Genomic DNA, 72089 nt, shown 5'->3' with positions numbered 1-72089 from the left:
CGCTAGACGGTTCACGTCAGCCGCCTAAAACCGTACCACGACCCCCTTATCGTGTCATCCCCTTAGGTCGCCAGGATGGCTCCTCTTCGCCGCGGGGGCAATTGTAGTGGGCAATATGCATGTGGCGCTGTGCGGACTGCCACCGCTGCGGCGCGAGACCCGAGCTCGGGCTGCTGATGCGAACGCCTAGGACTCGCAATCAAGCGCTACTTGCGATCCCGCGTACGAGCTGCAATAAACCCCCTTTCATTATATATATATATATATATATATATATATATATATATATATATATATTATTACGATATCCTCGAGCGATACTCCAATGCTCCAAGGACGAGCCGCCGCAAGAACGACGGCCAAGTGGGTCTGTGCCCTTGGCGCGTGCGAGTGTCGGCCTGGCGGTCAGGCTCCAGTGTAAATAGCCTGTATGTAGCCTCTTTTATCTGTGTCTTTCCACACATAACATTCTGGTGGAGCTCGATCCCGTCCTCACCATGGAACCCCGTAGCGGTCGGTACATCGAGCTTGTCACCAAGCCTTCCGGTAACGAGACCGCCTCTGCAACGGCTTCGGCTTGTCCGACTGCTCCAATCATCACGGTTGGCCAAGATCGCGACCCTGATGCGTTCTCTGGCCTGGAGGGAGCGGACGTTGACGAATGGATCAAGCTCTCTGAACACGCCAGTGCTAATAACATGTGGGACCCAACCATCATGCTCGCCAATGTCATCTTTTATCTCGGCGGCACCCCACGCGTATGCCACCAAACACATGACGACGAGATAAACAGTTGGGACAGTTTAAAAGAAAAGCTCAGGGAACTGTTTGGCGACCCCATTGGGTGCAAGGCTGCCGTGAGAAAGGCTCTTGCGTCTCGAGTTCAGACATCTACAGAGCCGTACGTTTCATACATCTTCGACGTCTTGGCTCTATGCCGCAAAGCTAACGATGCTTTGCGCTGCTTGGTCACTACAGGAAAGAACGTAGAAAATATCCACAACCCCACGGGCGCCTAGACAGGTCCCAGGCGGTTGACCTGAGACGGTTGCAGACGGGCACTTTCACCAACCCCTACCACCTGCACCGCCTGTGGCCCGCGCTGCACCCGTCGCCCGGCTGCCCGTGGTGCGAGCACGAACGGGCCGATATGGCCCATGTGCTTTGGGAATGCCGACGCCACGTGGAACAAGGACAAAGAGGAAGGGTGAATACAACAGCAGAACCCTCTGAAGCGGGGCGCCTCGCTGAGAGATGGCAAGCCGCCCTCCTCAGCGAGGCACCCGAAGACCAGGAGTGGGCCGTCCAGCGGGCCAGGGCCGTTGCCGAGGATCTCGAAAGATTTTCCTCGGGCGATGGAACTCTGGCAGCCTAGCCCCGGGCACCAACATCAACAACCGTTGGACAAATAAAGTTTATTCCTATCCTATCCTATCCTAACGATGCTATGACTGAATCAGATAAAGTGTCACATGTTCTAAAAGGCATCGCCGACGACGCTTTCAATTTGCTTGTTTTCGGCAACGTCTCAACTATCGGCGCTATCATCAAAGAATGCCGTCGCCTTGAACAAGCTAAGAGCCACCGTATCACACATCACATCACGCGGCTACCCAACACTGCTGCTACATCGACATGTGAGGGTCTACCGCGTCAGACCACGCCCTGTGACGACGTAACCCGTAATGTTCGCCTCGAGCTCGAGGCCGCCTGTTTGCCAACTTTCTCCGCGACGTCTCCCGATCCACCAACAAGCACGATTGCGATGATTCAGGCCGTCGTCAGACAATAATTTGAGAATATGGGTCTCAACTCCGTGTGTCCATCATCTCCACCCACGGTTCCCCGGTTCTCTAGCAGCCCTCGGGGTCCCCGGCAGTCCTTTTCTGCCACATCCCGCCGCAACACGTCCGAATGGCGTATCCTTGATGTCAGGCCGATCTGCTTCCACTGCTGTCGCATGGGCCACGGCGCTCGTCACTGCCGCAACCGATGGCCACCACCTCCTCGGACATACACCGCCGCTTATCCCCGCACCTTTGGACCTTCCGTTCCCTATACCACCCGCCATCAACCCATTGCCGCTGATCCACCTGCCCCGAACCTTCGCTACAGCCGCTCGCCCTCACCTCGACGCCATCAGTCTCGTTCGCTCCAACCCCGTCGCTTCTCTCCGTCGCTTATCGCCTCCCGGATCCAGCCGGAAAACTAGGCACTGCAGCTTGTGGAGGTGAAGCTGCGCTGTCCACCCTGCCCTGAAATCCTCTGCTCACGTTACACGCGAAACAAAACCTTCTTGACGTTGGCGTTGATGGCTATCCTGTCACGGCACTCATCGATACAGGAGCACATCTTTCTATTATGAGTGCTGCCTTCCGACGACGACTGAAAAAGCTCCTGGCCGCAGCGTCGGCACGCCTCGTCCACGTTGCGGATGGCGGTACTGTGCCTATCATCGGCATGTGTACGGCACGTGTTGGCATTGCCGGCTGCCACACTCCTGTCCTCTTCACCGTGATTGCTCATTGACCCCACGATGTCATTCTCGGCCTCGATTTTCTCTCCACGCATTCTGCTCTTATTGACTGCTCTGCCAGTACTCTTCGCCTTGAGTTGCCGATTCTCGCAGAACCTTCTGACGCACCCCAGTGTCGCCTAAGCCACACCGGCTTTATTCGCCTGCCAACAAAATCAATAGCCTATATTGAACTTTTGTCTTTCCCACCAGTCCCTGATGTCGAGTATCTCGTCACTCCTCTGCCCGACATTCCACTACAGTATGACGTTACCATGCCTTACAGTATACTTACTATTACTGCGAACCGCACTTTCATGCATATCTTTAACTTTGGATTGGCAAAGCAAATTCTACTGCAAGGTATCTGCCTTGCCAACGTTGATTGCCTTGGCGACCATCACGTGGCAACTTTATCGACCGATGCTTCTTGCGAGCTTAGCAGGCCCATTGGGCCGGCCTCGGCCGCCGATACCAAGATACAGAAAGTGGTTGCGCCGGACCTGTCTTCTGCGCAGACTGAAGACGTTTACCAAGTATTCTCGTACAGAGATATTTTCGACTTCGACGATCGCCCTTTAGGCCAGCCGCTCGCGGTCAAGCATCGGATTCTTACTGGCAATGCTACTCCTATTCACCTACGACCATATCGAGTTTCTGCGTTGGAACGCCAAGTAATTCAAAGTGAAGTGAACAAAACGTTAGACAAAAACTTCATTGAGCCTTCTTCGAGTCCCTGGGCTTCACTTGTAATGTTGGTAAGAAGAAAGATGGCACGTGGCGCTTCTGTGTACACTGCCGTCATCTGAACATTACTAAGAAGGAAGTGTACCCGCTCCCACGTATAGACGATGCCCTTGATTGCCTCCACGGTTCCCTCTATTTTTCTTCTATTGACCTTCGTTCTGGATACTGGCAGGTTGCAGTTGACGATATGGGCAGAGAAAAAACGGCGTTCATCACACCTGATGGCTTAACCCCATTTTAAAGTAATGCCGTTTGGATTATGGAACGCCCCTCCGTCTTAGAGTGCATGATGGACTCCTGCTCCGAGATTTCAAATGGTCCACATGTCTCTGCTACCTCAACGACGTCATCGTCTTCTCGCCCACGTTCGACACTCACCTTGAGTGTCTAACAGCTATACTTGATTTATTTCGAAAGCCGAAGCTGCAACTTAACTCGTCCAAATGTCGTTTCGGCCGCCGCCAAATTACTGTTCTGGGTCACCTCGCTGGCGCTTCCAGAGTACAGCCTGATCCCGACAAAACTTGCACTGTCTGAGACTTTCTAGTTCCGAAGACAGCCGCAGACGTTCGAAGTTTTGTAGGGCTATGCTCGTACTTTCGTGGTTTCATTCAAGATTTTGCGGCAATTGCTAGACCCCTCACTAATCTTTTGAAAAAAGGCGTACAATTCTCGTGGGGTACTGCAGAAGCCGCCGCCTTCTCTCGTGTCGTTACTCTTCTCTTCTCACCAGCCATTCTCGCCCACTTTGACCCTGATGCCCCTACAGAATTGCGTACAGATGCCAGCGGTCATGGCGTAGGTGCCGTCTTAGCCCAGCGTCAGCGGGGACAGGATCGCGTTATTGCTTATGCGAGCCGCCTCCTCTCATCATCGGAGCGCAACTATTCCATTACGGAACGAGAATGCCTTGCTGTAGTCTGGGCGGTTACGAAGTTCCGTCCTTACCTCTACGGTCGCCCTTTTTCCATAGTCACTGACCATCATGCTCTCTGCTGGCTCTCATCGCTAAGAAATCCTACAGGCCGGCTTGGTTGAAGGGCTTTGAGGCTACAAGAATTTTAATATTCCGTGGTCTACAAGTCTGGCCGCCTGCACCAAGACGCTGACAGCTTGTCGCGTTACCCTGTTGACGACCCTGACTCCTCCAATATTACCAGTGCTGCTTGCGTATTCTATGTTTAACCGCTGCTTCATTTCGCCGACGAGCAACGTGGTGACGCCTACATCAGAGCACTCATTGACAGTTTTGAACACTCTCCGGCCGACACCACTCTACGCCTCTTCGTCCTCCGGGATGGTACTCTGTACCGTCGTAACCTCCACCTGGACGGCTCTGCGTTCCTACTTATCATACCTAAACAGATCCGCTCAACCGTTCTAGAAGAGCTTCACGACGCACCAATGGCAGGACACCTCGGCGTATCTCGAACCTATGACCTTGTACGTCGCCGTTTTTTCTGGCCAGGCCTTGCTGTTCCGTACGACGTTACGTCGATCGTCGCTTATGAACTTTGCCAACGACGCAAGAAGCCTTCCCAGCTCCCCGCTGGTGACCTGCAGCCACTCGACATCCCTGCTGAGCCCTTCCATCGTGTCTGCTTAGACCTTCTCGGCCCATTTCCGGAATCCACATCAGGAAACAGGTAGGTTGCAGTCGCGGCGGACTACGCGACCCGCTACGCCGTAACCCGCGCTCTTCCCACCAGTTGCACAACTGATGTTGCGGACTTCCTCCTGCATGGTATCATTTTGATTCATGGTGCTCCACGTCAATTGCTAATGGACCGTGGACGTACGTTCTTAGCCAAAGTCATTGACGACATCATGCGTGCCTGCTCAATACAGCATAAGTTTACCGCCTCCTACCACCCTCAAACGAACGGCCTCACTGAGCGTTTGACCCGCAGCCTTACAGACATACTATCCAAATACGTTTCAGGCGACCACCGTGACTGGGACCAGGCTCTATCTTACATTACCTTTGCGTACAACTCTTCCCGTCTCGAAACTGCTGGCTTTTCTCCTTTTTACCTCTTGTATGGCCGTGAACCGACGCTACCACTGTTAACTGTGCTTCCGTCCACCACAGCTTCAACTGGCGCTTATGCCCGTGATTCTATCGCCCATGCTGTCTATGCTGCTCGTCTACTAGTCTCTCAAATCAAACAAAAGCAACACTACGACCTCCGTCACCGTGATGCCCATTTTGTTCCCGGCACCCTCGTGTTGCTTTGGTCACCATCGCGTATAGCTGGCCTTTGTGAAAAACTGCGTTCCTGCTACGTAGACCAATATCGCGTGCTTTGCCAAGTGACCGATGTCACCTACGGAATCGTTCTAGCCACGCCCACTACGTCCTCTGCTGTAACAACCAGTGACGTTGTCCATGTCGCCCGACTCAAACCCTACAACTCTCCCCGCGCCTTGCATATTTAACAGCACCGTGACGGCGCTTTCGTCGCCGGGGGGTAGTATTACGATATCATCGAGCGATGCTCAAGGGACGAGCCGCCGGGAGAACGACGACGAAGAGGGTCTGTGCCCTTGGCGCGAGCGAGTTTCGGCGTGGCCGTCTGGCTCCAGTGCAAACAGCCTGCATATAGCCTCTTTCATCTGTGTCTTTCCACACGTAACAATATATATATATATATATATATATATATATATATATATATATATATATATATATATATATATATATATATATATATATATATATATATATATATTGTAGTGGGTAACATGCATATGGCGCTGTGCGGACTGCCACCGCTGCGGCGCGAGACCCGAGCTCGGGCTGCTGATGCGAACGGCTAGGACTCGCGATCAAGAGCCACTTGCGATCCCGCGTACGAGCTGCAGTAAACCCCCTTTCATTTGGTGAAGCTGCGGGATAGACCTCGGAAACGGGAACTGCAAAGCCGGACGCTACTGACTGCTGCGACCATGCCTGACGAAACCACCCAGGAAGATGCACCACAGCCTCCGGCGATCATCGTTTCCGGTATGTTGCGCCAGCGTGATCCTGCCATCTTTAGCGGCACCGATGATCATGACGTGGAGGATTGGTTGTCATCTTACGAACGGGTGAGCCAGCATAACAAGTGGGACGATGTCACCAAGTTGCACAACGTGCTGTTTTACTTAACCGCCGTCGCGAACCTCTGGTTCCGAAACCACGAACAGGATTTCGCAACATGGAGCACATTCAAAACAAGTTTCGCAGAAGTGTTCGGGCGCCCCGCTGTGCGCAAGCTTCGCGCAGAACAACGCTTACGGGGGCGTGCGCAACATCACGGTGAAACTTTCACAAGTTACATCGAAGATGTCATTGACCTGTGTAAGCGCGTGAATCCGTCAATGTCAGAACAGGACAAGATAAAACACATTATGAAAGGCATTGATGAGGACGCCTTTCCGATGTTGTTAGCGAAGGTTCCGCGTACCGTGGCCGAAGTTATCAATTTGTGTCAAAGTTTTCACGAGCTACGGAAACAACGCATCTTAGATCGGCGCGCACCGCCTACGGAAGATTCGTTAGCCTCATTAATTATTGGCAACAACCACACAACTTTGCTGACGCAAATGAATTTGTGCGCGAGGAGGTCGCACGACAGCTCTCGATTTTCCGACCACGGAGAAACCTTCTCAATGTTTAGCTCCAGTGCTCCGACAGATAACTCAAGAGCAAGTGACCGAAGCTCTTCCACCTACGTGTCAGCCGGCTCCCGTGGCCGCGCCTCTGACGTATGCTGAAGCCGTTGCACGGGCGCCTCGTCTACAGGGGCTCTCTCCTCCGCCTTCAGCGCGTCGCACGCCGGTGTTCTCTCCTCCGCCTTCGCCTCGCCAGCCGGCGGATCCCTTTTTCAGTGCACAGCAGCAGGGTCCAAATCCTTGGCGCACTGCTGACAACCGCCCAATATGCTATGCCTGCGGTACCCCGGGTCATATAGTGCGCTTCTGCCACCGGCGCTTGCCGGCCTTCGTGGGCACATCGCGACGACCCAGCTCCGACTTCCGACCTTTCCGTATACCTTCACGTCCACCACCGGAAGTCTACGCTGCTGATGACATACCGGCACCGCAGTCACAGCTCTACGGCACTCGTCGCTCGCCTTCCCCTCGTCGGCGCTCACTCTCACCCATGCGTCGTAGACCCAGTGCCAGTACTACTGAGGCGGAAAACTGATTTCCGCACTTCCTGAGGCACGAACTGCGTCATCGTCCGAACATCAAAGTCCTCGTTTTTCCCCCGCTAGCGTTATTGAAGTGTCCGTTGATGGCATCAAATCCCTTGCGCTCGTCGATACAGGTGCTGCTGTATCCGTTATTAGTGAGAAGCTTTGTCGTGCATTGCGCAAAGTGACCATGAAGCCTTCGGTTCCGTTGCTTAGAACAGCCAGTGCGCAACAAGTACAGCAGTCGCTATGTGCACTGCCAGGGTGCTGATTCGAGACATCTTGTATTCGATTGATTTCTTTGTGTTAACTTGTTGCTCCCACGATGTCATTCTCGGTTGGGATTTTCTGTCGCGCCATCATGCCGTCATTGACTGTGCACGTGCTGAGGTTCAGTTCTCCGTTCTGTGCGATTTGCCATCTCACAGTTTTCAAGTTCAGGATCTTAGCAGGATCTGTGTAGCCTCAGATACTGACCTTCCTCCTCACACTGCTGTATTTGTCCCTCTTTCATGCGCATCGCTTGCCGAAGCGACGGTCATGTTTACACCCGCTGCCGTCTTTATTCGCCGCCAGCCTATATTGTTGCCTTTTGCCCTCCTCACGGTTCACCATGGTGCTGCAGAGATACTGAATTCAAACCCAAATTCGTACACTTTTGCTTTGCACTGTGGCGAGACTATTGGTACCATCGAGTCTGTGGACGCTGACGCTATTGTGCACTTCCCCATGGCCGACGACGTCGATACTGCCAACGCCACAGCACTGACACCCCATGTGCCATCTAACCGAGTACCACCGAATGTTTTTTGTCGCTCTATTGCCGATGAGCTCGAGCCGACACAACGTGAGCGACTAATTACTTTTAAATGATTTTCACGCCTCTTTTGACTGGAACCAAGCATCATTAGGCCGCACAAGCACCGTCTCTCACCCCATTGATACGGGACATCACACACCATTTCGCCAGCGTCCGTACCGCGTGTCATCCACCGAGCGCCGTGTCATCACCGAGCAAGTTGAAGACATGCTTGACCGTGGCGTTATCAAGCCATCCTGCAGCCCTTGGTCATCGCCCGTAGTACTCATTAAGAAAAAAGATGGCTCGCTTCGTTTCTGTGTGGACTATCGTCGCCTCAACAAGAAAACACGAAAAGATGTCTATCCTCTACCGCGGATAGATGACGCCCTGGATTGTCTACATGGTGGTGAATTCTTTTCTTCTTTGGACTGGCGATCGGGCTATTGGCAAGTGCCAGTGGATGAATCCGACCGCTCAAAAACAGCTTTCATTACGCCTGATGGCCTGTATGAGTTTACAGTAATGCCATTCGGCCTCTGCAATGCACCAGCGACATTCGAAAGACTGAAGGACAATATTCTGCGAGGCCTCAAATGGAAGACGTGCCTGTGTTATTTAGACGACGTGGTAGTTTTCTCCCCTGATTTCACCACTCACCTCTCTCCTCTACGCAAAGTCCTTACTTGCATTGCCACCGCCGGCCTTCAACTTTACTTGAAAAAGTACCGCTTCGGCGCCCGCCAGCTGACCATACTTGGCCGTGTCGTTTCCAAAGACGGCGTCCTTCCCGACCCTGAAAAACTTCGTGCTGTCGCAGAATGTCCGCTGCCGACTACACTGAAACAGCTCCGAAGTTTTATCGGCCTTTGCGCTTATTTTCGACGCTTTGTGCGCAATTTTGCCTGCATCATCGCTCCCCTGACGAAGCTCCTGGCTGGCCCAGGTGACCTTCGCGATTGGACTCCGGCATGTGACCAAGCCTTCACCACTTCGCGTCGTCTGCTTACCTCACCGCCTGTTCTACGCTACTATGACCCGACTGCACCGACCGAAGTTCATACGGACGCCAGTGGCGTTGGTCTTGGAGCCGTCCTTGCGCAACGCAAGCCTGGCTTTTCGGAATATGGGGTTGCAGATGCGAGTCGTGCCCTCACGAAGGCAGAAACCAATTATTCCGTCACAGAAAAAGAATGTTTGGCTATAGTTTGGGCGTTAAACAAATTTCGCTCTTACTTGTATGGACATCCGCTCGATGTTGTGACAGACCACCACGCGCTCTGCTGGCTTGCGTCACTGAAGACCCGTCAGGCCGTCTTGGACGTTGGGCTCTTCGGCTCCAAGAATTTGACATTCGCGTCATCTATCGATCCGGGCGCCAACATTCTGATGCCGATGCACTCTCCCGATCGCCTATGCGATCCGACGAACCGCCACCCTCACCCATAGAGTGCCAGGTTGCTACACTTGCTGTTACTGACATGCTGTCTGAACAGAGGAAAGATCCGTGGATTGTGTCTCTCATTGACATTCTTCACAGTTCTTCGACGGCTACATGCCCTCGAGCCCTTCGTCGCCAAGCCACCGATTTCTTGCTACGGGACGCCATCTTGTACCGCCGAAGCTATCAGCCGGACGGTCGCAAAAAGCTGCTAGTCATCCCTCGCCATTTGCGTTCCGACATATGCACGTATTTCCACGCCGACCCACAACAAGCTCATGCTGGCGTCCTGAAAAACCTCGACATGTACGCCCGCTTGTCGACGTTTGTCTGAATTTGGTGACGCGGATAGCTTCATCATTTTTCAACCTGTTCATGTAAAAAGAGCGAGTTACGACCGGCAGATGGTTGCTTACTTTAGTTGTTTTCGTGTGAGTGTGCAGGCCAACGGGCTTGGCGTCCGACGATAGAACCAGCACTCTACGCCTAAAGCTTCCGTCGGCCTCCAAAGAAAGTATGTTCTGTTCTGGGGTGCAATCACGACACCTGTACGGCTGACCTTTTCTTGCAACGCTTTCCGCGCTGAAAGCTCGAAACAACCATCAAGTCGAATGGCGGGGCATTTGAATATATAGCTCTAATGACAGCCTACCAAAACAAAGTTCGTGCCTTTGAGAACAAAATGATGCCACTTCAGTTTCTAACGGATATGGCGTCACGTTGTTCTTTATTCCGCCGGAAGTGTTCCCTCCTCACAAAGATGGCGCTAAGCCCCATGAACCCCGATGAACCGCCATGTTTTGAACGTATGGGGTTCAATGGAAGCTTCGCTACCATGTATGTTTACCTTGTAGCCAACGTCATCTCACGTGACGCGCAGGCCTGAAAACCTGTCTGGGAGGTGTTGAATGTGCTCGCCGCTATCGTTGTTCTTTGAGTGTAGCGTCTTTTGGGGGCACAAGTTAGCCCAATAAAAAGCTAGTTGCGTAATTCACAGTACTGCTCCTTTTTCCACCGTCACTACTGCGTGGCATCTGGAGCAGGTGCTGGGTATGTTCATGCACCGAACGCCCCCGAAAAGCAGTTATCCAAGCCTGAACCCGGAAGACAGCAGCAACGTTGCCCCGGACCATCGAGCAAGCTGAAAACTGCAAAACTCGCACACGCAACGCTGTCGCCTGTCCAAACAGAGCCGAAGGATCAACGTGGACCAAGAACATGCCAGCAGCAGCGCTGGTAACAGCGTCGCCGTCAACGGTAGTACTTCAACAACCCAGGGAGCCGCCTACCTTCCGCAAAGTTTCATCGAAAGACCCGTAGACGTGGCTCGAGACATTCGAGAAGGTGTCAGCCTACAACAAGTGGAACCCTGAAGACAAGTTGCGTCACGGCTATTTCTCATTCGAGGACTCCGCCAGGACTTGGTTCGAAAATCGGGAGTCTTCGTTAACGACATGGCATCTGTTCTGCAGCGACTTCCTCAAGACTTTCACAAGCGTCGTCCGAAGAGTAATGGCCGAACTTCTACTACAAGCCCGATCGCAGCTCCCTAACGAGAACATCGCGGCATTCATGGAACAGATGACACGTCTTTCTCGTCACGCCGGCCCGCAAATGTCTGAGGAGAAGAAAGTACGTCTTTTCATGCGCGGTGTAAAACAAGAAGTCTTCGCCGGGCTTGGGCGACCCGCCCGCGACCGTACCATAATTTCTGTCAGAAGCAACGACGATTGAGCCGACGTTAGAATTGCGCACCAGACAATTCAATCAGCGCTCAATGCCAGACTCTACAAAAGTTCCAGCCTTCCGCTCCAACGACTGGCGAGAGAGAATGAGACAGGTTGTGAGCGAACAACTCCGAAAGATATTCCCCGCATTGCAGTCCCAAGTTAATTCGATTTCTGGCGTAGTCAGAGATGAAATTCAGAGGTCATTGGAAGTTACCTAGGTACAGCTGGCATTGCCATACCCTCAGGCTGAAGCGATGAAGCAGGGGAAGCCACTTACGCTTCCATCGGCCGCTGTGAAAGTACACCTCCGCGCCGACCCCAAGGTCCCTTAATGCCGCAACTACCTCGTCCAGCCTCGCCCCTGCCACTAGCTTATCCACCAGTCACCCAGTGCAACTACCCAAGGAAGACGGACGCCTGGCGCGCTCCTGACCACCACCGGCCCTGCTGCAACGGCAGAGAAGTGGGTCACGTCTACCGCCGCCGATGACCTTACTTGGATATGGGACTGTGGCATTGCCGACTGTATTCACTGCTCTTCGAGTGTAGCCTGTCCTTTAGGGCATAGGTTCGCCCAATGAGACGCCAATTTCGTCATTCACAGTTTTGCTGTTTTCTTCACTGTCACTACTACGTGACAATATACATGAAACTGCAGTTTTTTCCTGAAAGATCATCTACAACAACAACAACGATTAAGTATTATAGCAGTAGTAATGGTAATTTTTGCATTCACCGCCGCTGGTCGTGTTGCTGTTTATTTTTCCCTTTGCCGCTCCTGGTACTGAGGCTGCTCCTTGGGAATCCTAACTGCGCAAGCTGCCGTCGCCGCGGCCGCTTGCGCAACAGTATCGTTTACAGTGAAACGCATGTGGGGAGCGCTACGTGTTTCGCATGATTATCGGGAGTGCCGTATCCTCAATTATGTCGTTCGGATGCTTCTTTTGGGCATTTTCTTTACTGAATGCTGTTCTGTATGTTGTATGCGGGATTCGAAAGGATGTACGTACTTTTCGCCTCACTTTGCTGAGTGCTTGAAGCCTCTTCCTGTCGTACGAGCCTGCCTTGCACTGCCGCCGGGATCGCCCTACAGTTTTTACTAGGTCACACTGGCACGAAAAAATGCCGACCTCTGAGATGCTACAGCTTCGTTTTTTAACGGCGCGAACAAACGATCACAAAGAGAGCAGACAAGGACAGGCCTGTCCATGTGTGCTCTCTCCGTGATCGTTTACTTGCGCAGTTAAGAAATATATGCTAATATGCACAAACTCACCCAAAAACAAATTCTTCTTAGCCACGGCTTCACTCTGAAAATTCCGGCGGAATTCATCTGGCAATGAATCTCGACATTAATGCGAACAACACTGAACCAATGCAGCGACACACCCTATCCCCACTGGCTAAACAGGTCGTTTATGTTGCATGTATGCAGCTGACATTCTCTCTAGCACGCTACCGTGTGGATACGCTGCGCCATCCAATGGCACGGCACCGCCGTGTAGTGCGTGCATGGCGCGTGTGTAAATATATTTTCAGGCAGTATACAGGGTGGTTCACGAAACTTGAACCAATGATTTAAAGAATGAATGAAACCACCGACATATGGTTTGCCACCAGGTGGCGCTCCTGAGGATATTTTTATATTGCGCTTAATTAGCTAATTAACTAAGACCGATTATGCTAAAGTTTTAACATTCCCTTTAGGGCCACAGAAAAGACGGGGAATGCGGGAGATAGAAATTCAAGATGATGAGCAAAACGTGAACAAGGTGAATGCAGGAGCGAACGTTTCGACAAGTGGACTTGTCTTCTTCAAGGCGACGTATGCTTTCCTCGCCACAGTATATATAGACGGGGTTCTTCTAAAGGGGAGAGGGTGTGAGGCGGGAGGATGCGGAAACGAGGGAAAATGTGTTAGCGTGTCGAATCGAGAGTAAAAGAACGCTGTGTACAAGGTCAAAGCCAGGGCACACCTACCCCCCCCCCCTACCCCGGTCTGTCAACGCACGCGCGTTAGCCGGCGTGTCAAGGGCGTCTGACACGCCGGCTGACAAAAAAGAAAGGAAGAAAAAGAAGAAAGGCGAGGAAAGGAATAAAAAGGGGGGGGGGGAATACGCCAAGGAATCAAACTAAGTGTTGTTGCCTATAGCTTGAAGTTTAGCATAGCGAATAGATTCTAAAGCACCCTTTGAAACGTTTATGCCTATTGGTTGCAATGTCTTGAACTTATGGATAAGCTATGATTCTCTGTATTTTCTTTCTCGTTCAGAACGGAAATTTGATTGTAAGATGTAGAGCTTAAGTTCATCAAAGTTATCACCTGGTTGGTCGAAATGCTCGGCGACGGCTTTGCGAAGCTTTTTAGCTGTGTCCGCGCGATGTCCGTTTAAGCTGACGTTCATTGATTGTCCTGTTTCACCGATATATTGTTTCTTACAGAAGGAACATTCAAGCTTGAATATGCTTCGTGAGGGGCACCTGAGGGGCACCTCAAGGCTACATCCGGATATCGCCGCGCGCAAGGAGCAAGCGCGGAAACATGCACGCTCGCCCTCTCGGAAGGACGCGCATGCGCGCAAGCGTCGGCCTCGACACCAGGGGTACGCCGCTAGTAGGGGAGGCGGGTCGTTTCCATGGTCTCGCCCACCCAGAAATATTTTGTGGGCGAGTGCACGTTGGCAGAAAAAATTAGGTCGGTCGTTTTCGAATGCCCTCTACAACATAACGAAACGCACTTGGTCCTAACGAGAATATTAAATTTTTTGCAGAATTGATCTCAGTTAATCAACTAATTAAGCGCAATATAAGAAGATACCCATAGGGGCGCGACATGACGGCAAAACATACGTCATTGGTTTCATTCAGAGGCGGTTAACCGCTCTTTTTTTTTTAGATCCTTCGTTCAAGTTGCGTGAAAAACCCTGTACAGATCTCATTATACATCAAGAGGGTTCTATACCGCCAGTCACTGGATAACATCAAAGAATTGTTCGTGTGCCTGTCTGCCACGTACTGAGTAGCACACACTCAGGAACCCAAGTTGGTGTCAAAGCGGTTCATTGATTAGCGGCACATACCTGGTACACATACCAACTGACCTAAGTTGGCGCGAAAGAGGTTCGTTTAAGAGCCAGCGGTACATAGTAACACATACGCAGTCACTCAGGATGGTAGGAAAGAGGTTCATTGAACAGCGGAAAATGCCACTTGTAACATATCCAATGTCAGACCGACTGTTGGTTTCGAACCATGTTTCCTCCACACAGAAGCCCACACAGAAGCTCAGTAGTACGTTAGACCACGTACTACCGAGTGACCCAATAGGGCGCGAGAACAGTTAGGTATATAGATTGGCAGATAGACAGGCGTGTGAATAGATACCGGAAAGTCGTTGAAGTATCCGAAGAATGACAATCGCAGTAAAAGACAACATTTGCGCTGCGCTTCGCATCCCCGTACGAAAATTCACACGAGTAAGTTCATGTCTATCAAAACGGAGTGTGCTTCTAACACACCCCGTTCAGGGAAGAACACATGAGGGACGTGCCTGACTGTTAGATGCAGTGGTAGCTATTAATGAACAATAAAGAAGTATTTATTTCAGCGGCACTAGTATATCACTCTGTTACGTTACGAATAACTCTGCGGATCCCATGCGTATGTGTCAAGGCGTGATAAGCGTGGCTTTCTTTGATGCTTATTGAGATGCCTTCACTGCGAAATCAAAACTATGACCGTGGAGTCGCTACACAAGCACAAGCGATGACGGAACATTTGTCACCTCTCGCCAAAATTAAAACGAGGAGATAAAGGTGACTGTCCTGTTTCCCACCATTCTATAAACAGTAGAAGAGTTGCAGAAAACGTACGTAAAGTGCTGGGCAACTTTGCTCTGACGAAGAAAGTCATGGGCCCAACGCCCGATCATTTGTTCTTCCGAAGCGACAGAATCGTAAAATCTTGATCGCGTTTGAAAACCACGTCCTATGGCAAAACTGAAAGACACTTGAACGACTGCACCGTGCATTTGACTGCGGGGAAGTAGATGCAAGTATCATAAAGGGACATGCGCGTCATTTGGTATTTTGCAATAACAAACCCAAAATTTCCTTCAGGTATTTGTCATCCAGCAGAATATGTGCAATTCGAAAATGACAATAGTTTCGGTGAACGACACATTATCTACTAAGTCCTGGCATCGTAATTTCAGTTCTGATGTAGATACACATCATCATAATCATCATCACCCGCGAAAGTGAAACAAAGATGCTATGGTTTTCATTCCGGAGGCATTAGATTCAAAGCGCGAAAAGTTGGATAAGTACGCCGCGTCAACCACGGAAAATACATTTGACATCTCAGATGCTGCATCACTCTGCAGGAATATCAGTTAGGCACTACTTTGCAAACGCGCTCTTTTGCTAGTACTTATCCGTGCAGCAGCTGCGTTCTCTCAGGAACAAAATAGGAAGCACGTATTGTTGCAGCGTAAGAGTAGATACAATAGGGGCACCAGCTGTCGGGATTGTTCATAAGAGAAGAAAAAAATACGCTTTTTATCTCCTGCTATAACCGCACAACACGCGTATTATAGATTACAACATAATTGCACTATTGCCAAACTAATCTGTGTTTGATTAGATTTCCTACCAGCCTTTTCTATTTTTGTACTAGATTTTGTTTGTAAAATTACTGCTCGCACACACCCACATCCTTCTCAGCGGCTCTCGGAGTCATTGGGGTTCTCAGACAAAAATTACTATCACGTAGCGACGCCACATAAAATATGGGTTAGCCTTCTGGGCGACTTGCTAGATGTTAGCTAACGCATTCACCCTGTCTATTTGTACATTCTCTTAATTTTTTAGGAGGGGAGGGGCGAACGGTGAACTTGCCGCAGCACATGGCGTTCTCACTCACCATAGAATGTACATACCTGTAGGGAGGCCGTCCTCATGTCTGTGACCAATATGGCTTGTTGCTTTGCAGCGCAAAGCTAATTTTAAATGAGCGCATTGATTAAAAATGAATGAATGAATGAATGAAAAGAGAAATCAAGCAATCAGTAGGTCAGTGGTTGAATTTTCATTCCATCTAGACAAACAGATGATAGGCAAAACCTGCAAGTTCGTCATACTGAAAGCCATAGGCACAGCGCTACCCGCATTGTGTGAGGGAGGCAAAAACCTGCCTTTCGGCTCCACATAAGTGTCACAGGAGAGAATAGTAGGAAAGAAGGAAAAGAGAGTAAGGGAAATGGGTAAGGGTAGGAGAATTAGCAGGAGTATAAGAGAAAGTGGACAGGAGATTGAAACCTTTATCCGTCAGCATCCTTTGCCATGGAGACGGACCTGGAGCGAGCATTTATTGTCAAAGCTTAAGTACATAAGTGCAAGAAAAAATGAAATCTTGCCTCATCCTCACTTACCATACGAAGTTACAATGAATTTCTTTCTTCTTTCTTTCTTTAATAATTTCTATGGTTTTCGATCTTCATTATTTCTTCTAAGCGTTGTCTTGACATAGAGGAATTATAGATAGTTGTTTTGTTATGCTCATCGAGTAGTTGCTTGTTGACGCTAGTGTCCTTCTGAGCATCGTTGACCTGTTTTTTACTTTGAGAGAGCTTATTAGTGTTGGTTGCTGTTAAATAGCCTGCTGTATTCGTTTCTACGATTATGAACTGAACCGAAATTTATTTACATTTTCCTTTGGTTTTTATCTCACTTGCTAGTAGTACCTTCTTTATTATTTCATATCCGAAACATGGAGCTTTGCGCTCATATTATGGTACTGGTTTCCCAGTTTAAATTGTTTTGGTGGGATGTTTCACTTGTCTGGTCGAGTAGGTGGGAAGTACTCCCTCCATATTGGATTTTTTCAACTCCCGTTCTATTGCAAGTAGTTTTGGGTACGTAGTCTAAAGAAGTGTGTATTATTTGTTTGTTATATTAAGAAAGTTTACACCTGTGCATTTTCTTCGTTTATTAATTCGACAACTTTTTCAATTGTATTTAAAGCTTTTCTCGCTTTCATTATATCCGGTTTTCATTTGGCTAGTCATTTTCACAGGATTTGTTCCAAATCTTGCGCTCTCGTATTAAAGTTGGAAAATGTTGCATATAGTTATCAAAACTATAACATCGTTCTTGGCAGTGACAACGCGCGTTTGCTTTAATGCTAAATGTGTCGAAATAGAAGGGGAATCTCCAGTGTTCTAACATACCTTGCGCTGAGTTGAAATTTGTTAGAAAATGTCTAGGAATGTTTGGTGTTTGCACTTTGGATCCACTCGTACGCATAGCTATTATTTCCTGCCTCATTCTAAGTCTTGTTTGATTTATCTTTAAATATTGCATTCAATTTCCTATAAATCTTCTTGGTATTGGCACGCTTAGAGATTCCCTCATTTTTGGTGCCTTCTTTCGTAACTCATCCACTAATATTACCTCGGTCTCCTCTGTGACCCTTGATTCGTAGAAGTGTTCTTATTGGTTTTGTTTTGTTCGAAATTTTCTTTTGGTATCTTTTTTTTATTGGATTCTTATTTAAAGCATTTCTAAAACGTTGTGAACTAGACAGACTATCTAGACATACTTGAAAATTTCCTTGTAGTATCGCGTCTTAGATATCTTCTATTACTTTTAGCATCGCTATATAGTCTGCCTCAAAGTTATGGCTATTAGGGGGGTTGATAACGATATTATTTCAAAAACATGCCCTCTTTCATCTAAAACAACGCAAGCCGCAGCTCCAGCTCCATTTGTCTCTCAACCGTCCGTATATACTCTGAAATCTGGTGCTTCATTTGTCTTTGTTTGAAATGTGAAGCGTACCTTGTCAGAAGGATGATTCAACCAAACATCTGTTTCACTCATGATTTCCTTTGCTGTGAATGCTGTCTGATACAATATCATTTTTTTCATTGAAAAATATGTCGTGCACTTCTGTTTAATTCTCTATATGGAGAAATATAGGCCGCATATTACATATGTTTAATGTTAAATTGGAAGTATTCCTATGAGCCTTAGAGATTATTATGAGAGGAATTCTCGAGTCGATCGCAACTTCCTCTGTGTCACAGCTTTATTAGAATACCGGACAGGCGCTCCATACACTATCATTCTTTCTATTCCCTGTTTGAAAATCTTCCTTATTCTGTCAGCGTTACCCACGCTTTCTACTATGTTTTAAGACAGGTTTGGGTCAAATCGTGCGCCTGATATTTTCATTTCATTTACTTCTCATACACTGTCTCCTCCTAGAATAATGAGCGGTGGGTGGTTGCTTTATGTTTCATCCATTAAAATTTCTTTGAAATACATGCAATTCCCTTTTCTTTTGCCGTTCGTTTAATTGTTCCAGTATGTGATTCCATTTGCTTCAGCCTCATTTCTGGAACACAATTTAGCCATTGTATCTTCTCTAAATGTCTGTATAGGAACCTCTGTAATTGTTTTTATTAGCATGATATCCGAGATGACCAAGTTCCAAAAGAGAGCACTCAAACGTCAGCCCTGTGGTGAGCCTATCTTCACCGTCTTTTTGATGAAAATGTTGCCACTTACATATGGTATTTCTCTGTTGGTAATATATTCTATGTTAGTGATAAAAGATTTTGATATCAGTTATATTTTTTAGCTTCTCTGTAACATTTAAAGCGCTAATCATGATAAGGCGTTTTTATATCTACAGAAATAATTAATGGAATTCGTCAAGTTTTGCTTGTTAAATTCTTTTTTAACTTGTTCTCGAGCGAACGCTTTGGGTGTTCTGTGAGTTCTTTGAGTATGGTTGGTCTATGACTTCAAGGACACCAGTATGGTGTCCTTGAAAAAGACATCGCGAATAGAGAAAATAATGCGTTCTGTCCTTCAACAATTTCTCCAGAATATTACCAATGAATGAGTTGACAGTTACTGGCCGATAATTATTTTCTCCTTGTTCTTCAGCTCATTTTTCTTTAGATGTTAAAACCATACTTGATCTTTTGCATTCTTTTGGGAAGTATCTTGTTTCTAAACATGCGTTAAAGAGGTCTATAGCAAACTTCCTAATCGGAATTATATACATTTTGAACAATATTGTCTTCTCTGGCCACATTTGTCCTCAAGTTCTTGACCACGCAGCCTGTTTCGATTTCTGTGAAAGGCACGTCTTGATTTATCATGTTTTACCCCGGTGTTTAATCCCCTGCCTTAATTGAGTAAGCGTACCGAATTCCTTCATTCAAGGTTTCCTCTTGTACGTTAATTCTGTTCTCTTCCCCTATTTACTTAAGCTGCACCCATTTCATCGACTTTTGAGCAAGCTGAAAAGAGTTTTTCGAAAATGCAACTAATAGTTCCTTCCAGGTTTGTAGTAGTTTCACCATCCTCATTTTTAAGGCTGGAAAACATTAGCTTTCCTTTTAATTGGTCACGTGCTATCTTGTATGGTAGATTAAAAGAATTGCGTGTAATCTTTGCGCGTATGCTTTGCCAACTTTTGTTTTTGGCATGTTCTATCATATCTTATGCATCATTTTTCTTGCAGTATTCTTTTTCTTTAATTTAAATTTTATATCCCTCTTTGCTCCTTGCTATGGTCTACATTTAGCTCGCACCTTTTTCCTTTCTAACTCTAATTCCTCTGACCACCAAGTGTTTGCTTTAGTAGGTTATTTTTTTTACTTTTTAGTGTACTTCTTCTCTAACTATCATACTTGGCCACAGCGGAAGCAGGCTAGCCGATAGCAAGCGAATACTTCTTTCGCCTAACCACTTTGGCGAATGCGCCACCTCCTTGCACGAAACTATGAAAGAGAACCTAATGAACGGACGATGTAGTTGATGCCCTACCACCATATTTGTAGTCTTGCTCAGGCGCACACAATACATGGTGTCAGAAGTGCCCGCAGCAGCGCGGCAGGAAGCAAGACATGGACACCTCAAAACTATCCTGCCCTTGTGCCACTGACCGGCAACGTCAGAAGGAACTGGGAATCCTTCAAGCAAAGGCTGGACCTGTTCCTGACGGCTACCTCGACAGACCGTCCCAATACAGAAGCGGTTCAGGTGAGCATTCTCCTCAGCACCGCGGCTGACCAAGCGCTTGAGGTCTGTAACATTCGCCGAAGGTGAGCTCAAGGATGACTACGAGACACTAGTACGGATGTTTGGCACATGCTGTATTGAGAAAGGGAAATAGATTTACGAACGCCATGTGTTCTGTGATGAGGGAAAGCAATTCGAGAGGTTTGCACGTGACCCGAGGACGCAAGACAAACTTCGAAATTCCGGGACCCTTGATGAGTCTATGCTTAGGTACCCGGTTGTATTAGGAACTGATAACAAAAGTGTAAGAGAGAAAATATTGCGGGACGGAACCTTGACTCTACAAAAAGCCGAAAACATGTGCAATGTAGCTAAGGCGGCGGCACGACAAAATGCGGCATGGGCCAGCGAGCCCACGCACGTGGACTTCTCTCGCCCATATGAACACGGCAAAGAACCTGCTACGCGTGTAAAAAGAAGATTCACTCTTCATCGTGCTGCAAGACCCCGCAAGTTCACGGCATTCAGGAAGATCATGAAGATAGCTTTGATGTCCTTGACGGTTAGCATCTGTGGCGTAAACAAGAAACCAGGAAAAGACTGGGCAGTGCACGGCATGGTCTCTGGTCACGAGATAGAACTGAAAGTCGATACGGGTTCCCAAGCCAATTTGCTTACGCTTAGTATTTTTCAACGCATCTCGAAAGCGAACGCGTTGAGCAAGAGCACCGCAGCGCTGACTGCCTACAACAGCTCCGAGATCAAGCGTCTCGAACTGTCTCCACTAAAGCAGTGGAGATAAACGGTGCGAGAGATACTGCTTTCTTTAGCGTCAACAAAGGACGCCAAGCGATCATTGGCTGGAGCGCATGCATCGAGTTCGGCATTGTCCCAGCGAACATCAACTCAGTCAGGCGAAGCGGAAATGTAGGGCCAGAAATAGAATTTCCGCATCTGTTTCGTGGCACGGGCTGCGTACAAAGAGAGTGCAAGAGGGTTCTGCGACCAAATGCGGTTCCAGACGCACAACCTGCTCGGAAAGTACCTTTGACACGGAAGCAACCATTGCGTGACGAGCTGGCACGCATGGAGGATGCGTCCATTATTGCAAAAGTTTGGTACGAAAAAATATTATTTTCTCTGGTTACGGTACGAAAAAAGAACGGCGCTCGCCGAGTATGTATGGGCAGTAGATAATTAAACAAAAATATATTACGTGAGCACTACCCCGTGCCTACACGCGAAGCTATAGAAAGTGAGCTGTCAGGGAATTGATTTTTTCGCAACTTGATGCCAACTCGGGTTTTCATGAGATTATGAAAACTTGATGAAGATAGATCGCAGGTCTGCACGTTCGCCAATCCTTTCGCTATCGGTTCCTACGGCTACCGTTCGGCATTTCGTCTGCCAGTGAGGCCTTTCAAAAGAAATTGACCGAGATCTTTGAAAGCATCCTAGGAGTAGGTGTCTACGTCGACGACGTCCTCATTTGGGGCACTGACAAGGCTCAGCATGACGAACGTTTGCGTGCCGCGCTAGAAAGGCCAGAAAAAACAGTACTTACGTTGAATCCCGAAAACTGTGTGTTTGGTATGAAGGAGATACCATTTATATGTGACATGCGCCCAAGCCCCGAATTATTTCAAGGCGCCCGAGCCATGCCTGTGCAGGAAGACAAAAATGCTGTGAGAAGAATGATTGGTGTAGAAAAACTATTTTCGAATGTATGTACCCAGCTTAAGCGATAAAACGGCGCTGCTGGGAAGCCTCGTCAAAGACGACACGGTTTTGAGCGGACGACAGCCCATGGGCGCGAGTGGTTAACATCTGCGAGGCATTAACATCTCCGCCGCTTCAGGCCGTTTTTGAAGAAAGTAAAAAAAAATACACAAATATCTCGGTGGGCGCGTCAGCAATCGGCATAAGCTCATCGCTATTGCAAAAACACCAGAATGAATGAAAGAAGGTTTTCAAAATATACGTGCGCCAGGGGTGTTTATAGCGGAGGTGTATTAAGTTTGAAGATTCCGCGACAGAACAGCCACACACGTAAGAGTTAGGTTACCGTGGTCTCGGTGTCGCCGGTGCGTATCGAAACGGGTCGCTCGCCTACGTTATTGGTGCATCACACGGAGGCTAAGCGGGTCCACGCCGTCGTCCGTCCCTTTCTGGACGAGAGTTGATTCTCACGAGTAGCAGCTTGTGAGGTTGGAGGAATTGAACAAGGATATCTTTACATGGTTAGACGAACTTATTTAAAAGGAAAGGCGTATCCGTACTGACAGATATGTACTGATGAAACCGCATCTTAACTATTAGCACGCAGCTGCATCGTTCTCGGAGGACAGCACATTCTGGAGGAGCGCACGCCTACAGCAGGGTGCGTAAACTCCCTACAGCTCCATTTGGGACGCTCGGCCGCATGCCGATACGTCGCGGCAGCACCGCCTACACCACTGTCGGCTGCCGGATATCAACTAGAAATAATTCGCAAACAGAACAACGCCTTTGTGGCATCACTGGTGAGGTCAGCAGCTAGAGGGAGAGAGTGAACAGCCGGGAGGAGGAGGGTTCCTGTGGAAGCCCTCTTTTCCCCCTTCTACTAAAAGGGGGGTGTGTTCATGCCATCGTGCTCTCTTGCAGGCCCGCTGACCGCGCAGCGATATTGGGCAATTGGCGGAGCAGGACCTGCTGAAGTGTGCCGCGCTTACGGGGCGCTTTTTTTTCTGCCGCGTTCACATTGCAAGCTCCTGTCCATCTCTTAAGCACTGAGACATCGTTCGTACACAGCAGCGCCAAGCAACTATAAGGAGATATATTTACACATATATAGCAAACCATCGTTAACTACCAATATCCGCTGCTAAAATGTTACATTTCGTTATTTCGTGAAAGTAGTGGCTTTGAAATTCCCAACTTGTAGTTAAGTTTAGAGCTACGTTTCAACTAGTCCACAGATATAGTGAGGGCATGCGTGGAGAAAACTTCCCGGCATAATCATTCGTTTTTTTCGTGTGTTGTGAAGTGATATCAATTAAAGCTAGCCCATTTGCCAGTCCGCCAAGACTCAACACAGGTAAATGCTGAAAGTTTTGTTTTTATTCCCACATTTCGTATTGGGAACAGACTGACCTCCAAGCGGTGCAAAAGTGCTAACCTACAGAAAAATTAACAGAAGATATACCAGCTTAAGGCTTCTTCACTGCAATTAGGGGTACATCAAAACTTAACAAAGAATTACGCGCGTGCATCGTTCGCCGTCATTGCTGTTGCAACTTGATAAACATCACGGTTGTGTTTCTTTTTTCTTTAGCCATGGCTCTTCGTGCCGACAAAGTCAATAGTGAACAAAATGTATAGCCCGAGAAACACGGCACTGAAGCCCATCATTGCAAGTGATTTGCAGGAACCACATCGGCTGCCGTCATGACGAATGAAGTCGAGCAACACTGCCAAGTCTACTCAGGCTTGCACACAACTGATGTACTCATGCAAAAGGAATACCTGCTCAGAAAATTAAGCGAAATACTTGTGCTTACCTGTTGTTATTAGGAAACCTTAAAAACTTCGCGGAAGTGGAAATGCCGCTGTTAGAAAACGACGAAGCCGCGTAAGGCATGTGATGCTGCGACATAGCCATCTTCGTCTAAGGCTTGGTAGACCTGCTGGTTAACAGCTTCTTCCATTCCTTGCACGCCTGATGACGCTTCTCTGTCTTATCTTTCCCATCTCCATACTAGGCGCTGCAACCGAAGCTGATGAGTGAGTGCGGTCCGACTTGTGATATCGCTGAGCGAGTGGCAACTGTGAGCGGAAGGAAGCTGGATGTACACAGAAGTCAACTACTTCCCGCGCTTTGCACCATTTAAAATGCGCGAAAACGGAAACAGAGAGGTAACTAAACCGAAAGAAGAGTTCTTTGCAATTGACTAAGTTCTTTTTTTATTTCTATAAAAATTTGTCTATGACAAGAATTGTGAAGATCCACATCTGCATTGTTCCACCGGATCTTAGGATGTCCGGCAACCGCTAGGAGCGCCCATGTGCCTTGAAACCGAACTTAGCATTCGCCTTCCGGGAGTTGTCTACAGTCTGGAGAAGCACGCTACATCAATCTGGAAGAGCACACCTGGGAGCAAACGAGATGGCTTAGCTCGGGTGCTCCTATCTAAATAGAGGTAATAGGAGAATTCGTTTTTCTCGGCAACCACTGCATCTAATTTGACGAGGTTTGTTACATTTAAAAGAAAAACTTACAATCTAGGGACTGTTTGTTTTGAATTTTCGATTTAGACGGTGATTATTTTATTTAGTGGCAAATTTCGGAAATTTTCAGAAAACAAAACTATCAAGGTTAGAACTCTCTAACTCGGCAAAGAAAAATAATATCACGATTCTGTGAATTGCATCTGGTATTGCATCTACAGCAGACGAAATTGAAAGGTTGCACATAAGTCTAAAAAGAAAGTAAGTAAGACGGAAATACAGCTTTTGCCGAACCCTTGTACACAACGTGACAAATTCACGTGAGATACAAATTGGTATATTGAATCTGTCGGCTTTGAATGATCTAATGGATGCCGTTTACGGAACCAAGATATCTGTTCTTGATGCAGAGCTATTAATTAGTAAACTTCGTGCGTATAGTTTTTTTCAACTTTCGAATTTCGGAAAATTTCTTTTGCAAAATTCAGGCCCTGAATCGAAATTCCGCTTCCAACAGTCACTAGCATTCAACTTTTTCACTCAAATACAACAAATTTCATCAATTTCGCTCCAGCGGTTATTTCAGAAAACCGTTTCTGCGTTTTACAAGTATTTGAATAGGCCTCGCCAGAATAGGGCCCGAGCTAAAGCTTCCTCATAAATAACTTTCGTCTCCCCTAGATCACTTGCTCTGGAAACAGGCCATCTCATCAATAGCTAATCCAATGGCCTGTGAACGTCCGAGCCTCTGAGATAATCGTGGAAAGGGGAAATACACCCTACTCATTGCCGCAGTGATGGCAGGGGAGTTGCAGAAAAGAATTACCAGAAGAAAGACACTCCCGAAAACTTTCGACCACATTTTTTACATTGCTTGATCGGTTTGCATGATGCACAATTGGCGATGGTAATTAGCGGTCTCGTGGATGCGGTCGGCTTGCACAGCTTGCTGAATACGCTCGCAACCTCTCTCTTTTATTTTTCGGCAATTAGCCCACACGTTGAATAACACGTGCCCCTTAAGACGGCTTCGCAATGACGCCACGGATAAGTCGCTTGGTAAATCGCCTTTCAGTACCGCATTGACTCAGTGAGAAGTCGTTTCACGTCGATAAAACAATAACCCCGGCGTCCGCTAATCGGCTAATGCATCAAAAGTGTCAACACATACCCACACACACGCACACACGCAAGCACACAGGGCAAACTTTCAACAATGAATTTATATCCGAAACCGGAGTCATATATCCCCTCACTCGAGGTTTTACATTATACGTGTTCAAAGCATACTGACAATGCCGTGTGGCGACATGTATCAGGTCCATAGTTTATTCTGTGAGATAGGTTCATAGCATGCGAAAAAGTTCTAACTGTATTGTTGATAATTGTATGCATGATTTACTGATACATGCTTCACCCAAAAGGGGTATACGTTCGGATTGTAAGTCTTGTCAACTCGTTAACGCTTTTGCAGAGAGTAATTATTTCCTTAAACAGGCATCTTCAGGCGCATTTATTGCAGTTAGGTGCAAGAAAGTCATCAAGCGCTCTCTTTCCTTATATTACTGTTTCATGCAGTCATTCGTTAGTACGCCTACAAGTTTCGCGTTGAAGAGTCCCCTCGCTACCACAGTCATCAGACGAGGCGCCGTCGGCCCAACCGTTTCGGAAAGCAGGAAACTTAGTCACATTCTACAAAGCTGGGTAGCTTCGCGGTGTAGCGAAGGTGGTGTAGCTGGTTGCTTTGAAAATTCTGTGACTGTCCTCGCTAAATTTACAGAGACGATCGCTCGCAATCGCGGTAGCGTGCTTTGATCCGAGACCTTTAACAGAAGAAACCATTTCAGAATGCCGACACCAGAAGCCATCGCAGCGCAGGAGGGCGGCGAAGGCTGTGTTGCAGTTTTTAAAGGCAACAGACTTGTACAAGCGGTACTAGCCTGAGCTGATGTTTACAGTGCTGCAAGTGCTACAGTGTTGTGCGACGATTGTATGCAGTGACAGTACCCGACTGTGATTGTGTGTCTGTGCTCCCTTTCTTTTTCCGTCTCTACTTTCCAGTCGCTGTGCCCCCCCCCTTCACTCTCTCTTCAACGTAGGGTAGCGAACCGGATCTTCCCCTCTGGTTAACCTCCATGCTTTTCCCCTTCTGTCTTTTTCTCTATACCAATATGGCCAATGTAGCTGGCATTGCATGTCATTGAGATGCGCTAAATGACAGCTGCCTTGCACTCTACATTCTCCTCTCTGGTGAGAAAATACCCGCGGCGATCATAGCTGACTAACGAAACAGTTTTCAAAAACTGATTAACGAGAAAGTTGAGCTCGCGACATTTATATAGTTGTCCGCACTACACGTGCTCGTCCTTTACGGATTCAGGCAGAGCTTCCGGTTAAGTTAATAGTAGTTCACGCGATTAGCAATCAAGTTGTGGTGCACATCTAATTTGGTGGAGCGAGACTCATTATTGAGGGGGTTGGGAAAGATTTCTTTAATATTGTTTATTATGGAACTGGGCCACTGCAATTGTATCGCCCATAGTTTTCTTATCGCGGGATTCTCTTTAAAAATCAATAGAGAGAATTAAAAGAGCTACCGCCCAAGCGTGTAATGCATTAGCTCTGTACTGCCGCCGCGGTCCTCCCTTGCGCTTCCCTCTTGACATGCTACGCAGCGCGCGCACGATGTCACTCTACTTTTCAGTGGCCTCCTAGATTGCACCTATGGCTCGCCGGTGCGTCCCAACTTTGAGAATCCCTGGTTCCCCAGTCCGCGATCTTGGCCTAGCGGATACCTCATCGGGTGTGAAACCAATAGCTGGTCTTGGTACCTACCGGTACAGAAATTTTTCAAGTGTCTCTCTTTATTAGAAAGATCGCCGGATTGGCTAGAAACGCAACGCAAACAGCAAAGTCGGGGATGTATGCTAAGAATACTAATCGGAATTATATTGCTACGTAATAGCATAGTTGCGTACTTCAGTAGAAGAGCGCGTATTGCACTGTTTTTGGCCGCATTTACAAATGTGTAATCCTGTACTTGTGGGTCAAAACGAGGCAGAAGTGACGCAGTCTGTGAGCCCTGTGTGGCATTAATATTCATTTAGGAATCAGCTATTGGACATTCTACTGCTTTTAGTTTTAACGCCACGAGCGACAAGTACGATCAATGAACAAAGACGAAAACATGCACATGAGTTTTAAGCAAGTATAGGGGCGAATGGAAACATCAGGACCAAAAGACATCTACCGGAAATTAAACCACAAAAAATGGGATAAATACTCTGCAGTAGCTCCGAGCTGGTAAATATTTAAAGTCGCTACTGAGTGACTCTCCACACGTTTTGCACTGTCGTCCACGTATACTTGCTGCTACTTATATTGTCCTTAGGCTTATATATTTCCACACATCCCATAAAAAGAACTGTTTCGCTAGTGAGCGCCTTTGTTCATCGTAATTTATACCCGGCCTCGACTGGTGCCACATGACATAGACAATGTCCTAATTTTCCTTTAAAATGTGGTTCCGTGATGCACTCCCTGTAGCAAAGCAAAGAACCACGGTCGTATATATGACTGGTACTAATCAAAAGGCTACACAAAATGGCTAATAGAGCTGAACTTTTCGGCTCCCTTGAGAATGGGCTAAATATTTCCAGCTTTCTCTGTGTAAAAGCAATGTTTCCTATTTCCAATTATTTAATAATTTCATGCGCATGGACAAATGGCATGCAGATAGAGCTCTGCGGAAGCCCTCAAGTGGAACAAGCAGGTTTCCTTTGTATGCCTTCGTGTTAATCCGGTGACAGCCTTTCACGTGTTCAAAAAATGTGAACAATGTTTTTTTTGTTGTTGTTAAACTCGCCCAATCATATAGAACTCTTCATAGATTGAGCGCCCAATCATATAGAACTCTTCATAGATTGAGCGCCCAATATCTGCAAACGAGGGCGTGGTGAACGTTTCCTCCCTTCTGGTTTGTGCGAACCGGCGGGGGTGGTATAGCTTGAATGTGCTGCCGTCTTGTGGTGCGGAACAATTTCAGTATCATCAGCTTGCTCTGTCAATTAGTTGCGTGTGTTGTCAGCTCCTATAAGGACATTGTGAAGCCACTGTGCAGTCTTTGGCTGCACTAATAAGTACAAATAAAAAGGAAGGTCTTGGCTGCGCAAGCATCAGACGTTCATCACCAGCCGCAGCATGTGGCCGTGAACTATTTTGGCTGCACCGGTTCCCACTCGAGGAAGAGCAGCGGCGTCTAGGGATTACTAGAGTGAATTCTAAAGAAAGCGTCTAACCATATGATCTCTTGGTGTGAGAACACAAAGATAACGTATTTCAGATTTACAATGCTGGCTCTACGTTGGGCCTCCTGTATGAGGCCAATAGCGTGTCTCAGCACAGTGGTCCTGCTGATTCGTAAAACAATATATGCATGCATAAAGAGAACAAGCATTGTACTATGGCATCAGCTCTTTGCCCAGAGAAGCAGTTATATCGAATGAACCCGCATGAAAGAATCGCAATTTAACCCCCAAACGCGAATTATTACAAAAATGCAAACTATTACAAAACCGCATGTCAGTTTGCCAAGGTTAGTCAGTTTATGCGCCACATAAATTGCAGTATACATGCGCCCTCTATTTACCTTTTCCAGCGTGTAGGCACGTGCTTACGGGCAAACAGGATCAGATGTCACTCGATGACTGCGAGCACTCGCTGTCACAACGCTGTGTCGATGAAGAGTGGCAGCGCCAGCGAGCGAATTCCCCCTTCGTGCTGCCTCTCGCTTCAACGAGCACCAGACGTGCGAGAAAGCAACACGAACGAATCCACAAACCGTCCCTTGTCGACTAACCTTTGCGCATACCACAGGTAGGGCAACCTCCAAGATAGGGCAAGCCGAGCGGCACCATGCGCAGCTTCGGCCGTAGTAGAATAGGAGGCGCGCCATCTCCTCCTCCCCTCCCCCCTACTCATTGCGTACGCTCATCTCCGTGCGCGAGAAAACAGCGCGTCTTCCCTACCCGCCTTGCTTGCTTGCGCGAGAAGACGCCGGCAATCAAGCCACCATCCTTGTCGGCTCACTGTCGCACGGTTTCCCTCGCACTTACAGCACACGGTGCGCGGCCGCGATATTATTGCGCTCGGACTTCATGCAGAACCTCACGGCGACGTCGACGACGATAGCGTAGGTTCACCTGGAGTGTCTTTATGGTTTCAATCAAAATAAATGGAAGGCGTTATATGACGACGCGATTTCCGCAAAACGGGTAAATGCATCGGCGAAGAACTTCACTTTGGCCTAGTTGGTATTTACTGCATATCATATTGACCGCAAGAAAGGCGGGGACAGAGGGAGAGAACACATAAACAGCACGGAACACATAAACAGCACCGCCCGTGCTGTTTATGTGTTTTCTCCCTCTGTCCCCGTCTTTTTTGCGGTCAATATGATATGCATCGGCGAAGACACGCCGAACCATACTAGACACAAAAATCGGATTTGCGTGCTGTTATTACTGGGCAAAAATATTTTATTTGGCAAGAAAAACAACACTTAATGAACTAGTCAAGCAATCTATCTACAAATGTGTTAGAACACTTCTCGAAGTAAAGAACAAAACGGCGCGGACACTGTACACTCGTCACGTATGTTTCTTCAACGACTCATTGGAGCTAACTCAAAGCCTTAGTTGAACTACAGGAAGCATATCGATCAAAGGGCACACTTGGTGAATAGAATCTTTGTGCACAAGCAACAGTTTCCCGAGGCAAGTTGAGGGTTCAAACGCCCGCGCAAGTCACACATTCGGTGGTCTGTCTGCAGCACCGGCAGCGAAACGTTCGGTCGTGTCGAGCCATATTAATTCACTACGCCTCACACAATCTTTTTTCACCAAGGCAACGACGCGTCATATGCAGTCGTGTCAGCACGAAAATGACCAGGAACTGCAGTGGAATGTATATCTAGCTTACAACAAGACGATGAGCAAAACGTGAACAAGGTGAATGCAGGAGCCACCGTTTCGACAAGTGGACTTGTCTTCAAGGCGACGTACGCTTTCCTCGCCCCAGTTTCCTCTAACCTAACTTCAGGTTACGGAAATATTGTGATAAACACAATAGCGGAGCTCCTGTCCAGGGAACTAATCACGCAAGCTGAATATCGCTTCATGATGCCCAAGAACAAAACAGCAGGCTGGTTTTATCTTCTTCCTAAAATACATAAAGTTCCGGTGGAAGAAATATTTACAGCAGAAATCCCAGGTCGGCCTATTGTGTCTAATAATAACACACCTACTGAGTCACTATCTAAATTCTTAAATGACCACCTGTCAAACATACTCACCACCCTCCCATCTTTCGTTCAAGACACGCCGTACTTCCTTCGAATTATCGACGGCATCAACGCCAACCAAATCCTTTCCGACCGCGCTATTCTAGTCACTGCCCTTTACACCAACATTCCCATGAGTGAAGGAATTGAAGCCGTTTCCAAATCTCTCACAATCAATCCCCAAGCGCACGCTCCTGAAGTTTACTTATCGGTCCTTAGGTTAGTTCTCACGCTCAACTATTTCGAATTCGATTCTATACACTACGTGCAAATTTTCAGCATTAGCATGGGTACGCCATTCGCTCCCACGTATGCGAACATTTTCATGGGACAGCTTGAAGCAGACCTGCTGAAATCCAACCCTTTAAAACCCCACACCTAGCTTCGTTACATTGACAACATATATATATGGGAAGACGGCGCAAGCGCCTTAACCGACTTCATTAGCTATTTCAAGCGCTTTCACCCGAGCATAAAATTTACTGCTCACCACTCTCCTAGTCAGATCAACTTCCTGGACATGACGGTCTACATAGAAAACGGAAAACTGAGAACGACACTTCACCAGAAGCCTACAGATAGCCAGCAATATTTAGACTACAACAGTCATCACCCGCGACATTGCAAGCAAGGAATTTTCGTCGGACAAGCGAAACGTATAAGAAGAATATGCAGCGAAGACCACGATTAAGTCCACCGCCTAAATGACCTTAAAACAACGCTAGCAGAAAGGAACTGTCCCCAAGTTGCTCTCAATAGAGCTTATGATGCAGCGTCAAGATTGGAGAGACAGTCGGAATTGGCGAAGAGGCAGCCCACACTAGAATCTGACAGACCGCCGGCCTTTATAACAAAGTATCTAATGCACTCCCAAACATAAACAACATCCTAAAAAAATACCACCCAATATTATCCAGTAACTAGCGTCTGAGAAAAGCGTTCCCGAATGTACCTACGGTTACCTATCGCCGAAACAGAAAACTTAAAGACATCTAAGTGCACGAAAAAGTGAGCCAACAGCATTCCCCCGTAATAAAAGCATGTTGTCGCCCTAGGTGCAAAACCTGCAGGCACCTTCAAAGCGACATTAAAATTAAAAGCACCGCAAATAGTTATACACATGAAGTCAAATATAGCTTCACTTATACAAGTTCGGATGTGATTTATATGCTTGAATGTTCCTTCTGTAAGAAACAATATATCGGTGAAACAGGACAATCAATGAACGTCACATTAAACGGACATCGCGCGGACACAGCTAAAAAGCTTCCCAAAGCCGTCGCCGAGCATTTCAACCAACCAGGTCATAACTTTGATGAACTTACACTCTACATCTTACAGTCAAATTTCCGTTCTGAACGAGAAAGAAAATACAGAGAATCATACCTTATCCATAAGTTCAAGACATTGCAACCTATAGGCATAAACGTTTCAAAGGGAGCTTTAGAATCTCGTCGCTATGCTAAACTTCAAGCTATAGGCAACAACACTTAGTTGGATTTTTTGGCGTATCACCCCTTTTTTTTCTTTTCTCTTTTTTTTCCTTTCCATTCCTCTCGCCCCCCCCCCTTTTTTTTTCAGCCGGCGTGTCAGACGCCCTTGACACGCCGGCTAACACGCGTGGGTTAGAAGACCTGGATGGGGGTGAGGGGCGGCCCTGGCTTTGACCTTGTGCACCGCGTTCCTTTACTCTCAATTCGACACGCTAACACACCTTCCCTCGTGTCCGCACCCTCCCGCCTCACACCTTCTCCCCTTTGATAGAACCCCATATATATATACTGTGGCGAGGAAAGCGTACGTCGCCTTGAAGAAGACAAGTCCACTTGTCGAAACGTTGGCTCCTGCATTCACCTTGTTCACGTTCTGCTCATCGTCTTGAATTTCCATCCCCCGTATTTCCCGTCTTTTCCCTAGCTTACAACAAGTTATTTATACCACTGATACGCCAAGATATTGAAGATATTGATATGATCGGATCCGTTACAGGCATAAGTAGTGGTACAAGGCAAATAGAGAACTTTTCAGGAAGAAAGATTGAAAAAACGTATGGAAAAATGCTAGAATGAAAAGCATGTAACAGCATACCTGAGTGACATTCGGTGAGTGTTTGTCACCACCCCGTTTCGAAGGGAATGCCAATAAGTCGTCATCATAATGAAGGCGCCCTCGACAAAATGGTCCATACCAAATGATTTCTTTTCTCTCTCTCTCTCTCTCTCTTGGACTCAACATATTTTTAAACAGAAGTGGAGTAGCACGACAAGTTGCAATGTCTAGGTGGCTAGTTAACACAATCTATTAACTAAATGTCGAGTTATTAAATTTGCCAGAAGCTACAATGCAAAATTTAAGCCTAACAGTAGTGAAACCACGTCTGCTGAAAAGAAACGTCCAGATGTCCGTCCCCAAAATATGTTGCACTGCGTTTTCCTTGCAGTTAAGGCCATCACAAAATGCTAGCGGGACGCTTTTCTTTTGTGATACTGTAACCGGAACGCCAGTGTAACTGCAACGCCAGTCTAACTGGAACGCCAGCACACTTTAAGTGTGGCTATATCCAAAGTACGGCTAGTCATAAGACTTTGGCTAAACAGGCATTACTTGAGAATTTTTCGCCGTCACATTTACGACTACAACACGCATCTATCGCATAAAAAATTCGGCAAAGACAATTAGGACAGCTTATGCGTGGGAATGCGAAAGCATTAGACCGTTTGTAGATATGGGAACATCACGAACGCGCTCAATGAACGCGTGAACGCGCTCATGAACGCGCACACAATACACACAAAGCCAGTCAGAAGCGTGGAGCCGCCGTGGCGTCGGTGAAGCGCACGCTCGTCTCGTACCCCTCAGACTCGTGTTCAATTTACACCCAGACGTAAATGTACCAAATTTCTTTTTCAAAGCCAATAATGTAGTTTGTTTAGAGGAACCTCCCTGAGAAATGCGATGTCAATCCGAGCATTTTTGACGTGCGCTTACGCTTTGCGTCGTCGGCCATATTTAGTACCATCTTTCGGTCACGCCAACGCCGACGGATTTTCGAGTAATGGGTCATATAATGCTTTGGCAGTAAAAAATAAAAATTACTCGAATATTTTAATTACCCATTTGAAATTCTCAATTTTTCGTCAAAACCATTTTCAGGTCTTCAAAAAATCAGTCTAAGAACTTCAACAGCACCATCCTATCGCTGACTATATTTAGGAAGCCTATTCCAATAAAAAAATATATTATTGTACCACTCCATATAGCTGTTCAAATTATGGGCTCCCGTCCTAATGTTAAATTAACTTGACATTCCTATATCCTGAAGTTTGTGTGAGCTGTTTTATGTGCTCCACAAGAAAGCACCTACCGCGCCTAACGCCGTGCGCGGCTCTAATTACGGCTCATTAAAGAGCACCCAATTATTCATGAAGTCAATGAGTGGCCTGTAGACGAATGTCGCTGCCTCGGTACCTAAAACAAAGTCCAAGTGCGTGAAGTCCGGATCCGGAACAATGTAATCGAACACGACATTCGGCAGGCTTCGTCGAAGTGTGGAAACATCCTCAGGGTTGGCGAAGAAGTCATTCCTAGCACTGAAGAGGGCCACTGGCGCTGTAATCTTCGAGAAGTCGTAGGCTGGGCTCTCCACCTTGAAAAACGACGCGCAAGCAGAGATTAACATTTAAATCACCATTGCATTAATTCTGTACTGCAGTACTTTGCTGTACTTGTACACTGCATCCTGCAATTAGTTGGGATGTTGTATATCGTATGAAAGGATGGCTTTTATTAGAATTCTCTGACATTCTGGCTCAAACACGCGATGTCATGCTGCTTATGGCGTCGTCATGCATTCCGACGCTATTTCTGCACGGAACGCACTTTAAGATATTGCTCAGTCAGCTAACAAGCTTCGAGATTAGTTTGCGAAATCTACGATCCCATAGAAGGGGCGTTCGTGAGTTTCAACGCGGCATCACTATTTTCTTCTCTTGACACTACGTTTTTCAATGAGTTTTTGATTATCATAGAATTCGGTCATGCAGTATCACAGGAGTGTCTGCCCAACGAATTGTATCATACATAGCATGTGTAAAGTCTGCATTTTCTTGATTTACCTTATAGCATGTGTAAAGTCTGCATTGTCTTGATTACCTTAATTCTCCTATACTTATGCCTAGGTTTTCTATACACACCTGGATGCTGGCATAATTTGTAAAGATTGTTTTCTTCGCGAGCAGTAAACACTATACAAAATTTCAGTGAGCTCACGTAGCTCAAGACTTTTAACTTCATTACAGAAACATTTCACGCACGTAGAAAGCTATGCATCTCTTCCTGTTGCTAATTTTGTACCGAATGCTACGTAAAAAATTTATCTCCCACAGTGACATGTCTTTTTCGCCAGTCACAGGTTCCAATATTACACGAATAATTACAAAATCCTATACTTGCCTCCTGTTTCGGGGCCCAAACATACCACATAAATTAAAATAGATAGTACGAGTAATTAACCCGATGGCACTACTGATAATATTTTATTTAAGCGGGTGAGGAGTTTGAGTTGCAGATTGGTGTATTCGTCAACTACATCGAAATATATAGTATTAAGACAAGATACGAAATGAAGAGACCGAGTACCAATTTCGTTCTTTCAATCACATACAAGATCATCGATGAACTACTGAGTACGGTAAGCAAAACCTTTTTCCCATAGATACCAATAGAATAGGCACGGTAATACATCAGCTTTGCAGCTAAGACAAGCGTACAAACAGCATTTAGGCCACATCAGCTTCCATGATAACCACTACGGAATATAACAATATCCTCTACTCACCGATGAGCGAAATCGCGAGGGTGCAGCCCTGAGCATACGCCAAGTGCTAGCACTGACGTGAATGCAGTGAAACGCGTTATTACTCGGCAATGTTCACTTTCTATCTATGGTGTCTTGCCACTGTATGTTAATTTCTTTACCACCCTGGAGAAATGCGCGTCTGAAACATCTTTATGAAAACGAATAGCGTCACTGTCGCGAAACATCACGAAGTAAATGCGAATACTCGTGTTACCGTGCCATACAGGTCCAAGTTCCTCAGCGGCCCGTAGTTGTACTTGACAAAGTTCCTGGCTCGAATGATCTAAACAAAGGAAAGAGAAACACGATTTCAATGTTGTGAAGATTTCTTTAGAAAATACGGAGTTTGTATTCAGAAAGAACATTGGATATTCTCAAAGTGCACCAGATGGTAACGTGTCGCGACATTCAGGCGCCAATAAGAACGTTGCTCCCCCCTTGTGAATCATCCTGGTGCGCCTTTTCAGATGACTTTCCGCTGTATCCGTGACTCGCGGTCATATAGCCGCTAACGCCGTTCGACTCGAAGCCCATTTTTCGTTGCGGATGTGGAATTTTATTGGATGAAGCTAGAAGAACAAGGAAGTCCATGGTGGTAGATTTTTTTATCCGAAGCACTCTACGTCGAGTTAACGCAGTTTTCTCGCGCAGCTCGACGTTTTCATGGACCGATCCGAAAAATAGTGCAGCCCCAAAAGATATGTGCCTCTGGAGAAACTAGGCATGCGCGAGTGGGTTCATGCCAAATGTTATTTACGCGTTGGTATGTGCTGCTCTTCAGTGAGCCTCTTTGACGTCAACTTGGGTCACGAGGTATCGCAACAACAAACACTTACGTATTGACAACTACCTGATGCTTCGAGATATGTAGATGTCAACTCGATTTCAGCCTGCTTGACAGTTGTTGTTCGCAACGGTACGCTGTTACGGACAATGAAGCCAGGAAAGGCACATGAGAAGTGAAAGTTATTCGTTATGATTAATCAAACAGGGTAGAAATAATCAGCCAAAGGGAAATAAATGAAAGCGCTCAAAGAAGACAGCTTGCCGCAAGCGAGAACCGAGCCCTCATCACCCACGTTACGCGTGTGGTGATTTACCAATATAGAATACCCGGACGACCATCATCCCGTTCACTTTATGGAGTGCATAGACGCAAGCCTAACCCTTGCAGGGTTAAGCAGCGCCCATCGTGACCAGGCCGCATAATGTGACATGCCGCAGAAATAAAAAAGACGATAAAACGCACGCACTGATGTGTTATACTCCAACTCCACCGAATGGAGCGGCCTAAGGACCGAAATAATGGTGGCCTTACTCTCTGGCCCCCATTGCATCGCAGCTGTTCCAGAGATTTAACTTCGCTACTGCTTCGACCTGCGATGCAGTGTTACACGGCGCTACAGCTGCTCAGCGCGCCTGTTGGTCTGAATAAAAGCCACCGACAGGCACCTTGACATTACAGGCCCGCCAACAGAATAGTAACAGAAACAGGTGTCCCCGCAATTCATTTCTTGCTCTACGGCCAGACTTACTGTTCGAGAATCAGGCAGTAATAGCAGTTGGTACTTTGTCTTAGTGACCACTTCAATATCATTTTCTATTATTTTTGAAGATATAGAACAGCGAATTCTACTCTTCATTGAGGTTTGGCATAATGTCAACTCCCGCATACCATATACGGCGTCCCAACTAGCTTTAGCTTAAGTTTGAAAATATGCCGTAGCACTGCTGGAGGAAGCCACAAAATTCGTGTTGTTGGACGTTGTATGGAGAAAGTCGCACTATTTCTTTCTTGGCTTTCTATCTAATTGATTAATCAGTCAAAAAAAGCTTACCAACTGCACAAGTACTATGTTTTAGGGCAAAAATTCCAATGGATATGTTGCATAGCCTTCTGGAAAACATCTCATTCAAACAGTTTTTACCTTTTTTTTCTTATTAAGCAATCACTTTTTACGCATCGTGAAGAGAACCCACCAATTTAAAAAAATAAACTCGTGACATTCTCGCTAGCTCACCGTAATTGCAGTGCTCTCGAACGTGCCACGTTTGAGTGAACGGCGCATTTACCCTGGTTTCCTGCCCGGCCTGCTTACCCCTGTCATGGACCGCCACGAAAGAAGCAAATTTTTGGCGTGAATCGTACAGTAAACGCCTGTGCCAATACTTAAGTTACAGGAGGCCAGGCTAGATGTGCAGTTCGTGAATTATTAGTCAATAAATTTGTCCTCATGCTATTTTTTATACAACACAAGTGATTTCTTTCGTTCTTTTGTCTCTGTAACATCTTTGTATAGCGCTGAATGTGCACCGCTTATAGAACCTCGGAGTTCAAATAATATGCCGGTATGGATGTCGTTGCTGAAAATAAAAGCGTGCATTGTTTCAGTTCCCAAACGGAGATTCAATGCGCGTGAGGGCACGTTTAGTTCGTCACACATTTTTTTTTTAATTAACCCTGTTATATGAGTTGGAAAATAGGGGTAACCAGGGAATTTGATTTCTTTAAGTCACAATGGTACGATTTGACGGATATGTCTACAAGTTACACTGACACATGATCATCATCATCATCATATTCATAATTTATTTTCCCTTAAAGACCTCAGTGGGACACTACATAAGAGTGGGGTGTGGCAGCATGAAACATTACAATGCATGATATTACATAAATGACAACAGTGAACAAGAAAAAAAGACCGAATTAAAACACTTACTATGAAAAGAACCACGCACAGAAAAAATATTGTTACGAGGCGACGGGGGAGAGATTTCAGTCCTGACATTCATTGAATGGTGTTTTTAATAAAGCTATTTTTTCCCAAGGGAAAGATAAAAACACAGCAAAACATTTAGGTAATAAGAATTAGGGCTGTAAGGCTACCTTAGCATTTTGAGACATTTCTCTCATTGACAACAGACAATATGAGTACCTTATCAGTCTTTGCACCAACCTGAGCGTACTGTTCGACGTTCCTCTTGGAAGCACCTGAGGGCAGATGACTAGTGTAGACGGCCAGCCGTGACTGTGCACAAAGGGAGCAAAAGTACACATTGTTATATGCACTGACTTCAGCTACGCGACAACTATCAGAAATCTCATCGGCGTAGGCTGATTAACTGTATATACAGTGCGAAACAAAAGTGTGTCAGCCATCTACAAAGCTTGACTTTTCACGCTTCACAAATGTGGCTGAGGTACGCCGCTACTCAGGAGTACAGCTTTCGCGAACAGTAATCAGTTATTCACTCACTAACTCAGTCAATGGATCGATCGATCGATCAATCAATCAGATGTTTATCTGAGTGCTATGGAGCAGCTACAGAGCATTGGTACTGGTTCACTTAAAAGATATACAAAAAATTATTTGCACAGACAAGACAAATGACGCAGACAAAAGAATGTGACATAGGGAAACCCAACACGAAGTGACGGGCGTAAAAGATTGTTAATCCTACAACACGATTAACGTTATGCAACACTATATCAATAATTAGAATAATTAATCAATCAATCAACCAAATGCTTACTATGGTGCCCACAAACACCTTTGTGCTCGTACACTTAAAAGGTAATACGCAACACAAAATGTACAGAGGAGACAAACCGAGTCAACAAAACAATTCGACAGGGAAACAGAATTGAGGCAGCTGGCTTAGAAACCAGATAATATTACATGATTGTCTACATATATATATAAAACACAATAAATGAACTCTGAAATAGGTTAATAAAGGCAGGTTACTTATTACGTTTCCTTGTCTGTTTTTTTTTTTTTTGTATCAAGCCATAGTAAAGCCTCTAATGAAACGGGGCCGCGTATAAAACCCGGAATGCTGCGTGGTATGTTTTGCGGCACGGAACGTTGCACATGATCCAGATGCTTTGGACAGTGTATAATGCCATGGACCACCTTATCGAGGCACAGGTCTGGTTTATGTCTTCATTTTAGAAGTTTGAATTGAGGTATCTTTGGGATGGTTGGACTAAAGTCACCAGAAGGGCAAAAGCGCTGTTTGAAAATGGATATCAATTTATTGTGGCGCGTTCAATGAGGTCAAAATTAGTGTTTACTTTCCGCGCCAAAAAACAGAGGTATAATTAACTATTGTAAGCCACACAGTGCAATACAATTTCAGAATGTCAACCTGGGAGTGGAAGCTATGCGATTACGACAATCAATACCAAGAGCACGAAGGGTACGTTGTTTCGCATATTTAGCGGGGGAAGAGAATATCAGCGTTTTTCTCGAAGTACATGCCAGGATCTTTTGTTTCATCAACCATGGGCAAAGGCGCATCCCGATGGATGTATGAAAACTGCACATGGTGTGTTTCTTTTTTTTTTTGCAGGTAACCTAATACCGTAGTTTTGTAAGCATTTAAGAGTAGCTTATTGTCCTTGCACCAGTTTGAGAGCGAAAAAGAGTGTCTTTTTGGAGGTCGATGAGGTCGTCAACACTCTTCACAGAGTTAAACAGCTTGGAGTTTTCGGCATACGGAAGGAATGAAGAGTGTTAAATTGCTTATGAAATGTAATTTATGAGCAGCAAGAGCACAAAAAGGTCAAGAATGGGTCCTTATGCAACCTGGTGACCTCATTGCTGGTGACCTCGTAGCTAACAGAGCTCGGTCTACTAATGCACGATCTATTGTTTAGATAATCAGATAACAAGGCAGTACCGGAAGGAGGTATGTCTATTTGCGTTAGCTTTGTAATAAATAGCTCATGGCAAACTACATCAAACGCATTACTTAAGCCAAAGTAAAAAGCGTCTACTGGCTCCTATGTACCACGCTGGATACATCGGTCATAAATGCGACCAAGTTTTTTTTGTGGAGCGCGCTCACACAAAGCCAAGTTGTTCATCTAATAAACGTTCTTAGCACAAACGTCAACAGGGAACGCAATACAGATTCAAACACTTTTGACGCAGCGCGGATGATAAATATAGGCTGGTAGTAAGTAACTGCACTTCTAGCACCCTATCTATTCAAGTAAAACTCTTGCTTGGGCTAGTTGGTTCATGCTTGAAGTAGTAAAGGCAAGGCGCAGAAGACCAGGACTCAGGAAGAACACAAACGACTGTGTTCTTCTTTCTGAGTCCTGGTCTTCTGCGCCTTGCCTTTACTACCCTATGTGTGTACGGCCACCAGCACATGCTACTTTCCAAGCGCTACGAAACGTACTAGACTTTAGGAAACTGTTGAAAATGCTTGTGGCAACAGGGCTACGTATGTGTCTATGCGTCTTAAGCTTTGCGGGAGGTATACCAGCAGTTTCACAAGACAGGGAAGGTTTGAGGCGCTGTAAACACTTCAAAACAAGGTCTTCGTGGATTGGTAGCGTGCATACCGTACCAGGCTTAGAAGAAATGTTACTGGACGCAATAGAATCATTTACACCAAATACAGAACAGAAATACAGGCACCAGCAGTTTTCGCAGCCTCTCTATTTTCATAAACAAGACATACAACTTCAGCGCTCCTTTAATGAAAGTGCATGCCCACGAAGTGCAGCACCAGAAGTAAGTTGAATTGCTTGTCACTCTAGCTTCAATAGAATAACTGTGGTCACAATGATCATTGTTATAATAAAATTTGCAGAGACAATCACAACGGCCAAATTCTATCTCTCACTTATTTATGCTTGTTTTCCCCGATTTTCTGTGTACACGGTATCTCCGTTTTATTGCATATTTTTTTTTTACTTCTTTGAAAAACCAATGAGGGACGTTAGACCTTTTGAGTATTCTTGTAGGTATGAATATGCGCATGCCATCTTGAATTGTTTTCATATTTTGTTAACCTTTTCATCAACATCAGCTGTCCCACCTACGATCGACGTTCGCGTTTTCAAAGTAATAAGACAAGCCACCGCAGTCCCCCAGGGAAAAGTTCAAGCTTCGCTTCGTGTTGATATCCGGGCCGGTTGCTGCGTTTGTCTGCTGGCACGGTAAAAGAAACAATTAAATCCGGGTAGAACTTGCCTGCCGTAACCAGATAGAAGTTACTGCGCAGGACGCAAACAGTATGGAGATCCCAGAGACAATAGATCTAGAACGTTGCCATATCAGTTCTCAGTGAAGTTTAGCTGCTGCGTGGAATTAAAAAGATAAAGTGAAGCAAGAAATGGCATCTTTTAGAAATATAAGATTACTTGGAGACAGTAGTTTTCCATGTAATTTCGCGAACAAGTATAACTCCAATAATTAGTGCTTTGGGGTTATTAGGCGAAATTATAATGGTTTCTATTGGTACCAGGATAAAACTAAATGCAGCTGGATTTACGTCAGGTGCACGAAGAAATAGCTGCTCACCACCTAACAATGCATTTCTATTCAAGCAACCTGATGATCGCAGTCAAGATCCAAGCGATGGACAAATTATATCGCGCTATCAACAACGATAAGGATGCCACCAGCTTCCTGCTTCCACGAGGAATAACTTCGATCCCTACGAAGTGCGTTATAATGTGGAGGAAAATACAAAGTAGATGCTATTTTAGGTAAAAGGCGAATTTCACTTTAAAATTTTATACAGTTAGCGTAAGAAACAACGTTGCCAAAAAAAAAAACATTCACTTTTGTGCACACGCCTCGAACATCTTAGTAGAAGATGCATACGTCTGCAGCGTCACTCATACGTGATTTTCCTCTTGCCCCGTCTTTCACCGCCTCCAGTTCTTGTCGCTATTTGCACAATATCATACTGTCGTCAAGCCTACCACGAACCGGCTTGAAGGAGCATGATTTTAGACAGACAGAAGAATCACTGAGAAGGTCGAAAGCGTCGTCGGAGACATCGACGTGCAAGGATGCACACTACCACATTTCGTATTCACCAGTTTGACGGAGTCAACAGCAGACAGATGGAAAGCGAAGTTCAAACTTGTGCATTGCGCGACTTCAGATACGAAAAGTAGCGTCACTCTTTCGTGACGTTTAGAGGCAACAAGAGACGTGATGTCAGATGGATTGATGCTCATCGCCTGCAGTCGCTAGTCTGCCGGCTCGTTGGACTCTGGTTCACCAGCAGTCAGCGACAATGCGGAGGCTGTACGACGCTGAGGAAAGTTCTCAACTGACGCAGTCTTATACGTACTGACGGCGCCTGCCGCACACACATCATTCTTACGTTGCAGATCCACATGTAGGGAATTTTAAGCTGGCGGGCAGAGGTGAGTTGGTCACGGAGAGCGCCCACCTCACCTGAAGAGCAGCAACGGCTTCAGTGAAGTGACTGTGGTCCCGTCCATTCTCCGTCCGAAGTCGCTCATTGCCCTCACGTAGGTGTAACCATCTCTTCAGGATGAAAGCAATTCTCTCCAGCACGTCGAGGTGAAGGCGTTTCAGTGAGTTGGGTTGGCCGTAAAGGTCGATTGATGGGGAATCGGTCCCCTTTGCGGAGGCAGGGGAAGCGACCGTCATGGGGGCAGCCCCACTAAGCATTGCCATGTCTCCGTCCGTCGACATTCACGCAAGGACTGCGCACCCAAACGAACACTCACCATATTTCAGCGCCTGCTGTTCCCCGTCGAGCAATGTGATGCACATTGCGTGCGCATAAATTTTGCACAAATCGAACCTGAAGTATTCCTGCTTCTCAAAGAAAGGTCTCGAGCATCGAACACAGCAGCCCTGAGTTATCGCTATAATAGTAATAATATTATTAGTAGCAATAATTTGCGTTGTGTATTACATACCTAATGTTATTCAATATTCCACACTTCACGCTGGCTTCAGTCGTCTGAACAATTTATGAACACTTGCACAACATCTGTATGCCCATAACAAAATGCTCATTTTCAAGTCAGGCCAACTCAAGTTTATTTACAACATCTGCAAAGTACAGTGTTAAGCACCGCCCCGGCAAGAAATGCATAAGAGTACAGCTTGACAAGGCAAGGTGGCCACCACCAGGAAACAGCAGTGAGCCTAACGTAGAAAAAGAATTGCGGCGAAACACTAACTCCGTTTAGTACAAATAAGTGCTTCAGATGTTCCTGGTATAGATGCGGTTCCCTGCAGATGAATATATCTGCCTATACTTACATTTTATCCGTACATACAATCACTTAAATATTCACAACAATTTTCCGTAAATGACCAAATCGCAAGTAAAACAAATGCTGATACGGTCATTAAATGTAACATAACTTTGATGATGATGCATGTTGATATGTGATGATATATATAATACATGATATGTGATGATTTTGTTACGCGAATCCAGATAAAGGAAACCAGATTCCACAAAACAAAAGCGTGGCAGTTTGGGTGAGTTGGGATTTCATGACCTTTTTAGCCTTGTAGCGCAGCTCCACCTTCCTTTTTGATTTTTCTGAGCTGCGCTACAAGCCTAAAAAATTCCACAAAACAAAAAAAAACTGTTTTTAATGAAAACGAGTGTACTTCTTGAAAGTCTGTACCAACCTGGAAAGCAATGCCACTCAATAAGAAGCACCATTTCACCAGAAAACGTAATATCTACCGAACGCACAATGCAACACAACATCATAATCCTCACATATGCGCGATCAAAAATATGAAATATAGCACGCATTGCTCTAGTGCGCAACTGTACCGCTATGTAACAAAATTGTGTCCAGCGAAACATTTTGAAACGTTTGATGCTGTGTTTATTTGCCTGCCAACTTTATTGTTCAACTCCGCTGTAAGTACGGCGTTCAGTTCGTATGATATTCTTTTTTTTGGGGGGGGGGGACGCGTGTGTGCTCGCATTAGCATGTTGCGAGCGGAGCGGGCCTCCCTCTCAGCCCTCTACTTTTTGGACATTAAACGCCGCATTTTAAGAAAATAGCTTCTTAGCCTTCTTCGTCTTGTTCTCTTTCGAACCTTGCTTTCTTGCGCTCAAGCCAGCCATACTACATCACTTGCTACCCCTGAGCTTTTCGGCGAAACCTACAAAACTTACAACTTCTTTTTCCACAATTTCGCAAATAAAGTTGCCGTTACTGGCATCAGACGCCATTGAGAAGAACGTCACGGTAGCAATGAGCCTGAGCCCCAGAAAGCTTCCAGTTGTCTGTAGGATAGATGTACTATGCCAGAAAAAAAGAAAGCTCGTTCGCTCAACATGCGAGGCGTCTTTTTTGATGCCTCTTGAAATAATATAAATGTGCATGACCAGCAGTGGTGGCTTAGTGGCTATGCCGTGGTACTTCTAAGCACGAGGTCATGGTTTTGATACCTTGCCGTGGCATCCCGATTTCTATGGGCGCGAAATGCACCACGCTTGTGTACTTAGATTTAGTCGCCCGGTAATGAACCTCAGGTGGTAAAAATTATTAGAGAGTACCGCAGTACAGTGCCTCATACTCATATCGTTTATTTGGCAGAATAAGAACCCAGACATAAAAAAGTGTGTCAAGCCTCAAGCATAGATACGTATCTATTTATTTCCCCTTTAATACACGAGGTAACTCAGTTGTAAACTTGTGATTAGCTGTAGCGAACAGATGTTGAAGATCTGCGGGCTATTGTTTTGCGACACTACTGCGACTTGGCATTGCTTTTATTGGACTCTTTGTTTTTGTCGAGAAAACCTGAAGTCGAACGTTAATTGTACATGTCTGCATATATCAGTGACATAACATTTATACATAATGTTGACTTTCTAAATATAGTGAGGGCTGTGGATACCTTTTTCGTGATTCCTGTGGCAATAGATTGTATTGGGCGGACGTCTTGCGATCACCGTACGTAGTATAGGGATCATTGAGCTCTTTTTGGATTTTCAGCATCTTAAGAAGTAATAAACTTCCCGTAAATAGCTGTCTCTGTTTGAACTCAGCGAAGTGTAGTCACATGCTTTTTGACAATAAACACGAGAGCGCGCGTCACACAGTACACGCAGAGTACTCTGCCGAGCAGCAGACGACTTTCGCAGACGAGGAGCAAGAGTGATCTGGTGGTGCATGCGCCAGATATACAAACTTCCAGAATGTGTAAACCGATTACCAGAGTACTCTGCGTGTTCTGTGCGACTGCGCGACACCATCCTGCCGTTTTCGCTTTCAGAAAATTTGTCGCTGACGTACAGCAGCAGGCAGTTTCTTTCCCGCCAATTGATGTGCCTACCTGGTTGACTTGGTTGAAGTTAACGCCGAAGAGGATGAACGTGGGCAGCGCACAAGCGTAACGCAGTGGTGACTCGCAAAGGGCGTAAGAAGCGCGGCGGAACCACTCTGGTCGCACGAGCAGCCGACCCCGGTTGACAACGATGGCCGATGCCTGCGCAAGGACCAGCCTTCAGCTTCGACAGAAATGTGTACCACTCCCAGTTAGCACTACATGCGATAAATTAGAGTAATCAGCGCAATCATTTTGTTACAACACAGGGAGCATAGTCTACTGTCGGGACCAGGCCTTCTCCTTCTTCGGCGAGAACATTCGTTAACATGAGCAGGAAAGAATGAATTACTCTGCACCGACCTTTTGTTCGTTATGGCGCAGAGTCTGAAGCTTATCTTATGTCTTGATCACACTGACATTACGGTAACGATAACTAAATTCGGAATTGTTAATTTTTGTGCACATGTGCACTACAGATCTCGGGTGCCAACGCATTACACGTCTACACTGCACTGCTACTGCCATCTCGTCGTCAGTCCCCGGATAAGGAGTGAGATAGGCAAGGACCTCATTGCGCATTGCACGTAGAAAGATGTCCCCATCTCTCGAAACATACTGATGGAGAAGAGCGCCGTGCGTTGACTTTCTTACGTCTGCCCTCGTCTCTTCAGCACTACACATAATCCTGCAATGACAGATCAATTATCCCGAATTACTGCCTTAGAAGCACGGAGGTTAATCAAGATGACCTCGGTTGGCTACCCTGCTCTGGGGAAGGAAGAAAGGGATCTGAAAGATAAGGAGGCGTGAAGTTCACCAGCATGCAAGCAGACACACGCAATGAAGCGTTCATTCTAGCGGTCACACAGGCTGGTGCAGTATTTTGAGGACCAGAATTCTTGTAGATATACACAACGCAGTTGCAGGAAGCTGCGGTATCTGCATCTTCTCTCCTGTAAAAGCTTATCATATAATTTTCCGAAAGCTATCCGAGGCGCAAGCTAGTTATCCTATTGTAATGAGTAAAATGTTATTGCAGAGGATGGCTCTCTGGCCTGCAAAGAGCGAGGGGGATGGGCTGCTACACATCGGTATTTAATGCGCAGTGTTCTTGACAAACTGAAGCCCGTTTTGCGTGACGGGTATCTGGCAGGTATCTAGCCGTTTACGTGGGCCGATCCCAAAGATAGTGTAGTCCAAGAATGTGTGCCGTTGCCCTAGATTACATATGGTTACGTATGTGTCTCTCTTCAATGAACATTTTTTAAGCAAACTTTGTTATATCCCACTGCGTATGTGCCGCTTTTCAATGAACTACTTGAACGCCAGCTTTACAACGACAAACAAGACCAGGAGCTGCAATCCGCCTGAGTCCGCAACACGTATTAAACGCATTAACCATTCGCTGTAGAACATTCACGTGATTCACAAGATTCATAAGAACCATTTTCCATCAAACCGCAAATGCATCGCATTAGGTATGTGTCAACTGGAGTTTAGGCTGCTTATTTCTTTTATGTCCAATGGGTTACACTTGGCACTGTTGGCCATTTCAACATGGCATGATTAACTATATATAGAAGAATTACGCACTTGCTCGGAGGTGACACAGTATGGTTTCTTGACGTCGTTTCAAAGCGGCATAAAGTTGTAATTCCCTCCCCAATTTGACAGTAAATAAACATCTGGCACCTCCTCCGTGTTATGGGAAATATATGAAATGAAATGAAATCTCATGTATGGACCCATGGCTTGTAGACGCCGGACAGTGATGGTGTACTCAAGGGTTACCATCCGTTGCAAGAGGCTTATATTGTCGCTCATGACCTGACAACGAAAATGAGCAGCGCGCAGCCATTCTCGATGCGCCCATCGTGATGAGAGAAACCCGTATAAATATCACTTTGCGTTACATTGTTACCTCTAGTTAGGGTAATTGCAGAAGCATAAGAATAACATTGGTACACAAAACATGACAAAATCGTCAAAAGCAGAATACAGTACACTTAAACGGGAAGAAAAGAAGGAAGTGACGAACTATGCTTCAAGAAATATTCTAACAGAAAAGAATGAATGTCTCCAAGTAGCAAGGCGCAATATTCATAGCTTAGTGTGAAAAACCCGTGTTTGGTGCGTCTCAAAATTAACTAAACGTACGACCGCTGCCTGTTCGGTTGGCAAATAGTTCGGGGTTTCTCTTTTGAACCAATCGACACCAATGCCTAGGTTTTACGTAATGGCAACTGCAGTTGTCGCTCAAGGAAACTGAAGTGTCATTTATGGTCAGATTCTTTAAGGCTACTCAAACAGCAGTAAAAACGAGAGACGACAATCATGATCCTTCAATTTGAGGTAATCTTAGGGTAGCATTCAGCTAAACTTGACTGATCACCGGGCATCTGAAACAGCCAATGATGAGTGTGTTTTACTTATTGCGAGCAGCTTGTAACACCAGACCAAAACGCCCAAGGTGACGAGGACGGCCGCTGTCGTCTTGCGTGTTTTCGGTATTGCGTCGCGCGCTGCTCGCTTTAAGGCCGAACCAACCTGCCCAAAGGTAAGCCTTACTGGTGTTACACTGCCACTTCGCACAGACAATGGCAAGTTTAAGTGATAAAGCTATTGAAATCATGTGCGTCGGTCAGCAGTTGAAAGACGATAATCAGACCGCACGGCGACCGGCGCTTTTTCCGTAACCGTGAAAGGGAGCGTTGGGTGATCGATTGGGGAAACAAACGAAGACAGAGTGTGTCACAAAGGCCGTCGCTTTCGTCGCATACCGCAATGAACCAGCTCGGTGTTCGCAACACCCACCGGTGGAGCGAAAAACGCCTCCATGCACTGCGAGTAGCGCATTTGAATCGCCTGTGCGCTGTACGTAAACAATACGCTCGCGCTTAAGACGTTTGCCTTATTATACCTCAGAGTTCAATATCGCTTGAAATGGACAGCGACCGGTAACATGAAGGAAAGAGGAGAACCAGTGTCCATGCTACAGCAGCGCCGTTACTTTTCCTCAGAACTGCGTAGAACAAAGGTAGCCAGGTATTGTGATAGCATAATTCTCGAGAACGCAGCTCTCTTGGTGGGCCATGGTCATAACCGCCCCAAATGATTCAAACAGACAGAAGAGAGGAAAGAGCAAGCGCCGACATCTCGTTTTATTTTATTTGTGGCACTAAAAACCATTTCTCAACATCGAAACCAACTAGGGCAACAAGCAGGTCCTCAACGCAGCTTTCTTACCGTGAGAATGGGAGAAATGGGGACTAGAAAGCGCACGGGGCTTCGGATGAATGTCATGTTTGCTACGGGAGCAAGGGCGACGAGCAACATTATCTGAAATAAGAGAGAGAGAGATGCACACAATACGTTCATTCGTTAATTCTGACTCAATCCCAGGAAAAAAAATAATGTCCCATTTAGGGAGACTTGACCGGTTTTACATTAAGCAACTTGAGACATTCATGCACTGTGAAATAATCACTCAGTATGACTTCTTGCTGTGAGACAATTCTCTGACTCGGGGACAGTAGTTGTCTACCGACAACAATCTGATGAATGAACACTACAATTCTCTACGGAGTGCTATGAGTTTTTTCAACTCATACCAAGCTTTCCTACTAATGAGCAAAGAAATAGCATAAGTTTTCTTTGCATCTTGTTACTAGTCTTCTGGAAGCCAAGTGTTATTTGGCTGTATCATCAAACCGATAAGTTTCTAGATCTAATGCTATTGTGTGCCCTAACAGTCGTTTTGCATGTATAGTAGCAAAGTAGTGCAGGTTTGCGACGATGTCTGTGCAGAATGTTCGAATGTCGACATCACCACCGGAGCCTGCGGCGTTTATAGAAGATCCAGCCATAAGTAATTCTGGTGTGCATTCGAATTTGATGCAATGTGGATAAAATCCAGGACCAGACAACCCTTGAACTAGCAGAGGCTTTTTTTTTTATTAGGAAGCACAAAGACGCATGCGCCAGCCAGGAATCACTAACCTTACATGCCACGGAATACTACTACATTGATAAGTAGTTTCAGATTGCCTGTGCCGCTCGAGACACGTTACATCTGCTGTTTCTTTTTTCTCCCTGGGATGCTGCGTAGTGGTTTGATTCTGGTTTATTCTGTGGTCTTTGTTTCCTTTCATCCTGTTTGTATTCGTGTATATTTTGGGTATATCCTAATAAAAACTGAGTTGTGAGTGAGCGCTGGCCTTGGGCATTTCCGTTCTTTTCTCCCTTGTCATTGCGCTGAAGTATCGTAACCGCGTAAACACCATTTCCCGTTTGAGCAAAATACAAAAGAGAAGACAACTAGAATATAAGAAACATAGAACACACAAGCGCACAAACACAAACACACAAGCAGTTATAAAGAAAGCTATTTGTTGAAGCTTAATGAGACGTACATGCCTCATGGCAGAAAAAGAATGCACTCAGGGAGGTACTTAATCAATGATTTTGTTGCTTCGATTGTTGTTTTTAGCATCATTCGTGCAGAGTGCCTGATTCCGGTATAGCATGAGAGTCAATGACGAGGTCTAAATAGAATGAAAAATAAAACAATGGTTATATATGCTGAGCCCTGAATGTTACATCCGACTTCAACAGCCGATGCGCCGGCTGAAGCATGGATTCCCGACTGCATTCAACACAAAGCATTTAACAACATCAAAAGATAAACACGTTTACTCTGCATCCGTTGCTCAAATACTTGTTGACTGAGGAATCCTCAGCGCTTAAATTTAATTTCCATTATATTATTTTCCAACATCTTCCCACAGTGCCGACAGCTTTATTGAATTTGCCACTATATACCACAGTACGTGCAAGACCGAGTTCAGAACCCGTCCTCCTCGTCACGGCATTTTGTGTTCCATTATCGACAAAGGTGTCCTTCTTCTAACAAATACGCGATGCGGAGATGCGTCCATAATGAGATGTCTACGCGCCTTAAAGTTTGGAAATTTATGCTTTGCCGTTCCGCTAACCTGTCAACGACTCCCATGCCTTCACTTGCTTACTTTGTTGTTGTACTGCGGCTTGTCAGCCAACATCGCCCATGCGGCCGTGTTTCCCTGGGAGAATCCAACCAAGATGAGCTGCGGCCATCCCGTTCGTGCCAGCACGTAATCGACCAGGGCGGGCAGGTCCAGCAGCCCCACTTCATCCAGACTAAAGCCGCATATTGAAAAGAAAAGAAAATGAGTTGCACAGAATAACTTAGAGGCGTGAAAAGTGCATGCGCAAGTCGTCATAGCGAATGAGACTTTCCCTATAGAGAGAGTCGATCAAAACGTGCAAACAATGTTCAATATGTACAACACAACTAATTTTTGGTCATTCATGCGTACGCTGTAAAGAAAGAAAGTTTCAAAACTTTAGAACTTATCTCATCCGCAAGCAATAATCGTCGTCTTTCGTACGGGTATTCCCCTTTCCACCAGTCGGCCCGCACTAATTTGCTGTCAGGAACGCTTTATTATACACACACATGCGAGCTACTTGAAATTAAAAAGTAAAAGTATAATAGAAGCGCATCCTCAAGGAAAAGAAATACACGAAAGAGGGATGACGATTGTAAGATAAGCTCCAAAGGGTGCCAACTTAGAGTGCAGCCTAAATGTGCGTACCGTATGAACGATGCGCCGCAAGGTATGCACAGGCGAGTGGAAATGATTTCGCAATTGGGAGCGCTGACGCCCTTGAACAAAACAAAGCCGAGAAAACGCTACTCACAGCCATCAATAGGCCCTATTGCACCGTCAAATATTTGCTCTTTATAACAAAGACTACACGAAATAGAAATCTTAGTCCAACAAAACACCGCATATTGGCCCGAGGTACTCCGAAATCTAGAGTTCACATTCACACGACGTGACTGATGCCTCGCTTACGCACGCGTATTTCTGCTCTGCGATATATTACGCCCCATGTAGTTTTCTTTTTCTTTTCTGTCTTTTTACGGACTTGGTCTATACTTTGCCGTATAACGGTGGTTTCATTGAAAAGTGGCATTCTTTATTTTTACGATGCCTGACCAGTCGCTCCACCATGTACCGGAACTAGTGGTCCTGTGCCACGTGGTGCCATGTTCGTAGATATCTTATCTCGGCTGTTGCCAGACCAAGGACAAGTTTCGCCAAGCACCCACCGCTTCTTCTACGATGCCGTCGGTTCCGCATGACGTGCGCCGAAAGTTGACGTGACCCTTACCGCGTCTCATAAAATGTGACCAACTACTGTCACTGTGATGCCCTCTGACTACTTTAGCGTCGCTGGGCAGGCGTTCGAAAAATTCAGGAAACCCCCGTGTCCGTAGAACCACGTGCAACCACACTTAGCACAACGTCAGTCTTAACAAAAAACCGAGCCCGTTGGTGCTCCCTTATTCTCGCTCAGCGCAATACCGTTCACTACGCAAGTGAATGTCGTCCTTCGCAGTCCTTTTACTATCGATGTGTCAGTGTTAGCGCACTCCCGTTATAAGAAGCGTACTTTTTTTCGGTCGGGCGACAAGCGAGTGAGCGTAGAAGGAGCTCCGTTATACTTACCGGAAGTCCCAGTAGCGACCGTCATCATCACTGTACTCTCGGTGGCCCCTCGAGTAAGGCGTGCCGCGGCAGTTTCCCAGCCACACATCGTAGCCGGCGTCGGCAAGCAGGAATCCTGCACAAAACGATAGTGAGTGCATTCCGCGCCACCATCGATAAGAGCGGTGCCCCAATACACCTCCTTTATGTGACCAGTTGCCTTCCACTAAAAAGATCACGTGCTCGTGACGCCTGCGACAGAAAGGACGCTCCACATCCGCCGCTAAGGCTTGTGAGTGGCGGCGCTGGCTAACAGTCCCAGGGTTCTAATAGGAAAACATAAATACCCTAGTGAGTGGGTGAGAAAACGGCGCCGCGGTAGCTGAATTGGTAGAGCATCCTATGGGTAATACGGAGGCGTGGGATCGTCCCCCACCTGCGTCAAGTTTCTTTTTCATCAACTTTCATTGGCATTAATTTATCATTGCTTTAATTAAATTAGTAAATGCAGGTAATTTCCGCTATGTTCTTCTTGGTGTCTTTGTTTGCTGGCTTCTCATGATATGATTAATATGCCCTCGAGTGGCTTCGTTCCAGATTCTCATTCCACAGGCTCCTCTTCTAAATGGTAAATGTTAGCTGCTAAGGAGGTATACAGCTGACCCTCACGTTACTCGCAGGCCACATATGAATGGGTGGGTCACTTCGCCAAAGGGGACGCGTGGCCTCCGAGTTTGCACTCCCTCTGAGGCTTTGCTAGGACCATCTCATTCGGCGCGCTCCAAGATGAAGCATGGCCTTCGAGATTGCGCTCGCTCGCAGGTTTTGCTCCGGCCGCCCCTGGAACGTGCTGTTAGCTGGAAGCTCCAGTACACGCGGAGGCGGCCGTAGAGGTCACTGCGCGAGAGCCCTGCGTGCCCACTGCCTCCTTTCCACGTGCTGTGGAGGATTTTCATAGCATGTATCCCTGGCGATCCTGAATGCGTAAGCATTTCTTTGTCGACTCACTGAGAAAAACCGTCGCTGACGCTTGACGCTTTCACTGCATAAAGAAAACTTATTAGCAGAAATAGGTGGGCGGCGTTGAGTTTCGAGACTAGGACCTCACGCTCAGAAGCTGAGTGTCTTACCTTCTCGGCTAAACAGCTACGCTTCTAGAATGCGAACATATCTGAACTAAATGATCATGTTGCGCCGCGTTGTCTGGATTGTCGCGCAACACAGACAGATAAGCAGTCAATGAGTTGTTAAGGAGTGATGAGGGGTTATATTGGTCTGATCGCTATTGTCAATGATTCGACGCGGGTGGAAAAGGTGCTAAAGAGTGATAAAGGCTTCTAATGGTCGTAGCAATTCTGATGGGGTGGACAACGACCGATAAGAGTTGATAAGGGTCGGATCAAGTCTGATAAGGTTGATAAAGACCGTTAAGGAATGATAAGGGTCGGATCATGGCCATAAGATTGATAAGGACAGATAAGGGTTTAAAGGTCGGATCGATTATTATGTTGATAACGACCGGTGAAGGCTGATTTGAAGGCGATAAGAGTTGATGAGCATTTATGTTCCTATCAATAACCAAAACAGACTGCAAGGCCAATAAAGCATAAATTTATTGAACAGTGTACTGCTTCGTCAATCGCGTCAAACAACATACATCGCGTCGTATGCGTGCAGATGAGCGAGTGGAACAATTCTCATACGTACTTATACAACTCCAGTGTATTATCTGCAGAATTCTTTCAGCTCTGAATTGAAAATTTTTACGCCTCAAGCATCCAGTTAGCCAGTGCCTTTATTTTTCAAGTACTTTTCTCTATCTTATCTATTCATACTGTAGCGCTTATGTTTAGTAATTTATTTTCCTAAACGAATCATGTGTGAGTTAACACATCATTCATTGTGCCTTCTAGCTTATCGTAAATGGCAGAGTTTAATTGTTGCTGCCTTGTCTTACTTTCTCCTTTTCTATTTCTCTTTGGCACTTTGCATTGTGGTTATCCAGCAATTTATATGCCGATTTCCGTGTTTTACACATACTATGTAGCGCAATTTTCTAGTATCTCACCGTGCGAACTTCTGCCTGTTCTTGGTTTTTATTTCATTTGTACTCTTTGTACTGACCTCTTCAAGCTACTAATCTCAGTAGCTTTTTGTGGCTACTCCTTGCTTGTGTTTTTGTTCAAGGAGAACAAGATTCAATTCTATCCAATTCAAATCAATTTTGCGGGCTATTACGTTGTGCGAATAAAGATTTTGTTACATTGCTGCGTCTTTTCGGCCTTCTTTCATAACGTTTAGTTTACACTGATGTAACCATACCTTTGCTCTTACCCAATGCCTTCCTAAAGGCCTTTAAGGTATTCATAAATTCATGTTTGTTTAATATAAATAAATTAAACAAGTCCTATATGCAGGCACGCGTATGAGAGATACGCGGATTTTTGGGTTCGGTGTGAACATTTCAATCATACTATTCATCATTACGATATTGCCTGCTTGCGCGGCACCTACAATATGGTAATAAACGAGAATGTAATTGCGCAATTTCCGGCTCGATGCACCCTAGAAGCTGCACCACGCAGCAGGCAATGGTAAGCAAACGCACGCTGCAGAACACGTGCATTTTCCTTAATCCAGAATACAACCTTTCTTAATGTTAGCTGCACCTCAACTGAAATATGCATTGTGTGTTTGTTTACCTTTAGTCATGATTTTCTATTCCGCAAGGGATCACATACTCGGGCAGCGTCCTATTTTAGTGCGTTAGTAGTATTCTTGGAGCACTTCACACAGTTTTCGGAGACTACCTATCTATCTATCTATCTATCTATCTATCTATCTATCTATCTATCTATCTATCTATCTATCTATCTATCTATCTATCTATCTATCTATCTATCTATCTATCTATCTATCTATCTATCTATCTATCTATCTATCTATCTATCTATCTATCTATCTATCTAACCATTTTGCCGCCTACCTGACTCCTGCCACCTGGTTTGTGGCCGGATGGTTTGCACATCGGGCTCCTGTGCTGAGGTAACAGCATTCGAAACCAGCCATCGGACCAGCTTGGGTCACTCAGTGTCTGGAAACGTGTACATAGAGCGCCACTTGAACGAAGCTCTTTCACGCCGACGGGGGTCACTGTAGATGCAGGACCGCGTAAGCACCACTATTCGAAGAAATTCCAGCGCCACAAGCAGGCTTCGCAGTGGTGACGCTAGATGCCGCCGATTGTTCTTAGAAAAGCGCGATAGAGAAGTCCCGCGGTAGCACACGCCTCATACATTAATCAGTTCAGTGCTGGCGATACGCTGTGTGGAGACACCGATTCAATGTTAGCACATTACCGTTGACACTTATCGTGAGAAAGGTGCTGCTTGATTATTCCTGGCCTCAACCAAGCCTCAGCTACAGTGCCGGGGTGTGCCTCCTCGACACACGAAAAGCCCTCAGGTACGAGCGCCGTGATGCAACCTGATGCAGTGAACCAGGCCCCCTCCCCCACCCCCCTTAAATTGCGCTCTCTTCGTGCGAATGGGACGGCCGGAGAAAAACCTGCCGGAGTGCGCAAATCTCGGAGGCGATGGGTGAAGTCACATTTGACAAAGCGGTCCACATTTCGTTCTTCACAAATTTGATAATGCAAGAAATAAAATGAGCATGATTTTATTTGCTGACACTTTCAAAGTCCACGCAAGCCTACAATTCACTGTTGCACCTTACCATGTGTGAATGACAAAGTACATATTTTGCATGCTTTCCAGGGCGAAGAACTTGTAAGTGAACAATGGTGGTGTGCTTTCTTGGTGCTCCTTTTTTTTTCGCTTCATGAATATGTACCAGCTCTCCCAGCAACTCCTCAGTGAAAATTCTGACGCCTCTTTTCAGGCAGTCACAGTTAAGCCCGCGTCTTTTTGGCGAGGCGCTCACAGCGTGTTGTTATCTGGACCCTGATGAACTGTACACACCTATTCGCACTTAGGACACCATGCTTAATTTCTGCACGCATATGGCCTTGACAGGCATGGCCCTGTATGTCTACATGATATTCACCTAAACGTGACCAGCCCAAAGTACTTTTATAAAACAGAGGATAGGGTCGCCACTAGGTCCTGGGTATTATGAATGAGAGGAGAGCTCACAGTCTGCTATTTCAGCCTCTTCATACTTCAAAAAGGCGGTCCTAAACTGCGAATTGAGTGTGCCTCAGGGACCGAAGCTACTGTCCCAACACACCCTTAGACCACGAGCGTTCTGCACTACACAGGCCCTCTTTAACTTTTTAGTGACACACTGGTCTGGTCTCATCTAAATATTTTGATAATGTATGCTGCTTGCTTTATATGTGTTCTCTGCCCGTGGTATGTCCTGCGAATATAGATTGAGGACCATAGGTGTGCCTCAAGGCAAACTTCTCCACTTTTCACTACAGGGCTCCTCTCTCTCTCTCGCTCTCTCGCCCAACAACTTACTCTGCATATATAGTTATTTAGATTGGACTTGCGACTGCAGCACCACCCGTTCGGTCCGGTATTCAATTTCCTACTTACGTTTCATGTCAGAAAAACGTTGGACGTGCAAACACGGGTATAAGAATAGAGATGTGGACAACACCAACGTTCGTTTTCCTCTTCTTGTGCCCGTGTGTCTGCTCACCTAACTTCATTCTAACATGGAACGCTACTAACTATTTCAACTTCCTCTTCTTCTATCCTACTAGCGGTCCAGCCCGCGGGCACAAATGAACGAGACGTTCTCTTACCGAGGCTCTGGTGCGGGTAGTTGATGACCCACTCGGCAGCCGAAGACAGCAACCCGTGGACGAGGAGGACCGGTGGCCCCGTGAGCGCGCCGGGCAGTTGTCTTGCACCTCTCGGAACGCGCTGCAGGCTGAGCACGTAGCCATCCTCGGTGATAGTCACGTGCTCTTCGGCCGGGTAACCTTTGCTGCGCACGAGCTCGGCCTGGGTGACAAAGTGACAAAGACCTGCAGATATCTGTTTTCGGCAAATTAGGGCAATGGATGCAGTTTATTTAGTCCCTGAATTACAGCATACCACTGCATGACACGAGAATACGCTGTGGTGGGCCTTACACCATACCTACCTCCCGTGTGCCTTCGGTCCAGCACCTAAAGACCCAGATCCAAAGTGGTTTACTCCGGCTTCTACAGCGGGAACTGACTACTGCTTGTAGCTCTTTCCAGGAACGAATGCTACCGTATAAGCCGGAATATAAGTCGAGAGATTTTCTTTAAAAGAAACAGGGCGAACTCACCCCTGGTCTTATGTAGCGCTCTTTAGCTGAATGTGGTCGTCGTCTCGCAACCCACGGCTGTGCCTTCGGCTGTGTCTTTCTTCCGCTGTGTCTTTTTTGTGCGCTTTTCCAGTCGACCTCGCACGTGATTTGTTTTTTGTTTACTGAGCCATAAGCAGTGACACACGGAGGCAGTTTCCAATGGCGTCTGCGGCCGCTCAGCACAGCTTTGGCGTTTCTTAAGTAAGGATGTAATCTTGGCACTTACAACAGTGAAAGCTGTCGTTGTGTGAATCGCGTTGAACATCATTAGTGGTCTGAGGTAGCGCTTGCTTTATTGATCTAATGACGACAAACTGTAGGAGGCGGCCAACGACAAACAGTCATCCTCTAAGGACGTTTGTCGACAATGTTTGGATGAATGATTAACAACGAAGTTTGGATGAATGAGATTGCAGATCACGATGATGAATGAGCGATACCGCTGTAAAAATAACGGCTTTTCGACAATATTTTGAAATGTCTATGTTTTTTTTTCTTTTCACGATAACGAGTCAACCTACATTCCCACTCGACCTATATTCCGATTGGTGTACTACTCGGTAAACAATTTTCAGTGCTGCCAAGGCTAAGAACGGGTAAGACAACGTTGTAGATGCTGCCTCATGAATGATAAGTTTGCTAAGACACTACTCCAATTCCTACATAGGGAGGTCCGAGATTTTACTTAAATACACAGCTGTGCAATAAAATGAACGCACGGGCTGATTGGCAATTCATATTCACGCATCTACGGCGCAGAAACAGGTGAAGCACAAATAGCAAAGATAAGGCATGAGTGCTTATTTCCAAGTAAACCTTTATCTTCAGTATTATAGGTCAATGCGCAAAAGTAAATGCATAGATGAGTAGCAATCGCAAGAAAAGTGCCCTAAATACGAGCCTAAGTACATGTAGGTAATCATTGTCGCAAAAAAAAAGTTAATGCTGTACTAAACTCTTTGTCCAGCGAATTGTAGAAAGTTTTGGCCTCCGAAAGGGCCGGTCAGTCCAATATATAACACAATGAAAGAAAAAAGAAGGTAGAGGATTGCAAAACACCGACATAGCTAATTTAAACATTAAACTAGGGGAGCAAACTTTCGGATCGCATAAAAATCGCGTAAAGCGAAACACTGGGCTCAGTGTATATGCACGAAATCAGTACCCTTCTAGAACATTGTCTTAACGGACAAGACTCGTTAACTAAACGATGACAACAATACGGCAGGTGGGGTTATCGTACGGTCAATAAACTGCCGTCATTTCTTTGTGACAGATCTGTCCGTAGGCACTTAGAACGACAATATTGTGGAGTCTTAATTACTTATCTTACAACGAGGGTGGAAATATTTTCTTATGCGTCCGCTTTTCTAAACGAAGCTGTGCTTTGTACTAGGCAGTTCTATATGTTATTTCACTCCAACAACTTCAATTATCGAATAAATGCGATTCACTATGCATAAAATTTCTGTATTCAGTTAACGAAACACGTATACAATGCGGCCACGTCAGGTCAGAATGCTTAAGTCAGGTTCAGTACAGATTCAGTGAAACTTCCCTGCCAACGAAACGCTTTAAAACAAAATTACCTGTATAAGGAAGGACTCCGTATGTGCCGGCCGATTTTCTGTCTTTCATATATATTGCGACCGCCTCTATAGCGAAGACTGCTAAGACTCAACTACCTGTACAACGAAGGAATTTATGCCGGCCCGACGGCTGATTGTTACATTACAATGAACGTGGGTAGCGGTGACACCGCTGCTTCCCAGCTCCGCTATCCACAGCTGCGGTGCGCGTAGGGTGATCGCTATTGGGCTCGACATCGACCACGTGGAAGAGTCCAAACCCCGTGCTACCTTTCTACCTCTATTACATACATACACGATGACAGGCTCGAAAATGACAACTGATGACGTCTTCAAGGCCATCCAGGACAGGAAGGAAGCGAACGTACCGGAGATAAAGAACCGGCCAATGAACCAGTTTTGACCAGGGAGGCAATCGTGACATTCGACGCTCCGCAGCCGTGACCTGCACCGCTTCTGGGTTTCACCGCACGGAATGGCGTCCGTGTCGATATCATAAGGTCGGCTGCAATAGCAGATTCCGCCACACGAAGCACGCGCAAGAAAATATGCCTTATTGATGTGAAAGCCTTAAGTGGCTCGTTGCGATGGCTCATACCTAAAAAATGTGGCGTCTAGTTGAGTGGTACAAAAGAGTAATCAGCAATGGCTCCTACTCCCGTAAACAAAGATGCAATGGATCATACCACGGCAAGAGAGAGAGAATCAACTTTTATACTGAGCCCTTAGTAACGGTTGGTGCGCGCTGGCACCAGATGGGGTGGAACCTTCTTCTCAGGTCCCATATGCGTCCAGCAGTTCCTGGCCCCTAGCCGCCAGCGCGAGCTGGGTCGGTAGGTCGGGGCTGGACAACAAGGTCTCCCATCGCTCGGGGGGATGGGGCTGGGGAGGGGGGGTAGGGATGGTGGGGGGTTCTGGGGCATAGTGCACTCTGCAAGGATGTGTGCTAGAGTGTCTTTAGATCGTCAGCAAAACGGGCATGAAGTGTCGTGCTCTGTCGGGAACATCTTGTGCAAGAGCACGCGATGCGCTAGCGACCCCGCTTGCGTGCGTCGCACGATCGTTTGCTGCATTCGGCTGAGTTGCGGATGCGGACGGGGAAGCCTACATCTGCCGCTTCTGTACATTTGCGTGATTTGTTTGTAACTTGTCACGGGGTTCGGTAGCTCTGGCTCGTCCTCGGCCCGGATTGACAGTTGTTTGGCATAGTGGTCGGCGAGTGTGTTGCCTTCCACTTGCGAGTGAGCCGGGACCCACACGAGCTCAACGGCCCGTCCCGGTGATTTGCATTTGGTGAGGATGGCTAGTGCCGCCGGAGAGATGTCCCTATTGCGGTAGCTTGCGTAGGCGGTCTGGGAGTCTGTGACCACGGTCCTCACTCCCGGTTGTGCCAGTGCGAGGGCCACGGCCACTTCTTCTACTTCGGCTGTATTCGTCGTCCGTATCGACGCACCTGTGACCAAATTATCGATGGTGGTGACGACCGCCATTGCTCTGGGTCCGTGCTTGGGAAGCGAGGCGTCCGCGTAGAGAACCTCGGGGTCCTCTTCCAGCTGTTGAGCCAGTGCCTTGGCCCGCGCAGAGCGACTCTCGTCGTTCCTCCCCGGCTGCATGTTCCGGGGGAGGGGCTTGGTCTTAATAATGTCTCTCCACGTTGTGGGGAGCGACTCCGTTTTCGGTTGCTGTTCAATTTGCCATCCTATCTTGCGTAGGACGGCCCGACCGTGCTCTGTCCGGCTCAGCTTTACTCTCTGGTGGGATAAATGTGCTTACACCAGCTCTTCCACCGTTTTGTGGGTACCCATTTCCAGCAGCTTCTGCATTGACGACTAGACTGGGATGCCCATGGCGAGTTTGACTGCTTTCCTTATCGTCGTGTTCAGCGTCTCGCGGTTCACCTTCGCAAGCTGGAGGTACGGGGCGGAGTACGTTACGCGTGACACGACGAATGCCTGCACCAGGCACAGTGCGCCTTCTTCTTTGATTCCTCTGTTCCGGTTGGTGACTCTCCGGATCATGCTCAGGACCTGCTCTGATGTGGTCTTGATTTTGTTGACGGCTGCGTGCGCCCTACCGTCGCTGCGCAACAGCAGGCCCAGTATCCGGATCTGCTGCGTTGACTTGATCTCTGTGCCGTCAATGGTGATAATTATGTTTGGCGGCGGCTCTTTCTTTGGTCTTCCGGGCTGTACCATGAACAGCTCCGATTTCTGTGGAGCGTAGCTGAGGCTGCAGGTCGTGGCATACTCGTGGACGGTCGTTGCCGCTCTCTGCAGGGCTTCCTCCGCCCAGGCATCGGACCCCTCGCGGTTCGTCCACATCGTTATGTCGTCGGTATAGAACGCGTGGTCGACGCCCTCGATCTGATTTAATAGTTCGGGCAGGGGCAGGAGTGCTAGGTTGAAAAGCAGAGGCGACAGGACCGACCCCTGGGGGGTACCCCTGTCTCCGAGCTCCACAGGCTCTGACCGTTTCTTTCCTATCCGGATAGTTGCCATTCTATTGGTTAGGAAATTTTAATATCGCCGTAGGTCTTGCGGCCACACCCCGTCTTGCGCAGGTTCTCGAGCACGCTGACGCGGGACACGTTGTCGAAGGCCTTCTTGAGGTCCAAAGCCAGTATACCCCGGGGAGCGTGCCTCGTTGCTCTTTTAATCACTAGTTCGTTTAATTAGATCAGGACATCTTGGGTGCTCAGGTGCTGGCAGAATCCATACATGGTCGCCGGCATCTGATTCGTCTGGTAAAGGTGTGTTTGAAGTCTTCTGAGAACCATGCCTTCCATGACCTTGCTCACACAGGACGTGAGCGAGATAGGGCGCATGTTCTCATGTTCTCGATTGTCAGAGGTTTGCCGGGTTTAGGTGTTTTCCTTTCGCTGTTTCCCTTTCGGGTGACGACGCCTGGTTGATTAATGAGCGCCATTTATTGGTCCTCCATTCCCTTTGCTAGAGCCTTGCCTCGTTTAGATTGGTATTTATAACCTCATGTAGTGTGAGTGGCGTTGAAGTCGCCTAGGACGAGAAGCGGCCTGTTCCCCGCCAATCTCTTCGCCTGGCTCACTGTCGTACTGCCTTTGTGACGGCCTGCAGTATGCGCTCATCACAAACAGGTTTCCGGCACTGCCAATCGTCCTTGTGTGAACCCCGACCAGCGTGTGTTCGCAGCCCTTTTGCGCAGTGAGGTGCTGGGTGGCTGCTATGTTGGTGCACCAGTAACGCCGTCCCGCCTTCCGTCGGATCTGTGTAGGTCAGCTAACCCGGAAGTCTGGGTCTGCCGTGTGTCTCTTACAACGCGATCATATCTGGTTTCTGGTCAAGCCCATCTATGTGAAGTTGTAACAACAGCAACCACCGCAAGAGGGCAAACTGGCAGCGATACTCGCAGCCATCAAACAAATCAACGAGAATCTCGGCAATATGAATGAACGCCAGGCTAGAGGTCTTCGAGAGTCAAATAAAGATCCTGTCAGTTAAGCATGAACGACTGGCGGCGAAGACAGCGACGATAACCCTGAAAAACAAGTTCGCAGCGCTAAGGAAAGAACGCGCCAATAAAGTAAACGAATCGATCGCGTACAGGCGCGGTCGCATCAAAACGTCAAAGGAAGATGGCGCAGACGCCGAACAGTAAAAAGCAAGTCCGCGGGGAGGAAACAACGATCATTTACCAGTGGAATTGCTGGGGCATCCGCACCAAGGAAGCCGAGTTACAACTTCACATAGATGCCACCGCAAGCTGTGGCTCATATCCCCTCAACTAAGCAAGCAAGAAATGCAATGGCTCATACACCCGTAAGGCAGAGGCTACAAGCGCTCAGCAAAGTGAAGCGAACAGTGCATAGATTAATTGAAATCACCCATACCACACACAGAGCAGCATACCTTCCAATAAAGAGCAAGATAAAAACAAGTATCAGAACCATCAATAGAGCATGGCATACATCCCTTGGAAGTACGCTAAGGCCAAGGATGCTCGCCAAACGAGAAACGAGGTGCGACTTGCAAAGTGGCGGGAGCAAGGCGTTCGACCGCGAGTGCTAGCTTCTTTCCCCTCCTGAGAGGATGCAACGTAAGGTAGCAGAGTAACGTCGTTGGCGCGAGTCTGAACCCGATAAACGAGCGCGCGAAGCCACAGGTAAGCGTCGAAAATGAGCCGAAGAAGCCGAAATGCGGCTCGCATACAACAGCTTGCCACACATTTAGTTCACACGCTTGCTTGCTATGTCTTGCCAGACGTCTGACCCCTCCGATCTTATTACTTAATGCATTACCAAGCGTGCTGTAGATTTTCACCGTCACGTGTTACGGGAGTGTAACATGATGCAGAATTTTTTTTTAAGAGTCAGTTATTTCACCAGAAGTTATCTTACTAAGTACCTCTTGAATTCGTGTTAAATAACCGGTTTATTTTACTGAACTTCCTTAGGCTGCTCTATTGCAAGCAGTACGATGTTCGATTCCCACAACGAACAGGCCTGTGTTACGAAGTATTTTGGAAGTCCCAAACACTTCCTTATATATACGTTGGACTACATTAGCCTTTATGTACGGTACTTACTTCGTCGACATCAGCAAGCTCAATAAAGATACTAATTGACGGGTCTAGGGCGTTAAGACATGTGATAGGCCATGTGAAAGCGTGTATATATAATTTAGCAAATAATGATTACCTTTAGTTGAAGAAGAACTGCTTCCGAATCACTTGTCAAAGAAATCTACATTCCTTTTGCGTAAGTGTTGCTGTACAATTAGGGCAGCTTACATAGTCGTTTCTTTAAAGCGCAACTTTCTTTGCTTTATGTAGCTGATGTAACCGTACAGCATTATACAGAATTTACGAGGGACATCCTGAAAGTAAGTTGGCTAATTTATTTTCGCATGGGGACTTTAATGCCCGAAATATATATACACAATGGTATCATGAGCTGTACACCTCGGAGTATTTTTCCACATAGTGGCCACCGACATTGGCGCATTTTCCGTAGCGTGCAATGAATTTGAAGAAACTGCTCTGGTAAAACTACGTGCCCTGCAATGCAAGGAAATCAGGCAGAACCTGCTCTACCTGAGCATTGTTTTGGAAGTGGCGTCCTGAGAGTGCGGATTTCGAAGTAGTGAACAGACAGGCGCCCGTTCATACCGGGTAACAGCACGCAATTCCATTGGCGACTACGTTGTCAGCGCACGTTGGTCTGTCATCGCGATTTGTCCTCGAATAACCTCGGGCACCCGATAGTCTGCGGCTACTCTCTCTTTTTCGGCGTTCTGCGCATGCGTCATTCCTCCTCCGCTGACGCTGCTTCCGTCATTAAACCGGCAACGGGCGTGGATTCTTATGGTGATTGTTTGTTTCACCTGGTGTACCACCTTCTCTTTAAAACACAATCACGAAACTTATTTTCGGAGCGTCCCTCGTACAAGAGGGAACTCCGAGGCTTTGGTCGTTCAGCTACCGGGGGAATAATGGCTTTGTCTATTTTTCTGCACTGTGGCATCATTTGTTTACATTCCTGTGACATCATTTATTACACTATTTGTTTTCCATTTCAAGTGTTCAAGAGGCCACACTTTTCTAAATGCGTAAGGTAATAAATTTCTACGCGCATCCACAATCACAGAGCAATGTTTTTTCTTTACAAAATGATTAGTTAGCAAAGTCATAACGCCGTTGAAGCCATAAGGATGAAGTTTAGGTAAATCCGTGATTTTCACGCTGGCTGAACAGCCATACCTGCAGCTCCCATAGGCACTAGTACCGGCGTTTTGTGCAATAAATATTGTAGGATAGGCAATTGCTTACAAGACCCTGGCATCCACTCTGTACGTCCAAAATTAAGCATCCCGTGGACGAAATTAGGCCTGCAATTCCCAAGCAGTTGCCCGCATCATGGAAAACTTAAACAAATTTTTCGGCCATCAAGCGTGCCTTTGTACAAAAAGAAAAAAAATGGTGAAAGGTTTCCAGTTAAAATTTAATTACTACAGCAAGTGACCAATTAAAGATTGGTTTGTTAGATAATACACTGCTCCGGGCGAACTTCGTTCCAACGTATCAAAGAGAGAGAATAAGGAAATACAAGGAGGTTAACCAGAAATTGTCTCCGCTTGGCTACCCTGTACTGGGTAAGGGGCAACGGGATGCGATAGGAAGAGAGAGAAGGATTTAAAAAAAGGGGAAAAAAACGCTACACACACACGCACGTACACACAAACTGTTTCTGTGGGCACTGTCACGCAGCCCGCAAAGGCGTCCCCCAACATATCAAAAACGCAACTACGGGCTTTCTGTTAAGCTTCTCGCGCTTGAACCAGGCCTTTGAGGCCTCACACTCAGCGTAGGATACATGAGGCGTTGGGCATGTTACGGTCAGCAGAAAAGCGTGGCTAAACTTTGCTCCACTCACCGGGCTGCGAAACGCGTCGGGTTGCCACTGGCTCAAGCTGCACGATGGCTGGGCGCGGCTGGCAAACCACAGTGCGCAATAGAGAAGCCATAGCATAGGTGCCGGCACGCACGCCAAAAGGCAGCAGGCACTGCTTGGCCCTTCGAGAAAGGCACCCCGCTTGTTTTGACCTTGAAGGCGGCGCTTTCGGTAGGCGAGGTCCAGGAAAGAGGGAAGTCCTGCGATCGCTGCCGTTTCGTGAACCGGGCGCGCTCGATTTTCTAGGTCACTGGGTTTCTTTCGGTCGCACGTGTCCAGGCGGCGCTGCTCGCCGGAATACTAATGCGGTGGGAAGAAACGAGCGAGTTTTTGAACCTCTCTGACCGCATCGGTCAAGGTGGACGGTTGATCAGATCGAGGCTTCAACGCGACCACATCGACGTCTGCTTACACATGCGACGTATGCACAGAAGATAAACCGCCGATAAACCCCTGATCCTTACAAAGTTAAACAATGGGTAATATTTATCGAAAACACGTTAAGTAATCAACTCTATTGATACAATACATAAATTCGGCGACGAGAGCCGCACTAGAAGATCTTTGCTACCACAATGATACTCCGTCGCCTCCTCCGCTATCCTAGGTAGCGACAACAAAGCTTGCGAATAACAGGCACACTTATATGCAATGCATAACTATTAACGAAAGTACTGCATATGCAAAAGTAGCCTAATACACCGTGTTAGAACAAAGGGTGTTCCAGAAGATGTGTTCGAAATCTGTTTAAAATAACGAATATGAGATAACTGAAAAATTTCTGCGAGATTGCTTTTCAAACAAAGACATGCAGTTTAAGATAACCATAGGTATTTATTAGATAAGCAGCTCTACCTTTTTAGCTGAACGAGTAAGATAACCGAATTGCTAGATTTGAAGCCCGCTTTCCGAGGAGCTCGTCATCGTTTCCAGATGTTGCATAGTGCTGGCAATGCTAATTTGTGGAAGGTAATAAATTCCTGCAAGGTCCTGAATTCCTGCAAGTTTAAACGTTTGTATTTGGTTCCATCCTGGAATGACAAACGCAACTGCAGAAGGATTTGTGTGGCAAAACCGTCCGAATGCGCTTGAATATAGCCAGGGTATCTAAAGTATGTCTGGTATAACGCCAGTTGTTGTGCTGCTATCATAAACGTGCCTCGTTTGCGAATAAGTCCCTAAACTGAAAGCTCAATTTCTGGAGCTACGAGTTGCCATGTAGTGTAGGAGATATTTGAGAACCAAAATTCGTGATGTGATAGTAGATCTTTGTACACGTGAATCACCGAATTGATATTCGTCCTCTCTCGCTCAATTAGTGATCTTGCTAGCGGGTGCCTTTTGTGCTTCGCCGACACGCGAAAGTCGTATCGACAGGTTTCAACCATCCTCGTAATAGGAAACGGAGGAAGACATCCCTTTGCAATTACTGAGAATTATGCTGCTCGAGGAACGCCTAAGCCTAGTTTAGGGCTCCGAGCTATTATTCGTTGGAGTCTCTCTTCAGATGAACGGGAGATTCCATACAGAACAGGCGAAGGATATGCTACCTTTGGCTTTAATAAGAGCATTATGTACTTTTAGTAAGGATGAAAGCAACCCTGTCTATGTAGTGCCTACTGCGCGGCGAAGTACATTTATTATTGAGTTTACTTGTTCTTCAAGGGCTTGAATGTGAGAATTCGAAGAAAGTTGTCTGTCTAGTATAACCATTACAACGAGTATAACCACTATAACCATTATAACCAGTATAACCATATAACCAGCATAATTCTCAGTCTAAAGGTTGTCCCTCAAGGCACAGTTGAAAATCCTTTAGGTGCACTCTGGTGAAAGGCAACAAAGCCGTCTTACTGTAAGACAGTTCCATTCCTCTTCTCCATTGCCGCCACCCACGAAATTGTCTCAGCCTCTATAATTTTCCTTTTGACGTTCTTTGTTGCCATGTTGCTCACCATACAGGTCGCATAATTTCTGGTAAGCTTCCTAGTTCTCTTCCTCCACGGTGAATCAATGTTTTTCCTTTACAGATACCTGAATATTCTCCCGGCCCATTTACTTTCTTCCACATTTCCCAGTCATTCGTCACATTCAATTTTACTCCGAGCTTCCCTCACTTCAAAACTTGTCCAGCCCCCATCACCCTGCACAGATTCGTTTGTAGCCTTCCCATGAGCGCCAAATGCGAGGCGGCCCATTGATCTTTGGTTGCCATCCAGTCCTGATTGTGCCCGTGATTTGAAGCTGACCGCATTTGCAAATGTTAGTCCTGGAACAATTACACCTTTCGACATACCCCGGATCACCTCGTACCTATTGTACCCCCATAGCGCTCTGTATTTCAATATGGCCGCATTTCTCTTCCCCTTAACTGACATAGTTTTTCCTGTGTTTCCATATATCTATTGCCCCTGTTTATTCATATACCAATGTGTTTATATTCGTTTACGCGAGGTGTTTGCTGGCCCTGTATTGACACTGTCTCTTCACTGTTTTCATTAAACATCATAAACCTGTTTTTTAACGCTCAATTTCCGACCTAAATTCTCGCCTTCCTGTCCAGAGGTATTAGCCAGATGTTGCATGTCACTTTGGTTGTTAGCTAGCAACAATGTCGCCCGCATAAGACAAACCTGGAAGCTGCTGCTCTACTACTGTACCCACCTATTTCCGTGAGTATAAACCCAATATTGCTTCCCTCTAGCATCCTTTCCACTCTCACCATGCACATCATCAACAGCAGGGAGGATAAAAGACACCCCTGCCTTGTTGATATCAACTTTCTTCTCGCTCCTCATCCCTTCCCATTCAACACAACTCAATAAATCTCTCTGAAAAGCTGTACACAGTCGCTGCCTAAGCCTTCCCCTTTCAGAATATCCAACGGTTGCTATAGCAGCGCGCCCCCTAGCGGCGGAAAACGAGCGCCGCGCCGATAGCAATGGGTCATCAATCACGAGACTTCACGCTTGCGACGAGTGCACAAGGACGAACAATGGGCCATCTATCATAGGTTCTGACACTTATGCTAATGAACCTGGAACACTAGACGCTCTTTTACACTAGCTCTCAAAACGAAAATTCATCTTTGTCGACGAGACGCTATACACGCACGGACGCAGAAAATTTGCCGGGGTAGCCGTATACAGCTTCGCTGTAATAGTGCTGATTAGATTAGTTCTTACCTTTGCTCATTTTCGGTGTACGCAACTACCATTCTCTATGACATAGTAACGCGTGTTTTGAAATTACGTACATAAACAGTCTTGAAAACTCGCTAACACCCCCTGTCTAAGTTATATTTATCTAGTTCAAATGGTTGGCTTCTAAGAACCTTAGTAACGCAGTTGTTTAACCAAAGCAGTGGCGTGAAGACCAGTTGTTTAACCAAAGCAGTGGCAGCAGTGGCGTGAACAGCACTGGATCATCCGCATGGACTGACAGCATTATCTTTTTGCTGCAGGTTCGGTAATCAGTTCATTCTGATCATCCGTCTTCTATCTACGTCTTGGGCCTACCTGCCACGTGCGGTCAAGTTTCGCCCTTCGGCCGCTACCCCGAGCAAAGCGCTGACCACAAGACGACACGTGCGGACTGTTCCTAGCTGCTGGTTTGCTGAAACATTTTGACGTCATCAGCGAAAAGGCTACAAATACCGGGACCTTGTTGGACACCGACCAAATGGCAGCAGTGGCGTGAACAGTACTGGATCATCCGCATGAACTGACAGCATTATCTTTTTGCTGCAGGTTCGGTAATCAGTTCATTCTGATCATCCGTCTTCTATCTACGTCTTGGGCCTACCTGCCACGTGCGGTCAAGTTTCGCCCTTCGGCCGCTACCCCGAGCAAAGCGCTGACCACAAGACGACACGTGCGGACTGTTCCTAGCTGCTGGTTTGCTGAAACATTTTGATGTCATCAGCGAAAAGGCTACAAATACCGGGACCTTGTTGGACACCGACCAAATGGCAGCAGTGGCGTGAACAGTACTGGATCATCCGCATGAACTGACAGCATTATCTTTTTGCTGCAGGTTCGGTAATCAGTTCATTCTGATCATCCGTCTTCTATCTACGTCTTGGGCCTACCTGCCACGTGCGGTCAAGTTTCGCCCTTCGGCCGCTACCCCGAGCAAAGCGCTGACCACAAGACGACACGTGCGGACTGTTCCTAGCTGCTGGTTTGCTGAAACATTTTGACGTCATCAGCGAAAAGGCTACAAATACCGGGACCTTGTTGGACACCGACCAAATGGCAGCAGTGGCGTGAACAGTACTGGATCATCCGCATGGACTGACAGCAATATCTTTTTGCTGCAGGTTGGTGACATCTGTTTACTCCTTTTGTAACTTCGTCACTACCCTTGAAATTGTGCCACGCCACTGCTGCCATACGATAGCATACCAGTGTTTGTTGTAACTTACTGTTGGTTATCATGGCAAAAGTAAGCAAACAATTGGTATGTGCCCTTGTGGACCTGAAGAGAGAAATTAGGATCGACCTCAAGAATTTGAAAGATTCTCTGGAACGAGACTTTCGAAATGACCTCAGAGAAATAAAAGCTAATCTAAAGTTTACTGATGACAAATTTGATGAGATGGTAACTAATCGGAAAGCAGTTCTAGAAGAAAATAAACGCTTGCGCACTGAAAATGACAACCTAAAGTCACGTTGTGATCAAATAGAAAGTCAAGCGAAATCTAACGAGTCTCGAATCGCGGACTGCGAACAGTACTTGCGAAACACCAATATAGAAATAAAAGGAATACCAGTCAATGCTAATGAAAAACTGACGGAAATCATGATGAAGCTAGGTGACTGTATTGGGGAGCCCATATCACCGTCTGATATTGACGTGTGCCACCGGGTTTCAATACCAGGAAGCCAAACTGGAAAGAGTATTATTGTCCAGTTTGCGCTCCGAAGGAAACGAAATGCTGTGCTGGAGAAAGGAAGACGAAAGCGCCTAACGGCTAATGAACTTGGGTGTTCTGAATCTGTTCCCATTTACGTCAATGAGCACCTGTGCCCTGAACGGAAGCGCCTCCTTGCGCAGGCCATTGCCAAAAAGCGTGAAACGAACTGGAAGTTTGTTTGGGTGCGTGATGGGCATATTTATGCCCGAAAATCTGAAAACAGTGCCAGATTGAAGATCACTAGCTCGAATGATTTGAATAAAATAAGCTAAAAACATGGATTCCCCCATAAGTTGCCTCGAACTTCCTTCTATCGCAGATCTAAATAGCGTTTACTGTGAAAATAGCGTTGCTGTTTTTCATATGAACTGTCGTTGTGTGTGCAACAAGACTGATGAAATACATAGGCTGTTTACTTCCCTTAATTTTTCGTTCCATGCAATAATGTTTACTGAAACCTGGTACAACGATGATTCAACATACTTTGTGTTAGACAATTATACTCACTTTGCTAATAACAGGGAAACTCGAAGAGGTGGTGGTGTATCCCTGCAAATTGTGAATTCGCTTCCTGCAACACTTGAGAAATTCACGTTCTGCACTTCGGACTGTGAAGTGTTAACCGTTCAGAGCGACAAAAATATATTTTGTGTTGTCTACCGCCCTCCAGACGGAAAACTTGAAATTTTTTTTTCATCGTTAGAATCACTTTTTGATTATGTGTCTATAAATGAGCACGTGCTATACCTTTCCGGTGATATGAATATTGATATGCGAACCGCGTCACCAGAGCAGACAGAATTTGCTTCTTTATTTGATTCTTACGCTCTTGTGAATGTAATTACTGTACCAACGCGCGTAACTTGTTCCACTTCGACTACTTTAGATTTAATTATAACTAACAAAGATTAAAGCACTATAATTTCCGGAACTTTGATAACTGACATCAGTGATCATTTTCCAGTATTTTCCTTTATTGCTAATACCAACCCCAAACATGCTTCTAAATCACCGGTGTCTTATTGTCGCTGCATTGATTCAAAATCCCTCGACACCTTTCCTAATGAAATATGTACAGCCAACTTTTCCCATATATTGTCGCTACCTGACGCAGATGTTGCGTACGATGCACTAATGATTGTGTTAAACCAAATATATCAAAACTGCTTTCCTTTAAAATGCTGTCGCAAACGAAAATCGAAGAAACCATGGATTACGAATGCCTTATTGAAAAAAATAGAAAGAACAAAACTATATGCGCAATTCATTAAATCCAAGGATCCTGTGAAACTGTCTCAATATAAGAAATATCGCAATAACTTGAACAAAGAACTACGTCAAGCCAAGTACGAATACT

General features: G+C 46.3%; 1 protein-coding gene across 1 annotated transcript; it reads right to left on the bottom strand.

Moving 5' to 3' along the window:
* Window positions 1–33873: 33873 nt before the first annotated feature.
* Window positions 33874–65892, bottom strand: LOC142563431 (lipase member M-like). Its single transcript, XM_075673985.1, has 9 exons — window positions 65797–65892; window positions 57266–57467; window positions 52513–52627; window positions 50983–51133; window positions 49202–49294; window positions 45962–46114; window positions 38813–38884; window positions 36070–36138; window positions 33874–34643 (listed from the first exon to the last, which is right to left on the bottom strand). The coding sequence occupies exons 1-9, from the start codon at window positions 65890–65892 to the stop codon at window positions 34389–34391; spliced, it is 1206 nt and encodes a 401-aa protein (XP_075530100.1). The 3' UTR covers window positions 33874–34388.
* Window positions 65893–72089: the final 6197 nt, after the last annotated feature.

The sequence above is a fragment of the Dermacentor variabilis genome, chromosome 11 (genome assembly GCF_050947875.1).
Source record: "Dermacentor variabilis isolate Ectoservices chromosome 11, ASM5094787v1, whole genome shotgun sequence".
Taxonomy (NCBI): domain Eukaryota; kingdom Metazoa; phylum Arthropoda; class Arachnida; order Ixodida; family Ixodidae; genus Dermacentor; species Dermacentor variabilis.
This window is presented reverse-complemented; position numbering and strand designations above follow the sequence as displayed.

Excerpts from the sequence above, each read along its gene's own strand:
- LOC142563431 (XM_075673985.1), bottom strand. The coding sequence starts at position 65,892 with ATGCTATGGCTTCTCTATTGCGCACTGTGGTTTGCCAGCCGCGCCCAG. Across the intron at positions 38,885-45,961 it reads ACTTCAACCAAGTCAACCAG|TCACGGCTGGCCGTCTACAC; the intron begins GTAGGCACATCA and ends CTTTGTGCACAG. Across the intron at positions 36,139-38,812 it reads ACGTCGAACAGTACGCTCAG|ATCATTCGAGCCAGGAACTT; the intron begins GTTGGTGCAAAG and ends TCCTTTGTTTAG.